At 45.0% G+C, this 72,089-nt stretch overlaps 1 long non-coding RNA gene and 3 pseudogenes across 1 annotated transcript; 2 read left to right on the top strand and 2 right to left on the bottom strand.

Annotated features, from left to right (window-relative positions):
* Positions 1 to 19,594: 19,594 nt before the first annotated feature.
* On the bottom strand, positions 19,595 to 23,242 carry LOC149326398 (uncharacterized; annotated as a pseudogene).
* Positions 23,243 to 24,241: 999 nt separating this feature from the next.
* Positions 24,242 to 26,241, top strand: LOC149326397 (uncharacterized; annotated as a pseudogene).
* Positions 26,242 to 31,201: 4,960 nt separating this feature from the next.
* On the top strand, positions 31,202 to 34,354 carry LOC149326396 (uncharacterized; annotated as a pseudogene).
* A 22,578-nt stretch (positions 34,355 to 56,932) lies between these two features.
* LOC149326395 (uncharacterized) lies at positions 56,933 to 67,745 on the bottom strand. The gene is made up of 3 exons (XR_016286351.1): positions 67,596 to 67,745; positions 66,440 to 66,513; positions 56,933 to 57,081 (listed from the first exon to the last, which is right to left on the bottom strand). It is a non-coding gene; the product is annotated as an uncharacterized LOC149326395 (long non-coding RNA).
* Positions 67,746 to 72,089: the final 4,344 nt, after the last annotated feature.

The raw sequence follows: 72,089 nt of genomic DNA, 5'->3' as shown, positions 1-72,089 counted from the left end.
TTATTGAACTCTTCTAATCCTTCGCACAAAGTAAGGAAGCATGGCAACAGAAGCAGGTAACGATTGCTAGTACGTTTCGCAACAGTGAGCATGTATTACGAACCACAAAGAAGGGGATGGGCAGCACGTGAGTCATGTCGTGAACAGCAGTGCCGCACTCACGCCCAATATAGAGCGACCAGGTGGCGTCACCCTTTAAATGTTCCGCAGTGGATGACGCGGATGTCGCTGTCAAGGTGAGGTGAAGTTAACTGCTTCCAAGGGAAACAAAGGCATCCGCGCTGTAGCCTCTCCGCACGTCGTTGGCGATGGTGCACAGGACCGGAGCAGCACCGCTTTTTGGTCCGGCGCTGCTATCCACGAATGCAACAGGGCACGCAAAGGTTTGGACGAAATGAATATACGGCGTGTTAGGCATGTGAATGGCAGTGCCGCACTCACGCCCACTGAAGAGCGACTGGATGGCGTGGCCCTTTAAATATTCCGCAGTGGGTGATGCTGGTGCCGATGTCGCTGTCGAGGTGAGGCGGAGGTAACTGCTTCCGAGGGAAACAAAGGCGTCCGCGTTGTGGCCTCTCCGCACGTCGTTGGCGATGGTGCACAGGACAGGAGCAGCACCGCTTTTTGGTCCGGCGGTATTTTCCACGAATGCAACAGGGCACGCAAAGATTTGGACGGAACGAAGATACGGCATGTTAGCCATGTGAATGGTAGTGCCGCACTCACGCCCACTGAAGATTGATTGTAAAACATTATATTCGCCGGAAAGAGCTTGGTAAGAGGTCGCGTTAAGTGGTCGAGAGTACGCAGCCCTCGACAACTTTCTGAGCCCACTCCATCGCCAAAACTTGCGTTCTGGGGTTACAGCTAGCCAGCACGGTCTCCCACCGCTCGAGAGAAGGAGCGGTAACTAGATCATCCGGAGGTGGCTCTATTTTGCTGTCCCACAGGATGTGATCGTAGGTGGCTCGTTGGCCACAGTGTTTACAGTTTGGGTTGTAAAGGTCTGGATAAATCTGCGCGAGGTGTGATGTGGTACGTATCCATCTCGTCTGTAGACGACGCCAAGTAACCTCTTGTTCTTCAGTCAGGCGTTTGTCCGCAGGAGGTAAAATTCTCCTTTCTAGTTTAAAATGATTGGTGAGATCATGATATGTGATAATGGAGTCCTTCGTGAAGTTCAGGGCGACTGGGGGACGTGGCACTTTAAACATTCTGCAGTGGGTGATGCCGGTGCCGATGTCGCTGTCGAAGTGAGACGGAGGTAACTGCTTCCGAGGGAAACAAAGGCGTCCGCATTGCGGCCTATCCGCACGGCGTTGACGATGACGCACAGGACAGGAGCAGCGCCGGTTTTTGGTCCTGCGCTGTTTTCGACGAATGAAGCAACGCATGCAAAGATTTGGACAAAACGAATATACGGCGCGTTAGCCATGTAAATGGCAGTGCCGCACTCACCCCTACTGAACGCCCACTGAAGGGGGTAAATCGGCTGACGCTGTGGCGAGCCCCTTTTGGTGTAAAGTTACACCTTCGTCCGGTGGCAAAGGGCGTACAGTGTAATATTTAGGCTGTAATCGGACTAATGTTATTCCGTTTGGTCAAGTGTAAGTATGAGCTTTTGATGACTAACATTAGCCTTCCTCAGAAAGCCTAACGCTTAGGCCATGAAAGTGCAAATATATGCTTGACTTTCTGGTGCATGTTTGAACCCATGCGGAATAAATTTGTACTCTTTCCGAGAGGGTAAACTTATCCTCCCAGTTCCTTAAGTTAAGCCTGTCAAATGAGCTTACTAAAATGCTCCTAAAGGGAAACTTTACACCTTATGAATAGGTGTAACACTGCTCTGCAAGAGCACATCGTTTTGTTCTTTTTAGGTGCACTTTTACGCCGCGTTAGGAAGGGTAATGTTACGCGTAAACCTACCCTCGCAAGGCCTGTAGTTAAACCTACCTAATGCGTTTGTAACAACCTCCTAAAGTGCAACTCTGCACCGTGTCGGCGGCATAACTTTGCTTTACAAGAGGATATGGTTTTACTCTTTTAGGTGCACTTTTAAGTCTCGTTGTGAAGGGTAATGTTCAGCGGAAACTTACAACCTCAATGGCTCTAGTTAAACCTATCTAATGAGCTTATTCTCGCGCTCCTAAAGTGCAACTTTGCACTGTATCAGGGGGCATGGCATTGCTCTCTAAGTGTGCAGGTTGTGTTGTTTTAGGTGCTTCCGTACGCTTCTCAGAGGGGTAACTTTACCCTCCAGAGGACTGTACCGAACCCGTATTACAGTGTATTTTTACATCTTCTGGAAAGTAAGGCACAGGCACGTTCGCAGGGATACCAAGCATCCATTCTTATTAATGGAAGGCCGTTTCTGGGAGAGTTAAGGAAACCACTTCACTGTGTAGTTGTGTGGTAATGGTGCATCTACTGCAATGTACATTGCAACTACATTGCAACAAAACGCAGCATTATCATACATCTAGAGAACGAAGCTGCTTGCTGAAAAGGCATGATAACCACCTGCCTGCAGTATATGGACGTTTTTTTTCCCCACCATCCTGGTTTTGCTCCTGCTAGTGCGCTACGTTTGTGGCGTGCCGTGCAGCACTTCAGAGTGCAGTTTTTGCACGCTAGTCATAGTAACACGTAAGCACAGAAGTGCTTACTTCTTAATGAACTTAAAATTCCAGCACAACTCAGCAGCGTTCTGTTAACGTCATGACAGCATCCATACTCCAAGTAAATCTGTGGGAGGAAAAACAAAAGCGCATGCGCACTGAGATCGCGTGTTTCTTTCTGCAACAACTTGCAAAATTATACGTTAGCTTCTGCAGCAGGATATTTTCCGACCGAAAGCTCTCGTGTACAGACAGCAGTCCCGGATTCTTTTTACACAGTGTAGGTGGGAGAAACCTCTTAATGTATTTGGTGGTAAACTAACGGATCTGCCCTTTGGTGGGCAGGGGAGGAAGTGATAACGCACACTGCGAAAAATGTCTTTTTTGTTGGAAAATATCTTCTAAGTCAGCGGCAGTATTGCATGTGGACCACTCTTGTCCGTGACATGTATTAACGATCGAAAAATGTTTGCGGATGAAGGTGCCGCAAAGCCATAACGACTTGCAGCCAGTGCTTGAGTTGGGAAAAAAAGTAGTCCTTTTTCTGCATTAAAGAGAAGAGGTAATCCTGGCCACTCAACTCAGCTGCATATGAAACAAAGGCGCTAAATGGCTTTTGGCCTCATAATAAAACAATGTCTGCGCTCCAGTTCAATACATTATAAAATTACAACCATTCAGAGCAATCATCAAGGTCCCGAAAAGAAAGTAGAACTCACCCTTTGAAGCTCAAAGTAAATAATAGCTGCGCTTATGCTGGAGGATGCATGCATCTGCAATGTGCATACAGTCGCCGTCAAAAGGTTTTGAAAGGCGACTGTGTCGAAATCATCTAATCGTTTCGCATCCAGAACTTATTGCTGGAGGTATAAGGGTGCACTATGCAATTCTTACCATGACTAGTTCACCGGGACATTGTAAGGTGCGCCGCCGCGGTGGCTCAGTGGGTACGGTGCTCGGCTGCTGACCCGAAAGACGCGGGTTCGATCCCGGCTGCGGCAGTCAAATTTCTATGGAGGCGATATTCTAGACGCTCGTGTACTGTGCGATGTCAGTGCACGTTAAAGTAGCCCAGGTGGTCGAAATTTCCGCAGGCCTTCACAACGGCGTCTCTCATAGGCTGGGTCGCTTTGGGACGTTAAAGTCCATAAACCAAACCATTCTAAGGTGCATGAAAATACGGTGACAAAATTGAATTATTTTGCTGAAATTCTTATCACAGTTTGACTAGGGGTGTCCATGAGCACAATTCCTTACCCCCACCCTGCTACAAAATACGAGCAGATAAGCGTTCGACACTACTTACCAGGATCGATGGTGTCATCGCGAAGTATGTTAGCCTGTTGGCAGGCTGTCAAAACGCGTCTGCACACCACAGGCACAGAATCGGGCAGCAGGCAGTGTGATGCACCCTCCAGAGACGCGAAGTACAAAGTACACGCTGCATCAGCTGGCAATACTAGGCATTGCATGCCATAATAGGTCGCGCTGTAGTAGCGGAAGGAGGAATGAGCGAAGCCACGCGCCTTCTGCAATCTCTCTTCACCGCCCCGCACCCTTTCGTCCTCCTGCAAGCAGATTCTTTCTTCTCTTCTTTTCCTTCTCTGAGCCGGATTCTGCGTGTTCCCGTGTCAAACATTACTAGTTCTGGTAACGTTGCCCGTGTCTGCTTTCGTGGTATTTACTCACCTCTAACGTTTTGCCTTCCCCCAGATAGCCAAGGAGAGTCAGATGAATGTATAAGAACCATTTATTCCTTTTTTCCCCACCTCTTTCTTAATGACTAGAGGTACAAACCGAATTGCTGTTTTTCTTGACCTCTGAATACTAACAAAAGTGAGAGGTAGGAAATATCGCAAATGCGCGCATTCTCTGCGCTGGTCGTCTTCAGCATGGCAGCCATATGCAAGCATGCTTTAATATAAGTTGCCTGAGGCATTGCGTATAAATTGGAAAATAACCAGTCTCCGCGGTGGCTCAGTGGCTATGGTGCTCGGCTGCTGGCCCGAAAGACGCGGGTTCTATCCCGGCCGCGGCGGCTGAATTTCTTTGGAGGAGAAATTCGAGGCCCGTGTACTGTGCGATGTCAGTGCACGCTAAAGAACCCCAGGTGGTCGAAATTTCCGGAGCCCTCCACTACGGCGTCTCTCATAGCCTTAGTCGCTTTGGGACGTTAAACCCCATAAAACCAAACCAAAACCAAAATAACCAAGTGCACGCAGCTGTGGGGACCAGGCCTGTTCTCAGATTCGGTTTCTGCTGCTTCTTGCACGTACATTGATTGTTATTACTACTGCTAGAAAGAGAACTAAAAGGTGAGGCAGCTCCGTTATATATTAGTCTTGTACACGTTACAGAAAGTAAGCAATCGATTACAATTAAAATATCTCCGTCTGAAATGTGACTGACTACCGTGGGGAATTACAGGCCAAGGAAAGTAACTTAATAAATATAGAAAAGTAACCGATTACTGTTGCGTTACTGTCTTCGCAACATTCATATTACCATAAAACAAATTTATCGCGACAGCAGTGAACTACAGCAGCTTGCTTGATAATTGGTTTTGCGCTGTTAATTTCAGAGAGGAGTTGTTTTCCGAAGCTGCGGTCGATAAACCTTCTACGTTTCCTTGTGAAGCGATCGGCGCCTGTACTGACCACTCTCTCAATTCATGCACTAAACGGGAAGGTCATATTATAAGTTAACGTGTGAACAGCTCGCGCCGGTATTTGGTGAAATGGGGGTCAAGCTGCCGGCCATCTCACAAGGTGGCTGTCGTATGATAAGGTGTCACATGATATTTCTCGGGAGAACTCCCATAGATGGCGGCGGTGACCCGTTTGTGATCCGGACATGATCGTGCTTGATTCTTCTCCACAGCCGGTCCGTTGTCGCTCGGTCACAAAGAAAACATGCCCGCTAGCACCAGTACTTGCCGCCAGGAAAGCTGTACGGTTGGTTAGAACTCGTTTTTGTAAAAGAAGTAACCTATTGTCTGTAATAAACTACAGAAAAAGTGATTGAATTACCTTGAACGTTATGGTTTGAAAAAAGCAAGCAAATTACAGAAAAAAGTGACTTATTACAAGTAATCAATTACTTGTCACGCGCTGCGTACAACTCTGGTACGTACCGTCATTTTTTCCATACTTTGGGCGGTCTTCTAAGCGCGATTGATTAACGACCAAGAGAATGTGCCAGGTATCAAAACAAAGCACATGACAGCTTGTAATTGTCGCAGGAGAGCAAATCAAGCCCAGTACAATAAAAATGCAGGCACTCGTTTACTCTTAGATACGTAGCCTTAAACACACATGCACATATATTCGACAAAAGGTACATGAAGAGATGCTCCACAGGTTGTGGGACAAACACACATATGTGCGCTTGTCTGAACATATTTAAATGTGCCCAAACAAATCACATATGCATTTTTGTCCATAGATCCTAGAGGCAACTGCATTTGACGTCATCCCAGCGGAGCAACATGCAATTGGGAAAACATACATAGTAATAAATAAAATAGTTCCACAACGTCTATTTTATGCAGTGTTTACATATGTGTCTAGTATTCATATTCACTTGGCTAACATTGCCTCATCAGTCGAAAAGCTCGTAATGCGGGATAACTTCAAACCGCTGAATGTACTCGTACATGTCCAACGCATGATTGGCTAGTTCTTGTCTGCAAAAGCAAGTCTGTTCCAGATGGCGACACATCGTAGCTTTGACGATGCCGGGAAAATCCTTGTGGATCAAGTTTCTCCAAAGAAAAGAAAAAGGTAATTTCAGGAAATCAGCAACTTTCTCACTTTTGCAAAGACAAATGTTTAATTTATTCCCAGCCGTTGTGAAGAACATCACAACACCTGTAGGAGCAAGCGTCGAAGCTGGCATGTGTCGCAGAGAACAGGCTCGCTTCCTGATGCCAATTTCAGTGCGCACGAACTCTGGTACATCTGCTGACTTAACCAGGCACGCATGAGAAGTGCTCAAGCTGTCACTGACGACAATAGCTGACTGTGCATAGCATGCTCGCAGCTGATGCCTTTCGCACAAAATACGACAGATGTTCTTGAAGTTCCTGCTGCGCCTGCAGATAGTCTTGAAGTAGGCATGTTTTGCTTCAAACCGCATTCTCCAGTACCGGCATGGAGGACCGAAGGATGATATGAATCTAGGGATAACGAATTAAGTAGTGAATCTTGGGAATGATATGTACATTTTGATATCTGATCCCGAAATTCTTTAAAAAACAAGAAATTTGGACCTCCAAAAAGCTGCAGCAATTTTCAGGAATTTCCACTGCTAAAACTATATTCGCTATCTCCCAGAACTGAAGAAATATCTGACAGTCAAGGTCGCCTTCTGGCACTACGTCGGCGAAAAATTGCGGCAGTAGACAGAACAAGCACTGCTTCTGGCTTGCGGTGCCTTTGAGCACAATTCCTTCCCGAGAAATGTTCACTGCTAGTGGACGGTTTCTCTTATCATTTTGTTGGAAATTATAGTAAAAAATTTTCTTCAACTGCTCGGGCTTTAGCACACCAGTAGAAAAACAGCCCTCGAGGACACGCTTAACCACGATCTCATTCCTCCCTCCTCAATATCGTGCATACAGTCGGGAAGCAGCTGTTGTGTTGCTTTAAAGTCAGTAATTTTCAGGAGGGCATACTCCTCATTAACGCCACACATTTGCACATTCGCTCTGTCAAGCTTTACAGCCTTCAGGTGGCTGCTGTGTGCAGCTGCTGTTCGCACAGTTACATTTGCTTCCAACAGTTCTGTGTTGAACTTCGTTTTGTAAGCAAGGCAAAATCGGCAGACCCTGTCGTTTGTAAAACATGCTTGGAACCCTCCTATCTTCTGCAGCGACATGCTGTCTCCAGCAAAACTGACTACACAAACACGGAGTGAAATCTCGGAACTGTTGAAAAGAAATCTTATGCCCTTCTAGTAAAGGTGTTTTGTCATGCACCAGCAGAGCGATTATTTTATGTATGCCAAATCATTGCACATCCGTGTATTTGGCAAGGAGCAGCAAGTGAACAGAGCTCAATTTACTCCTGTATTCTGGGTGGAGATTCAGGATTGAAGAGTATACTGCCAATATTTTGCGCGATCCGGCAGCCGATCCGAGAGGATTGCAAATTTGGAATTTTTCAGTATACAACAACAGGAGTAATGATTTCGCGGCGCCTTCTCTGAGTAAAACGCACTCTTCAACAAATGCAGCGTCTAAAAAATCCCGAAGTTGCTGGTTGGAATGAATTCCTGCCTGATGAAAAACTGCCTCAAGTACTTCATCAGACGTCAGCAGAGCTTTAAGCGAGCGTTCCTAATGTACATAAAAACACACACCACAAACTCTCGGGTTAGTTTCGCCTGAAAGTTTAACTTCCTCTCGCTGAACGTAATCAAGCCTTTTTTGCACGTACGCTAGAACGACATGAACGCTTTGAAAGGCGGTCCACAGAAAATTGACGATGTCAACTCCCTAAGTTTGCGTACCTACACACAGACTCGTGCTGCCATTTTGCCCACCTTTCAAAGTGCGCCGCAGAACTGCAGATAACAGAAGTGGCACAAACACCTTGATGTCATCAAGTATGTCATGCGTAACACTCCGCGGTAAACAGCGCGTCCCTGTAGTCTTCAAAAAAATGACAGAAGCCAACAGCCACAGAAACCAAGGGGCACAGGGGATTTTTTTTTAAGTTATTTATTTTGTGGTGTTGATCAATTTAGAATATTACTGAATATGTTATCGTTTTTTTTTAAAGATAACTGATTAGAAAAGCAGAAGAAAAAACAACCACCTGCCGCCGGTGGGATCCGAACCCACGACCTCCGAATTACGCGTCCGGTGCTCTACCTCTGAACTACGGCGCCGGCTGTCAATTCTTCTGCTTTCGGGGGTATTTATGTTTACAATTAACCTAACCTTGAGAGTGTTCATCAGCGCCACCCACGTTCACAAGCGGCGGACGTAGAACGTCCTGAGTTACCGCAGGTGTGACGTAGAACGTCATCGAACGGAGAGGGTGGAAGCTGCGTGAGAACCCTCTTATGCTTCCTAAGGCGGCAAGGCTGCCAGAATCGAGGCCCACGCTAAGCAATTAAGCAAACAAGGGAAGGGGATGAGGGGCTCGTTATAAATATGACAGAAGCCAACAGCCACAGAAACCAAGGGGCACAGGGGATTTTTTTTAAGTTATTTATTTTGTGGTGTTGATCAATTTAGAATATTACTGAATATGTTATCGTTTTTTTAAAGATAACTGATTAGAAAAGCAGAAGAAAAAACAACCACCTGCCGCCGGTGGGATCCGAACCCACGACCTCCGAATTACGCGTCCGGTGCTCTACCTCTGAGCTATGGCGACGGCTGTCAATTCTTCTGCTTTGGACCGGACGCGTAATTCGGAGGTCGTGGGTTCGGATCCCACCGGTGGCAGGTGGTTGTTTTTTCTTCTGCTTTTCTAATCAGTTATCTTTTAAAAAAAAACGATAACATATTCAGTAATATTCTAAATTGATCAACACCACAAAATAAATAACTTAAAAAAAAAATCCCCTGTGCCCCTTGGTTTCTGTGGCTGTTGGCTTCTGTCATATTTATAACGAGCCCCTCATCCCCTTCCCTTGTTTGCTGAATTGCTTAGCGTGGGCCTCGATTCTGGCAGCCTTGCCGCCTTAGGAAGGATAAGAGGGTTCTCACGCAGCTTCCACCCTCTCCGTTCGATGACGTTCTACGTCACACCTCCGGTAACTCAGGACGTTCTACGTCCGCCGCTTGTGAACGTGGGTGGCGCTGATGAACACTCTCAAGGTTAGGTTAATTGTAAACATAAATACCCCCGAAAGCAGAAGAATTGACAGCCGTCGCCGTAGCTGAGAGGTAGAGCACCGGACGCGTAATTCGGAGGTCGTGGGTTCGGATCCCACCGGCGGCAGGTGGTTGTTTTTTCTTCTGCTTTTCTAATCAGTTATCTTTTAAAAAAAACGATAACATATTCAGTAATATTCTAAATTGATCAACACCACAAAATAAATAACTTCAAAAAAATCCCCTGTGCCCCTTGGTTTCTGCGGCTGTTGGCTTCTGTCATATTTATAACGAGCCCCTCATCCCCTTCCCTTGTCTTCAAAAAAAGGAACATCAAATGGCACTTAACTTCGTCGAGTTCATATTGAGGGCTGTCGTTGCTAAGTGGATGTCCATTTGCTCGCCGAGTGTCGTCGGACATGGTTTCGGTGGAGTCAGGTGTAGGACCTTCGTCCAGGCCGATATCCGACGATGTTACGTGGTCGCTGCCGTTGCATGGTTTATAAACTTCGGTGTCCTTCATAAATTAAAAGTGCTTTCTGTTGAGGTGCTGGCAGTATGACTTGTAGGAGCCGTAGATGTTAGGGCAGCCTTCTATCCCGCTCGCAACTTTAAAGTTCGGCTCTTCAGATTGAACCTTCCCGATATGGTTCACTTAGCTCGTAAAGCTTGACGCGTAGTAGGGACATCTCTCACACCTGAAAACCATAGCTGCTTTAGCATTCCACAGTGCTCGACTTTGGCTTTCCTATATTCACCAAAATGATCGTCTCAGCGAAGGAGGAAAACGTCCACGTGAGCAGGGAACGAGAACGGACAGCGAGGCAATCGCACGGAGAGTACAACGCACGGAGTTATCCTTTTTCAAGCGAGTATCGGCAAGGCGGAACTAAAAGGTTCTGGTAAAGCAGAGGGCTCAGCGTAGCTCCCGAGCTTGGCTGTCTTGTGTGTATTCTGCAAAAAAATTGTGATAAAACATTTCAATACCTTCTTGCTCAGACGTAGCCAATAAATGTCACTGAACAAAAGTAGCCCTCCTTCCTTTGTGTCTTAAGCACAAAGACTGACAGCACATCACTGCGCACAGCAAATATTTGCTGCTGTGACCTAATGTAAAGCATCAGACAGGAAATAAGCCACAAACAACATTACAACTACCTTTTCAGACACATGAGCTTTTCCAGCTTTGTGCTGTGGGAGCTTGAATACTGTGACTTTACAATTGGGCTGAGGAATCTAGCACATGCAGATGCACATTCCAGAACAGCTGCCTGCATTCCAGGGCAACAGAGCAGTAAGGTATTTGGAGTATCCGAAAGTTACAGAAAGCGGCAAAATGATTTTGATTTAGCATCTATACGATGTACTGTCGCTCTCAGTATGACTCGCAACACGCTTCAGGTGGTACGGGCTCACGTCATGAGTAGATGCGAGCCGGGTGCTGCTGTAAAGTTCAGTATATAGCTGTCAAGCAGCGTGCCCGCATGCCTGGTTCTGTATTTTCTATCGAACGCACACCCGGAGAAGGTGGCTTACAGAGCGTCGCAGGTAATTATGATCGCCAGTGTAGTACAGTGGTAAGCTTGTTCGTAATCATTTAAGCTTTTGCGTTAATTACACAGGTTCTACTACAAGCAAAATACGTGGTACGGTAATAGCAACACTGAAAAATTGCACCAAACGCTCCTTGCTTTCAAAGTAGCTTGCAAAATATTCAAAGTATTTTGGTCTCGACTTCAAGCAGCGAGATCGGCGCCGGCCACCGCAACATTACAGTACGGAATGTTAAAGAAGAAACGGAAACTTACCCGTCGCGTCACTTCTCTTGTTTGCCTCGCATTCTCCTTTTTAAGCTTTCGTTTCAAACAGTCCCGCAACTTCTTCAGCTCTGCGACTTCTCGTGGGCGAGCGTTCAGCATACTGTTCTAGTCCATACGCAAGCGCTCCCGCGCTCTTCATTTCGTGTTGAGCGAGAAGGCATCAGTCTTATTGCTTTCCACTGCATTTCTATATTTCCTTACAAGCTCGATAAAGAGGTATTTCTCGTCTTTGGTGAAGTACGCGCGGCCGAGCACGGCACCACGACTTCCGGCCGCACTCGGCGCACACAGAAAGTACTTATTGCCCTTGTTGCCAGAGGAGCCTGTTTGTCCGCCGCGCGCAACATTTTTCAAAACTTTCAGCAAGAACGTTAGCAATAGAGTTCGCATTGTGCCCGGATCTAGCGATATAAATTTAGGTTCTTAAACGCAGTTATTTTTGTCCAATGATGGCATATTCTTCATATTAATAGCATATACCCTCGACAGCAGACTGGTCATAGGTGCCCCTTAATGCTCCTTACGTGAGGGAGTGTGAAGGGAGCTTTCAGAATTCGGGGTGGCCCTTGAAGGGCGCCTTACGTTTAGGGAGCATGAAGGCCTCCTTAGGTAAGGTAGTGAAATGGTCTTAGGTAGGGAGCGTTTTAGAATACGGCCCTAAGGGATTGCATCCGGCTTGAGTCGGATAGTGTAGGCTTCTCTGAGTACGCCCAAGACACGGAACAGCTGATTATACAGCGCCGCCGAGCTCCGGCTGGTCTACATGGTGGATGAACTTGACGACACCAAGCTCTTGAATTGCTGGAAAGCCCAGAAGTGGAAGAACTTGTGAGCGAACAACATAAATATTTTGCCTCACTCGCTTGTCCTGCCATTCAAGGCAGGCGAAAAACATCCCAAGAACGTCCAAGCGTTGCCCCGCTGGGCCTGTTAGCTGGCCCTCTGGTCCCTCGAGATGCTCTGGAATCCCAGAAAACGTGCTGGGGACCACTGTTATATCAGCGCCGCTGTCAACTTTAAAGAGAAGAGGCCTTCCATCGATCTTGACAACGATGAACTTCGCGCGGCTGCTACCGTCCAAGCCAACTGCACTCACTTCAGCAGGTGCCAGCTGCTTATTTGAACGGCAAACCGCCGCGAAGTGACCCTTCTTCCCGCATTTGTTGCACGCTGCCCGTCGTGCAGGGCATTCAGTGCGCGGATGCAGTGAGCGTCCGCAGTATCCACACGGCGAACTTCCAACCGAGGCATGCACGTGCTGTGGTGGGCGTTTCCTTGCGACCTTCGCGGCGTCACTGTTTATCCCACTGGGATCACTTATCGCTGCTGGCTCCCCAGCTGATAGTTACGACCGTTCTTTTTCCGCATCTTCTGCCTGGCGGACTTGAATGAACGCCTGTTCTAGCGTTACCTTCGTGTTTCGGCACAGCTTATCTGACAGCTAGGTATCACGAAGGCCAACTAGAAAGCGGTCACGAACGAGTCGCTCTTCTATCTTCTGCGTAGAGTAGTTACATCGCTTCACCATGGCCGCATTTGTTTTTCCAGTCCCGGACTACTTGCTGACAGGTCTCGGCTTCCGCTCTGACAGGAAACAGCCTCATGGTCACATGACCTACTTGCCATAGGCTGCTTTCGAACTCGGCGCCAGAGCCGGGCTGCCACTCGGTTACCGTACAAGGACGCTGTCATCTGCTAGCAGACGACGCAAGCCACGGCCACCACGACGCCGAAGCAACGCCGTGCGCTCGATCATGATACTGAGTCGGTTTAAAGACTGTACTGTCAGCTTAGCGTAGGTGCATTACAGAAATCAGCTTCGGAGGTATGCTCGCCGCTACTGCTTGCGGCGAAGTTCGCACAAAGTAGCCCAACTCGTTGCGGATAGGCAGATAGACGAAAGCTTTCGCAAAAATGTTGACAACAAGCTCTATAGCTGCTCCAGTATACGAGTGGTTCACCTGCGATGCTTTCAGGTAAGCGTAGAGACAGCATGTCGCAAAACAAGCGAACGAGAACCTCTTGACGACACGAGCAAACAATACGCGCTCGCAGCTTCGAACGCGCGTCCGTGTGTGGTGGATTTCAAGAAAATAAACGAAGATGCAAGAACAAAAAGTCTTGCGATTGCTCAGTGAGCAGCTACGGAGCTCATGTGAAGGTTTAACGCATGATATCGACCTCCAGGAACACGAAAAGTACTCAAAATGCACACGGAGTCTAACTCAATATGCCTGCCAGCGCGGCGTGCAGCTATCGTCTGCTGCCTTCTCAGCAGCCCCAAGCAGCCCGCGGACTGCCATAGGCTAAAAACGAACGCGTTGCTATGGCGATGCAGGCAGGTGGGCGGAGCTTTCGGGCTGCCCGAGAAAAACAAATACCGGCCTCGAATCCGCAAGTAGTCCCGGACAGTCCGGGACTGAAAAACAAACGCAGCCCACGTTTGCGAGAGCCGCAAAGAATACATTAGCTGACTCACCCGCTTGTTGAACTCGTCGGTGAAATCGGGCGCTCTAGTACAGCTCGTTGGACGGGTGCACGAAGTATCCATCCAACTTTGCAACGATGATGCTGTACTTGGTATAGTCTTCGTCCTTAACTTGCAGCGAGCTTAACATGTCGCGTGCTTTGGGTCCCATGCAGTACAACAGCATGCGAACGCGAACTTCATAACTTGCAGCGTTTAGGCTGGATGCAAAGCAGCGACTCCTTTGACGGCTGCCACCTCTGGCTTACGCTCTTCGTCGTCCCCCGGCATGGGCACAATGACGGGGATCCCACCTCTGACACCATGTAGTGGTCCGCGAAGAACGAGGCAGCGCCTGGGTCTGCTCACACGGAAGTGTCCCGCACTCTTTATTGCGTGCTTTATGTATACAACACAACACAAACGTAGCGCCCTCTGCTAGTCTGTTAGTACTGTTAATCGTGTTAGTAGCGCCACATCGCTACATCACTACAGAAACTTGTGCCGCTGCCTTTCTTCAGCATTGCGGTTCAATCACCCGCACCACAGCAAGCCGGAATATTGCAAAATGCGTTCAAAAACGCTCAAGCATGGCATACCCAAGGCACACGGTGCCGGCTTTTGCCTACGCAACAAAAGTCACTGCTGACTCCAGCGCCGCTGCATCTCCGTGACGTCATTACCTGACGGTTGTCTATGCGGTTTATCTTGTAGCTTCATTAAGGAGTTCTTCATTTTAGATCCTTCAATTCAAATTTCCAGCTGATTTCCTTATCAACGTCTGTTAATAGGGTAGCTGCATGATAAAACTTGCTACTGAACTACGCATATATATACAGGGTGTCCAAGCTAACTTCGACTAAGCTTTATAAAAAAAACTAAGCATTCTTCACAATTAAAACCGCGTAGATGTTGTTACGGTTTATTTAAAGTTACAGCACCATTCTTTTCGCTCGTCCTATTTGAATAATTAGTCGGAAAGGAAAGTTGTGAAGCTCCACTCAGAGGCAAGTAAAGATAAGTGAAATACTTTCCTCTCTTCTTTTGCCTCTCAGTGGGGAATAAAACTCGTCGCATTTGTGTTTGTCACCTTTGGCCATTTCATAGCTCACAGTGGCCTTCGCGTTCGCTGCAACTTGCACCGTCACGCTTGCAGACTGGCTCGCGCGGTCGCCGCAACCACCGTTGACATATCGGCCTGCCGGCGTATTGAGGTTGCCGCGCCTTGCCAGCAGCTATTTCGTTCACTCAAGCCACGGTTGAGAGCAGCACAATCGTGGCGCGCGAATGCGGTGGTCACGCGATTTTTTTTTGTATTTCGCGGGCTTTCTTTGGAGCTCGGAAAAAGATACACGTGAGGCTTTCCTTATCGCGAGTAAAATATCTTAATTGCTAATTAATTAAATGCAAAAAATTGCCTATAATGCGCAAGCCGGTTGGTAGATGTAAGTCGTTTCCCTGGCCTACCTCAAATATTTTCTTTTTTAACCCTTGGCTAAAGTTAGCGTGGACACCCTGTATATATGTTTTCACAATTGAACGCTAGTTTTTGTATCTAGGGAAATCTAGGGAATTTCTAATTGAAAATTGGGGAAGAAGCGGCGCTGGAGGTTTGCAGCGCTTTTGCCAAGCGTGGAAGGCGTTCGTTCGCTATGTCCTCTGGCTGGCAGTGTATCGCGTGGTCCAGGAAAATGGTATAAATTACGCTGGTTTTTATGACGCAATAAAGAGTTGGTAGTCAGCGCCCGTACTGTTTCGTGTTTCTTCTACCTTGTCCACGTTCCCTTGCCATGTGCTATTCTGTTTCTTCACGTTTACGAAACTAAAATATTTGGATTAGCCGCCTCGTGCGCTGGTATGAGGACGCCACCGTTCCCAACATGAAACGTCACCTCCGGTTGAACCGGTCGGTAACCGTCTGTTCCACCATTTCAAGAATGGCAGCGCAAAGCCGTAGTTTCGTGCTCTTTTGCGGCTTCAGGTTGATTGCAAACGTGGACGAGTTTTTTAAAGGCAGCAGCGTGACGCATGGCCAACAATTGTTTAACGCCCAGCATGTTTACGGCATTCGAGAAGAGCTGTCTAGCGTCATGGGGCCGTCAGAGATACTAGGAAAATGCGTGACGGAAATGAAGGGCGTCAATTACGACGTGCGGCTTGAGGTAAGCACTTTGCTTTTAGCTAACACGTGCGCACGTGCCTGAGCTCTTAATATGGTTCCTTAGCTTTCGGGAGGCGATCGGAGCATCGTGAAAGCCACCTGCACCTTCAAGGCGGGTCGTGGGGGCTGGTGCAAGCACGCTGCGGCGCTGGCTGTTTACGCGAACCACCACCATCATACGTCGTGCACGGACCTGCCATGTCCGTGAACAAGCCGGCAGCCCGTCCGACGCTCGACACGAAGGAATTGGTCAAGGACCTCTTTTTAAGTAAGAGTGATTGATTTTTCCCCCGCAATAATCAAATTTACCGCATTTTCTATAACTGTCACCTAGGACGGCCTCTGCTAACGCCGATACTGCAGCCACTCGACCCGGCCGTCGTTCACGCGCAGTTTCCGGACTTCAGCTGCATACTCAGGCGTGCTCATGATCATGAAACTGTCACGATCAAAGAGCAAGGAACGCCACCCTCAGACGCTGTTGAGACAACAGGCCCCTCAAAAGCTCACCTGATCAGGAGGATTTTAAAAAACGAGCGACAGCGGTTCAGTGCTTTTAACGTAACATCTGTGTCACCTCGAAAGCTGAAAAGGTGTCACATGCTGTCAGCACTGTGCACCAGAGAAAAAACACTTTATGAGAAGTGTGTGTGCAAAATCTTGATGAAATAGTCGAGATTGCTTCAGTAACCAAAGGTCAAGCAGCTGTGAACAGGTTTGTTAACGCTTTACACTTGACATGCGACTTCTTAGTGTGCCTGTGCTAATATTATGCGTGATTTATTACAGGTGGCATCTAGAAAGACACCTCCTAGTGAGAAGCTCCACAGCACATCGCATCAAAACGAGGACAAGCGCATTTGAAGCCCTGGCCGACAGCCTTGTAGGGAAGAGGAAGTTTTCATCTGCAGCTACCTTATATGGAAAGCAGCAGTGCTCAAGGGATCGTGGCAACTTGCGTGGCACCTTACTTGTGCTAGTGTAGCCAATAATTGTACAAAAGAGGAAATATGCTGTCTATGCATAAAATGATTCCTTCCTTACAGAATATACGTGAACAGTAGGAATTGCCATTTGCAATCCAAACACAGTTACCCAAAGTTCAGCCACAAATTGTGTCACATACATTCATGCTACAATATTGTCACGTTGTAGTGACGGCAGTCCAGCGGTCAGGAAGACACCAGAAATACTTGCAAACGAAGCTCTTTATTAGGGCTCACTTGCGCCCTCAAAAGAACTGAACCACTCGGTGGCGGCGTAAGCAACAAGCGTGCTCGTCAATCGTCGATCTACGAATGCCCGCTGCTCGCGGCATCGTTCAATTTAAAGCCGGCAAGGAAACTTCGAGATAACAGGTCGAGATCATCTAGAGTAATCTAGAAGCAAGTAGGTGCAGCTGTTCATGGCTGTGAACAATCGAGATTAGGCTGGTCGCTTCTCGCGTCACGAACAAAAATGATAGCATCCCTTTCCTGCCGCCTTGAGCGTGAACGAACAAACACTACAATGATACGTGGCAATATATACCTGGATCAAAGAAGTGCCTTTAATTTTTACTCTGCGCAGACAAACAGATGGAACCCAGGAGCACTTGTCAGAATTGCTGCAAGCTACTATTCATGAGGTACTTAATTTGGTAGATTTATCACCGGTTCCATCCGCATTGTCGGTTCAGGTGCTCATATTTTCTTTTTCTGGCAGGTGGGACTCGTCATTCATCCCGAGCAGCAATGGCTGTGCTGCAGCCCAGATGGCGTCATTGCATTCGACAATGTCATTCACGTTGCAGAGATCAAATGTCCGTTTTCTCTGAGGAGTGACGTATTTATTGATCACGAAAACGAGATTAGCTACATTCCATATGTGCAATATGTTAATGGCAAGCTGGGAGTTCTGAAAACACACCAATATTGCACCCAGATAATGGTCATGTTATACATTTTGGGGATGAAAGACGCGCTTCTCTTTGTATATTCCAGCATACACAGTGTCACCGTAATGGTTTAAAGGGACGATGCCTTATTGGCTGAGTTCATTCCAAAGCTTGAAAACTTTTATTTCTCTTACTTGGTCAAACGGCTAGCCAAAAAAGGATAAATTTCTTTATGCGAATTTTCAAATCATTAGTGGTGTGCTGTACATAGTGTTAGTATGAATAACTGCGTTTCTGTAGTTGGATACAACATAAACCCACAGTGAAGCTCAAAATACACTCACGACTGCCGCACAGAATTCCTCCCCGACAAAAGACGCGGGTTCGATCCCGGCCGCGGCGGCTGGAATTTCTTTGGAGGAGAAATTCTAGAGGCCCGTGTACTGTGCGATGTCAGAGCACGTTAAAGAACCCCAGGTGGTCGAAATTTCCGGAGCCCTTCACTACGGCGTCTCTCATAGCCTCAGTCGCTTTGGGACGTTAAACCCCATAAACCAAACCAAACCTCCCCGACAAAAATGTAGACAACTGAAAAAGCTTTTCTTGTCAGTTAAGCAACAACCATATCACAAGTCAAGCTTTTAAGTTCAAGAAATTGTATCCCTACTGCTTGGTCGAAATAGTTTGCTGCTGCGGTTGGTCAGTGCAGAAATGCAGGACCAATGAATCATGGCCCAGTGTTACCAATTGCTCTTTTTTGAAGGTTTGGCTTCATCTATGGGGTTTAACATCCCAAAGCGACAAGGGCTTTGAGGGATGCCACAGTGCAGGGCTCCAGATAATTTCAACTGTCTGGGGTTATTTACCATGCACCGACATCGTACATTACATGGGCTCTAGCTCTGTCTCCAAATGTGGTTATATTGTATCCTGCTATAAAGCCAGTTTTGGTGCAATAAACAACTTGTATTCTGTATTTCCAGTATCAAAGCAAGCAAAATCACCACATACTGTATGCCCAAGTAAAATAGGTGCAACCAAGTAATTAGACAGCACACGTCAATAACTAAGAAAATACATTACATTCAAAACATGTCACACTTTCAAACACCATAAAGGAAAGTGGCGCCAGCCTCAACTGAACATTACAGTAAGCATTGCAAAACAGATGACAAATTTGCAGTAATCAAGAACAGTTGTGCGCAACACAGCCATGCCTTATCGGTGTGGATACAGGTTTCCATGCGAAGCTGTCCATACATCGAGTCACCCATAGTAATAACTTGCATAGAGAAATAAAAGACTTCAACCAGAAAAAAAATCTGCATATGGCGGTGTGCAACAAAGTTGAAATAAAAACTTTTGCAATTAAAAATGAATTGCTTTGGGTGCTGTGATCCTACATATTTGTCCAGTCTGAAGTGTCTTGTGGGTCAAGATGCTAGTAATGGCATATCAAGACTCTAGCGTTGACGACGTCTTTTGATTAGCAGTTACCATAGTGAATACCTTGTAAACAATGGATGGTAAGCTGATGGGCAAACATCTTCAACCAGAAACAGACGCAACCGAGGCTCCACCTGTATGCATCCTGGCATAAAAAAAAATACTGTATTCATAGCAAGATGACAGGAAGCAGCAAGGCATACAGAAAATAAACCTTGGCTCCTAAAAAAATTCATAATTATATATTGTATGTATTAGGCACGTACATGTCAAGCCACTACTGTAAAAGTAACTCATCATAGTACACGTATGTCTAAAATAAGTCTTGCACCTCCTTTCACAAAGCTTTGTTATTATCAGGCTTGTGCACAACTTCAATGGATATTGTCCAAAGCACGCATCACGAAGGGTTCAAAATAGTAAGCTCTCCAGTTCATCTGCACATCTATAATTGGTGCTTGAAGGTTCACAAGAATGCAGCACATTCGCATTATTTCAGTCATGTGGGGGATCAGGTTATAGCGCCCGGCGCTGAGATCGGCGTTACGGCGCGCGCTAGAAAAAAATAAAGATGGACAGCGCGTGCTCGGGGCGCACGCCCGGCACGGGCAGTTCGGAACTAGAAGCCTGCCACGCTGGTCGTCTCTCTCTGGTGCTCCGCTGCGACTCCGAAAATCCCCAACAAGGTCAATTGGCACCCTTGAATTCAGAATATTAAACAACCTAACTTCCTGGATCTTTCTTTAAACATGTACACGCACATGTGAAACATGATAAGTCTCCTGAAGATCTTCAAAGGTAAACTGCGCATTTCACTTTCAAAAGGGAGGCAGAACCACAATGCCGCTTTGACTATGTGCTGGTGCCTTTATGCCAGGAAAGCCTTTATCAGCTGAGACGACATCTCCAGCTTCATCCGGTCCAGGAATCCTGAATCTATAGTAATGTGAGTATCTGAAGCGCGGCATCCTTAGGCTTGCGATATAAAGCGAACTGTACCATTTGCCAAAACAGCAATAGAATATTTTGAAGTATAGCCACCTTTGCAATGAGAAAAAAAGAGCACGCCTGTGCTCCACAGTGGCTGGCTCTTCCGTTCTTAGCTCAGTGCAGTCAATTTTATAGCGGCAGCGTGGGTAGTGGAGCCTAAAACAAGCAGGCATTGTTGCCGGAACAGTTTCGAGTGATGGGCAGGGCATCCACCTCTGCATTGCAGTTAGCAGGTTACTCAAAAAAAAAAAAAATATCCGGCTTACTGTAGTACGATGAAGCCCAAAAAGCACTGCGATACTGGCAAAAGACACTCCAAGTTTAATTTTCATAAAGAAAATTGCCACCTTTTGCGAAACTGGCTCCTCAACTTCTCTCACAACAATACGCGAGAGCACCGACATTAAAAGATGGTTTGGTTTGGTTTTTTTGGGTTTAACGTCCCGAAGCAACTCAGGCTATGAGGGACGCCTTAGTGAAGGGCTCCGGAAATTTGGACCACCTGGGGTTCTTTATCGTGCACTGACATCGCACAGCACAGGGGCCTCTAGAATTTCGCTTTCGTCGGAATTCAGCCGCCGCGGCTGGGATCGAACCCGCGTCTTTCGGGTCAGCAGCCGAGCGCCGTAACCACTGAGCCACCGCGGCGGGGCCGACATTAAAAGCGAAAATACATTGGTGTTCACCCCGCACAATTCTCTGAAGGCATCCTGCCTTTCTACCAGGGAGTGGTAGCCGAGAAATGTGCATGTTCGCTCGTCTGGCCTAGTGGATGAAGACTTTTTGCAGGAGTCAACTTGTACACCACAGTCGACGGTGTAACTATGGGCGACCTGGGCTGAAGCTGACCCCTGTGACGTCAAAGACAGAAACAGAGTGGAGGGGCCTCCAAAAAAGTATTCGTCAGTCTTAGTCACCTGGAAAGAAAAATGTAGAAGGCCACCGTTAGTTGCATGATAAATCAAGAATGGGTTTTGACTAATAGCCACCAATGAAAACACACCAGAGGTAAGCAAAACAAGCCGTCCGCATTTCAAACAAAATTCACCCCACGCGTTATGACAGCGAATGCCCCTGGTGCGGGGACACACCAAGTCTATATCATACTAAAACATAACGCTACCTTCCAACATACACGGTGCTAAATCAGAGCAATGGGAGGCAGCGCTGTCCAGCAAGTCTGTAGCCATGTGCGACCAAAATTACGCAGCAATGTACAAGTTTATTTTTTAAGGTGGAAGCCTTTAATGCATCATCGCTGTAAGCAGAAGTTGTCGACAGAAATGTCACGCTTTTCAATTGGTCGAAATGGTCTTGACGTCCCAGTGCGCGAATTTCAAACGGGGCCAACTGTACTTTGGCTAGTAACCATGCAGCCAATTACAGGGATCGTATGTGATGTTCCAATTAAGAGGGAATGAGTTGAGTTAATTGCATAATTACCTAATTAGCCTAATTAACCTTTCTAGTCAGGTCAGATAAATAAATAAAACGAGTAGGAAACTGGTCGAGCTCGGGAATCGAATCGAGCTCGGGAATCAAACCCCGGTCTACGGAGTGCGAGACGAGCAAGGTACCACTCCGCCATGCCAGCTCGATGGTTTGGAATGACAAAGGCGCATGCGGTGAATACGGTGTCCTCGCTCACTCCCATCTTCCTCCCTTCCCGTTACGGCGAGGTTCAGGTATCCACCGAGGTATGCGAGACAGATACATTCCCTTTCCTCAAAAACCAATTTACCGACGAGCAAGGCGTAAAACCGAACGGGCGATGGCGTTCTGTGGACTCCCTGGCAGCGTTGGAAGACGCTGTCGCGTTCCACTCTTAGAGGCGAAGCTTAACATCTTAACCACACATCAGTGACACAAGCAGCAACACTGCGCTTAAGGCTTTCGCCTCACTGCACTTTAAGTCAACAAAGTGCCCCCTGAATTTTTGTATTTTTGCTCTCTCTCTGGATACAGTAAAATAAACCAGTCTCTTGCATTCCTAATGAATAACATGCAAAACTAGTTACATTAATAAAACCACTACAAAGAGTTGTAATAAAATTTGGCTTATCACAGATGCACTAAAGGATGCCATTGGTGCCTGAGGTTTATCTCCACAACTGCGCGGAGAGCCCGCGGGTGAAAATTGCTTCCCACTGCCTCCTGCAGCTTGGGCAGCCGCCGCTGGAAGTTACTGGCTTCGTCGCTGAGCTCTAGAAAATTTGAGTGAGCAAGCACGTTAGTGAACAACACAACCTAAACTGCGTGAACCGTGCGCAACCCAGCCAAAAAAGAAAAACAAACTTTGCAACCGAAGCTAAACATAGCTAGCAGCGTAAGGCAACAAACACAGAGCTCCAAAAAAGACAACACACAGAAAGCGAGACGGGACAGGCGCAACTTCCAACTGTTTATTCACCGCGATTGCGAAGGAATATAAAGAAACAATCAAGAGGGGGAGCAAGAAGGACACATGCGCTCGAGTTTTGTGCAAGAACGGAGAAGATAGCAGAGCTCTTTGTCCCGCATGAAAACTCAAACTGCACATCACTAGCCCTTCTGCAGTGCTCACCTGCTGAATCTCTCTAGTTTTGATTCCGGTAAGGCACCGTCACCCCTTCCGTAGCACGACGGAAATATGCTTGGCACGTAAGCAGCGTGATTGGCGATGGTGCTCTTGCGATTTCCCACGAAATGGGCGCTGCAGAAGGGTGTTCGGCCCCGCACCGGTTGCGACAATTCTCCATCGGGGCTGTCAATGATAAAAAAAAAATGAGACTGGTTTGCAATTTTTACCGCAAACGCGAAGAATCGCAACCCTCCGAAACAAACGAAGGCGTTTTTGACCTTGCACGCCGCACCGCTCTGATCCAGCGTTCTCTCCGCTCGTCCTCACATGACCTTCACAGGAATCTATAAAACTCCACACTTGGAAGCTTCCTGGCAGTATTGGTGTAACTGTTGTGGCATCCGTACATGCAGCAGTATATCGAAGTTACCTTTTTTCGCCTAGCACTCAGAGCTGTACCGCGCTGCGCCATGGCGGAGACCGGCTGACGACGCGGCGGGCAGAAGGCGGGAACAGACGCCTTTTTCGGCTGCTGCCTACAGAGGGCGCTATGTGTACGCTTGAAACAGCAGCGCACGAGGCCCATACTTACAGTAAGTTACGCCCCTATCAACAATTTAAGAACCTAACAGCAATAGGTAAAAAGTGAATTATTCGATATTAGTTAACCAGCCTGCTAGTTAGCTCATAGTAGCTGTGTTCTGATGTACATCACTAATCATCATATGTCGGAAAAAGCGCTCTTGCAACCCAAAAAGGCTATTGCTAAAAATTCTTTAAAATGAGGCGCGAAACACTTTGTATACTGCATTTGTTAATTACCTTTTAATGTTCCAATTCATTAGTATCGATCGACATAATGTGGTAAACCGTGCCAGACTGAAATTAAGTACAAAGACTAACTATTAACGGCGTGTATTCTGCAGATTGCGGGCTGCGAGTTGGTACGTGCGAAAAAATACCTATAACAATTAAAATAAATATACAAGAAGTGTACTCGCGTATCTTGCAGACGGCCCCAAATGGTTGGCAGTACCTATGAAAATAGGGACTTTTAGAATAGTGGGCACCAAGACTTGGGGGCCCCAAGGAAATAGCGGGCCCCAAAGCAACGTACGAGTGCGCTGATGAGATTTAGAATAGGGGTCCCCATTAAGCAGCGGGGCCAGGCTTGCGTTTATCGATCGCAGCGCCACTACGGCAAACAAAAAAGATACTCTTGAAAAAGTCTTTAAAATATTTAATTGTTTCGTTATCAGAAACTGGTATTATCGCAGACACACAATTTAAGAGTAAAAAACTGCAACAAGTGTGTGTTTTTAAACACCTCTTTTTTTTGGTTTTAAAGTCGATGCAAAATCGGTCCCTCTTAGCCAACCCAAGTCTAGCGTAGCTCGGCGGTATCTCATGCCTGGGTCTTTTCGTTCTGCGAGCCGTCGGTTGTGGTTTGGACTAGTTATCTAGCGACATCATGCCGAAATTACCCCGAAGCCGCGCCAGTGTGCTCTGTGACCAACGATAAAAATCGAGCGCCGGGCTGCTGAATACAGATGCTGTGGAAGAGGAAGAGTTCCGACGAATGTTCCGCTTTCAGAAGGAACATGTAGATATTTTGAAATGTGCACCAAGAATTCCAGACCTGCTTGAGAGCAGCCAAGGTGTGCGCGTCATGGGGAAAGAAGCCCTGCTGATGGGACTGCGGCGCCTTGCCTACCCGAACCGATGGTGGGATTTGAAGCCCATCTTCGGCCGACACTGCTCTGCCATGTCCAGCATTGTTTAAAAACTCTTCTCACACATCGACGAGAACTTCGGCCGCCTCCTTGACGACATGACTTCACATGAATGGCTGAACGTTGATGCCCTCTAGGAATACGCAAACGTGAGTTCGGCGGAACATTTCACACGAGTTTTTATTAGATCGGGAGTTAACTGCCGTGTCCACCAGTTTCTGTCATTGAAAACTGGTCGAGGTAGCAGCGAACCGAGAGTAAACAAGGTTGTTTGTTTTGATGCATGCGAAATCAAGGTAGTACAACTTGTTGCCATTATGCATTTGTAGTTATTCTCCTGACGGCTCTAACCTCCTTGTCTGCGGTTCAGTGACATTGCAGCTAATTTTTTAATATTATGTACAAACGTTGTAAACTGTTATATTTTGTTGTATAATCACACAGCGTGTACCTTTTCATGCAGGCTGTACACAACAAGGGTGCCCCGCTCAAAACTTGCGTGGGTTTTGTGGATGGGACTGCAAGACCAATTTGTCGACCGTCCATGAATCAGCGCATCTACTTTTCGGGCCAGAAGCGAGTGCATGCCGTAGTGTACCAGGCAGTCATGTGTGCAAATAGCATCATCTGCGAGCTTGATGGTCCCTTCTCTGGGCACAGGTATGATGCTGGTGGGTTCGAGCTGCATCCACTTCATTCTGTACTCGAATAAGCGCTAATATATTGTCCTGCTCTCACATTTCGTAATGAGTGATAGCACAGCTGATAGGTATGAAATCTCCCTAAACTGTGAAAATCACATTAATTTCATTTTTGTATACATGTATGCCAAGTACTCGGAAGAAGGCTGAGTTGGTCTGGTTGGTTCATCTTAACGGATACAATGGAACAGCACCAAGAGATGGGACGGGTTTTCTGCCTCCGTTCTTCTGTTATTCGTGTCAACCGTTTGGCTACAGCCGTGTGCCGGGCTCGTCTTATGTCCAGTGTCAACAGCTCACCTGTCTCTCTTCTCTCCCGTCCAGTCTGTCAGTGCTGGTCTATTATGCCAAGTATGTATGGCTTCATACTATTATTATGTACAGTACAGGCCTCGATTGCAAACACTGGCAGACAGCATTTAAGCTATGTACACATATGTGCATGAAGCTTAATAAGTTTGCAATAAAAAAGAAATGGACATGTGGGCACTGCACGGTGGAGTCGCAAAAAAGTTTCACTGTTAGCTAAAAACGTGCTTTAAAACTTCAGTGCCAAACTGATATCATCGCCTTGAAAATCACACAAACCTAAATCACATGACCTAATAATGACCATATGCATAGTGTCTTTTACAGGGATGCTGCGAGAAAGTGCACTGTATGAAAAACTGGAGAGGCTGGTGCAGGGTCGCGACTACACCTTATACGGGGACCCAGCGTATCCTCTGCGGCCTTTGCTCATGCGTCCATACGCTGGTTCATCTTTAACTCGGCAACAGCAGCCGTTTAATGCCGGTATGACCACAGTACGACAAGCTGTGGAATGGGGTTTGGGGAAAACTGTGAGTCTGTGGGCATTTCTAGACTTCAAAAAAAAAGAAAAACTTCTGCTCCAGAACGTGCCGCATATGTATCGAGTGGCAACCATCCTTTCAAACTGCCACACGTTCATCTATGGCAGCCAAGTAGGAATTCTTTGGGGGGTTGCGCCCCCCTTAGTTGAGCGAGTACTTGCAATGATATCTATTCAGTTGTGAACTGAAAGAGTGATGGCAGAAATGTGCAGAGAGAGACTTTGTGCCTTCCAGAATAAAGGCGCAAAAATTGAGCTCACTGTCTGGTTTTGTTTGCTTCCTTGCATCGGAAGTTGGCACAGCAGCGTGCAGTTTTCTTTATTTTGCTGCTGCATGAGGGTGTTTATCAGTTCTAGGGACGAATTTTGTTCAAAAATGCGCCTCTCTTCTGCCCGCTCTTCAGACTTGCGTTGAAGCTGCTGCTGAAGACTGGCAAAAAGCTCCATTCTGAGGCGGCTTTCTTCTTTCTTCTCCCTTCTTTCCGCCAGCCATTCTTGCCTCCGCTGCTCAAGACTTTCTTTTTCAAGCTCTATGCGCTTATGTTCCAAGTAGAGCCTTTCTTTTTCTAAGTCATGTTCTCTCTGGCGCCAAAGAACATCGTGATCGAGCCGCTTTTGAAAAAAACTCAAGGTTGTCCTCCGGCTCTTTACTTTTGCTGGGACCTATGCGCAACAAAGAAAATAAATTAACAGTGAATGAACATATGCAATGGTAACAAAAAATGTTGTGCAGCACATTTAAATTCTGATGCACATTTTTGTATTCATGTTAGGTGGAGTACGCTGTTATGACAAGTATTGTCGCGACCAAAACTGCGTAGTATCCAATTCGACATCGAGCCACCGGGCACTGATGATGTGAGGAATGCACATGCACACAGCATGCTGCTTGAGTAACAAAATTCAATGTTTCTCTTCTTTGCTGACAACAAAGCACATTAACAATTAGCAACAAAGTATAATTTGTAGTGCCATGCAACTACGCATGTAACAGTTGCGCACAAATAGAAATTTTCTGTCCTACAAGGACCATCTTTTTGACAAAACTATTTTAAGCTCATCCCTGGACCTGGAAATTCGAGTGTGACGTATTGCACATGCAGTGTTAGTGAAATCTGATAGTTTTTTTTAACTGCAGAGCTGAAGTTGCACGACGCTCTTCGAACTGCATTGATGCTTGCGCATTGAATGTTTGTGTAGACATTGCTAGTTCCCACAAAAGTGTTCTTTCAAGTGTACAATGATACACAACATAGCTACCTTTATAACCGCAAAGAAGCTGTACTGCTTAGTGACTGAACTTCAAGACTTACCTCGTTTTTCTTGCCGAGCAGGTTCTGCTGTAGCTGTGGCACCTTGTGTAGACCTCATTGCTGCAGACATGTTGATCTGCCCTTGTGCGCGGTTCATGACCTGGTCATTGGATGGGCCTTGGACATTTAAGCAGACTCCAGTGGTAGTCATTGTGCTGCCGGCACTGTCGGCAATGTGAGCTTCATCTAGGTTTTTATTGCTTACATCTGCATAAAATATTTCCTCAATAAGCTCACCCACATTTCGTGATGTTCCTTGCTGCCCTAAAACAAAATATTTCAGAGAATGTAAGTACAATGCGACGGGCATTAAGGTATTACTTGTCCACTTTAAGAGGAATAAGCACTGGTGCTTGTATACAACACGAAGGCACAAGATGAATTGCATCATTCTCTTGTTCATAATGTTATAGACACATTATCATTTCTTCATGCTAAAGGGTGCACGTGTGGTGCAAACTGATGCAGGAAAATTCACAAACACCTGGGAATTGATACAGGTAAACTGGATGTAATTTCAGCTAGAGTTTGCAATCCAATTCACCCATCGACCCAAGAGAGCTTTTCCATGTGCTCTAACATGCTGACCTTGCACTATAATTAGCCTCTTCGAGATGACGTCGGGTTCATTGAAACGAGAGAAATCTTCAAGTAAAACAGCCCGGTGCAGCTCATGTTTAATCGTGGCAGTGCTTACATTTACATTTGCTCTACATTTGCTGAGAGCAGTGTTACTAGCACCTCAGGCAGGAAAGAAGTATTCGCAAGCACACTGGCTTTGCTGCCACTCTGAACTAGTGGAGCATACTCTGCAGCAGTGCCTGAATGCCAAGAAAACAATTTCTAGAGTCGCACAAAGAAAGTGGGGGGTTAGCACAGGCATATTTCGAAGTCATTCCGTTCACATGACACTCACACGAGCTCTGCATCTGTGGAGGCAGCACGGGGCCTTCATGGTCCGGTGTGTGAACGGCTGCGACTCCACCCCTGGACGCGCACGCCCGCGCTTCTTCAGACGGCACTCCGGACCGCGCCTGGGGGTGGCAGAAGGCGACCTTGTTTGCCGCCGCTTTCTTTATCACATAAACAAATTATTTGGCCATGTCAAGTACATCTTCTAGAAGGTGACATTTCTCGTCATATTCTTCTTCGGTTCCGGACCTGTGACAGCACAATGTGGTATTAAAGCATAGCGAGTTGGAATTACGAGCAACATAGCAAGCATGAAATTAATCGCAACCGCCTCGGGTAGTGATCGTAGAAGGAAACGAAAAAAAAAACAGACTAGATGTTACTTTGCAAGGTTGGCCCTGTCGTTTCGCTTGAAATGTGCTAGCAACAGGTCCACCCGGTCGCGGATCGCCCTTTTCGACACATTTTCCCAGTTCCCTGGGAAATTAATACTGCTACTTGATCCCATCTCCTGGGATCCTCAAACGGGTTTGTAGCGTAAATTTCTCTCAATATATGTATGTCGTCCTCTATCGTAAAGCGGACGCGCACGTGGGCTGCTGCTGCTGCTTTCTCCGAAGCCATTCCCGCCTCGTGTTCAAAGGAGCACTGTTTGTTTTGACACAACCGGCACATGTTTATGCACCTGGATGGGCACGCTTTTCTTCGTAGCGCCGCACCGGCTCAAAACTTAAGTAGCTACTGAAGGTAAATGAAAGACTTTTATTTATATCTAATTCAAATCTTTATTTGTAACAAACTGTAAAACTATTTATTAACAAAAGATAATTGCCTCCTGCTGCTGAACTACTGAGGCGGAAAACCATGTTCGAACGTCCCGCCAAGGCATCTCCACGCACATTTTGCCTGTGCTCATTCACATATACAACTTATGTTTGTCATCAGGTGTATTTCCCGATAGCATGAAACGTGCTAAAGTGACCGTTATTTGTAAATCAGGTGAAAAAAACGCATTTTCAAACTATCGCCCCATATCTGTCCTTCCCGTTCTCTCAAAACCGCTTGAGAAGTTAGTATTGCTGAGGCTGGACTCATTCTGCAATAAGCTTTCATTAACTGCCCCTTTCCAGTTTGGCTTCCCAAAAAGGTATGTCCACAGAGTTAGCCTTACTAACGCAAAAAAGAAATCATCCTTAAGTCATTTTTGGATAAGAAATTAATAATGCGCATTTTCATAGATTTCACAAAAGCATTCGACAGCATAAATCACCAAACGCTGATAGCAAAATTAGAATTTTATGGGTTTCGGGGCATTGCCTTGCAATTTCTCAAAGCATATCTTTCAAACAGAAAACAATGCGTTGCTATAAATAACAATGTTTCTTCTGTAATGAACTTGAATGCAGGCGTTCCTCTGGGCTGACACACGGGCTAGATAGCGTCGAAAATCGCCTTCGGAGATTATTGAACAAATTATTCGTAAAGGAACTCGACCTGCAAAGAGCCACTAAATGGAATATAAAACTTGATTTCATCAACCAGTTTCATGGCGTTTAACAGTGTCAACCATCTTCATAACCAAAACCAGAGCTTTTGTAATACGTCACTTCATCTCAGAGTGCTGTAGTTGTGTCCATTTGTCTTTACTATTTCTTTTACCCTTATATTCAGGCGAGTTTGTTTATTAACATTGTCATTTTTCAGGTATGCTATCACGCGAGTGTTTGTTGCATTTTGTTGTATTTTTTATATTGTAACAAGACTGTATATACAACATTATTCATTTCCTGCGCGAAAATCGCATGTGCTGTAAACTGTTCTCTTTTAAACATTCAACATTTCATGCATAACTGCTGCACAAACTGCCACGTAAAGGGGGTGGGGACCCAGTCAACCTTGCCTCAGAGCCGCTTTTTGTCCCCACTCTCTGCGTTTTTATTTGTACTAAAAATGCAAAATAAACATTGATTGACTGACCGGACACTGCGTACTCGCTAAGCCTAGCAGCTTTGCAAACACGGAAGCAATCTGAAAATTTAGAGCACTTCATCGCTAAAATTTTGTGGTGCGAGCATCATCAGACAAAGCGATAGCTTCGTGCACCTTTCGTTTGCCGTGAACTTAATACACAGAGTAGCGGCGACAACGAATCGGTCGTGAAGCGGCACGCCCCGCTTCGACGGGCGCCGCCATGTTGCCTGAACGTAGAGCCGCGTTGGGGCGCACGCCTATTTGAACCTCGCGCGCTCTGTGACATCAAACGACGCGTACTCGCTAAGCCTAGCAGCAGTGTAAACACAGAAGCAAGCTAAAAATTTCGGGTGTTTTATCGCTAAAATTTTCTGGATGAGGCATCTTCAGACAAAGCGAAAGCTTCGTGCGCATTTATTTTGCCGTGAACGTGGGGCACAACGTAGCGACGAAGAATCGGTGATTCAACGAGATTCCCTGCTTCGATGGGCGCCGCCGTGTTGCCTGAACGTAGAGCGGCGTTGGGGCGCACGCTATTTCTGCAAAATAGTGAGATATAGCATATCGTTACCGTGTTACCGTACGCCGTACTGTCCGGTTAGCGTTCCAAAGCGCGGAAGATGTTTTAGCGTAGCGTCGCTCCCGTATCAAGTTACTGTAACGTAAAAAAAACTGATGAGGATAGCAAGCATAACTACGCGCGCATTGCAAGAATTTCGTATTTAGATCCTGCATAGATGGTATTAACATTTATATAAGCTTATTAAGTACATACTACGTTACAGACCGAGCGGCTTTTCAAATGCGCTCGTGAAGCTAGCCAGCTTAAGCCGTAGCCAGCACCTAGTCAATCCCGTAGGCCTAGCCGACGTCTGTAGTTTTCATCTTTTCGTTTCATTGAATGGTTGAGCGAAGTGTTCTACCGCTTTGTCCGTACGATTGGAAGTCATGGCGTGCTACAGTGCTTTGAGTGACCCCCTCATACTTGGGGCTCTATCGTGGAGGGAAATTGAAGATATGTATGCATACGTTTCCCTCCTGCAGCCGGAGCCGCGCCGAGATATGGCAGCGCATGGCCGCTGAAACATTGACGGCATGGAGGACACTGATGTTGAGCGGCACTTCCGCTTCAAGAAGGCCGCTATTGACTATCTGGCTAATTGCCTCAATATGCCTATCGATGTCGTCAGTGTCCAGCGTGTGACTGTGCCGGGCCGTGAAGCATTGGGTATTGCTCTGCGGCGGCTGCCGTACCCCAACCACTTCTTCGATCTAGAGGTTCTGTTTAATGGGCACTCCTCGGTGATCTCAAGTGTTGTAAACACGGTCTTTGCTCATATTGAGCACTATTTTGACCATTTACTGGCCTCTGACTACGCATTCGTAGCTCAATCTGGCCACTCTTGAACGCTTCTCTGAGGTAAGAAAATTTCTTTTGAGTTAAACATGTTGTAGCGCGAAATAATGCGTTAGGAACCTTATCATTGCGCAGAATAAGTATAGTGCAGGCGGCCTGTGAATAGTAAACGAAGTTCAAGCCTGCGCTCCAGAAGTTACCTGTGCTTTCCTTGTGCTGAATTGTCGACATACCAAAATCATTCACGCAGGCCTACAAAGTTTCGAGCAACTCATAACCGCTAATATAGTGCCAAAGACTCATGTATATTTTGCAGCAAGCAGCCTTATTTGAAAGCTGGCATAAAATAGGTCAGTCATGAGCCTAATTACTAGATATAGAATGATGTTTTATTGCCTCAGGCCTGGAATTGTGTTTGAACAGTTGTAAAACAAACCTGACATGTGAACAAATATAAGCAGGAAAAAGTGTGAATTATGTTGCTTGATAAATTTTGTGTATGCCTTTTGCATCGAATGGCATTGAGAAACTTCACCTAACAGTTGGTTATTCTTTTCAGGCTGTGTGCGCAAAAGGGCCCCACTCACCAACTGATGGAGTTTTGTTGATGGCACTGCGCGTAGAATCTGTCGCCCATCATCGGAGCAGCAGGAACATTTTTCGGCCCACAAGCGTTGTCACGTGCTCAAATATCAGGCCGTAATGTGCCCCAATGGCATAATTTGCCAGCTAGATGGGTCTTTTCGGGGCCGAAGACATGATGCAGGTAAGTGCATTTACTTCACATGAGTTTGTTCAAATTGCTTGAGCACACGACGACAGAGAACAACTCAGGTAAGAGTTATGGACATGAAGTCTCAAATTTGTCTTTAAAAGGGACACCAAACACAAATGGAGGTTGGCCTTTATTGATGTGGTACCACATTCTATTCACAAAGAGACCACTCTTGCCGAGAAATTACCCCAGAAAAGAGTGTCAACAGAGCAAGCAAAGTGGATGGGTGCATTTGAACTGTTTGTGCTGCAGTGATGTCACCTATGCTTGTAAGTATACGTGTGTGTTGTCATCAAGTGTAGAAAGGCATTGGTCATTCTTTGCAGTGATGGTGGACATAACTGCAATTGAAATGTCACAGAATGGGCTATTGTTTTCCACAATCAGTAGGCATTTGGTCCTCTGAGAAGTGGCTGTGCACTTGCATATAGCAAAGCACTCTTTTAAAGTTATATGCAATGATTATGTAGTTGTGAATGCTGATTCTGCCACGTCTCAAGGCCAGACACTAAAGCTATTTGTGTTATCTAACTCGTCATTAATTTGTGCTGTCATAAGTAGAGCTCTAGAGGCATCACTTCCTGCCTCTTCTCATACACAACAGAATTTAAAATGACGGTAGGATCAAGCAACTGCTTGCATTGAGTACTCTTCATGAATAGGAAGAGGGCAACTGGAGATCACAGAGAAAAAAAATGGAGGGGGCACCTAAGCTCTGCCTTGAGGGTATGATGCGATAGCATAATGGGCTAGTTACCATACATGCAGAAGTTTATTCTATACTGATGATCATGAGTTTTTATGATGCAACGGTGGCCAAAGAGCGCCGTGGCACAAGGTGTTTTCTTTTTCCATTTCCCAAGCATTTCGTCCTAATGAAGCCGAGCACCAGACAGGAGAAAGCTTGTACCCATTGTATCACCATTGGGTACCCGGTGGCACTGAGGACCAAACCTCGCACCTCCCACATGCAAGGTGGATGCTCAAAACCGGTAGGCCACCACAGCAGTGATAGGACATTCTCAACTTTACATTCATAGATCCTTGGGAGTCCTCATACCCTGGCGTAGTGGTGCAGCGGTTAAGCGATGTGCCACTGCCCTGTGATGGCAGGTGTCCCCAGCGGTGGGTCTTGCGCGGGCCAGGTTGCTCGTCCTGAGCAACCAATCATTCATTTAACTGTCACATGACACGGTGGGCAGGCTGTGATGACGCCGCAAAGTCACGGATCTAGGTGGCCAACCTACCCTCTGTGTTGCTCTCTGGGAACCACCTGCAAGAGCCATGCCTGCGATTTTTTGCTCACAACGACGACACCGGATTTTTGGGTAACGGGGCCCTTAACACTTTCGCGTTAAAATTCTGAGCTGGCATTTGGGGTTGTAATGATGAGTGTATGAGGTTTTTGATCTGCCAAGAAAACTGTTCTCATCCACCAAGTCACCCTCTTCCCATGGTGTGCAGATGCTTAGGTTTTATTACTTCTGCAATAATGATTTGAAATTACAGCTTTGTTGAAGTGCTAATTCTGCGTCTGGTATCCGTTTTTTATGCTTGATTCCATTGCATTTCAGGCATCCTCAAGAAAACAAGCCTGTACGACAATGTGAAAAAGGTAACTGAAGGCCACTGCTTCGTCATATACGGGGATCCGGCTGATCCCCTGAGACGCTTACTGCTCAAACCATTTGGGAGATCCAGGCGTCAGCGTCACGAGGCCTGGTTCAACAAAAAAATGAGCTGTGTACGTCAAGCAGTAGAGTGGGGGTTTGGCAAGCTGGCCACAGAGTTTGTGTTTCTTGATTTTCCAAAACATCAAAAGGTCAGGTGGAAAAATATTGGCTGTATGTACCGAGTGGCTACACTATTGTCAAATGCCCACACCTGCCTGTACGAATGTCAAGTTTCGTAGTATTTTAATGTATATCCACCAGCCCTTGACGAGTACCTGGTGCTATTTTCTAATTAATCCATAAGATTAGCTTGCCGAGTAACAGGAGAAATTGAAAAGCATGACTCAATACATAACTTTGAAAGCAGAATAGTGGGAATAAATATGAAGGACTGCAGACACCTAATTTTATAGCGTATTTTTTTTTCGTTCAAATGATGCGTTAGGCATTGAAATACAGGGATCACCGTGTGGGATTCACCTACCACCGCTAAATAATTTATAATTGGAGTTCTCTTCCCATGCCATTTCAGTTTCATCAACTTAGTGATGGCTGTCTCGTGTTGTTGAGGTCACGTAATGCACAGCAAAACTGCAATGTAAACATTGGCGCGTAGTTTCAACTCACTGCTGCACTTAAACCATCCTGCTCTAAGAGTTACGATTAAAACAAATGACATATCGTTTCAATTGTACATTTAAGTATAAGTTATTTAGCGGTCGTAGGCAAATACCACATGGTGATTTTTGTATGCGAATGCCTAACACATCGTTAGAAGGAAAACATGCAAGCAAATTTGGAGTCTTTTAGTCCTTTAATGCGAAGAAAATCATGTTCAACAGTCTGGGAAGTAAAGAACAGTTTACGATACACAGTGAGGTGTTGCTATAGGTAAGGGAATAGATCTAGGGCAAACAGGAAGTGCAGATCAGGGCACGAAAGCGAAATTTCTGGGAGATGGTTCAGGCATTAGGTTTTATGGGGTTTAACGTCCCAAAGCGAGTCGAGCTATGAGAAGTCCTAGTAATGGCTCCGGATAATTTCAAACACCTGGAGTTCTTTAACGTTCATTCATTCATTCATTCATTCAGAATTTATTTCAGGCAACGAAGAGGTTGTCCAGGGTGACGTGGCAAAAGGCATACATTGCCTGACGAGGCCACGCCACCCGGATGACAGGCGGCACCACTGGCTACAAAAATCAAGAGCATTACATAATAGAAACACACATTCAATATTTTTACACAATATATTAAGACATCCTTACAAAGCACTGGCTTTAGGCGGAAAAACAAACAGCATACATTAACCATAATTCGACCATAGCAATATTTACAAAACATACACTAGTGATAGGTAGATGTTAAGTTTTTATCTTTAAAGTTCATTTATGAGCATTGCTTTAATTAGCATTTTGTATTTACGTATAGAGGGGGTGCTTCGTAGAGTACCCAGAATAATAGGGTATTGATTAATTAAGTCCGGAATTTGCCATCCTAATCTCTGAAGACTGTAATTTGTGCGTACACGAGGTGTTTCCATACATTGTTTCCGAAGTTCGTATGTGCTAAGTTTAGTGTGATAGGTGGTTTCGAAGTGCACTGCCATTGCATAGTACAGCTGCCGCTAGCATTTTGCCTCCACCAAAATTGGACCGGCGTGGCCATGATCACATCCACGCCTTTTAGGTCAGTAGCCGAGCACCAAAACCACTGAGAAACAGCGGCAGCAAATTGCAGGGAGAATAAAAATGGGGTACAATGCACTTGCTAAGCAACAGAGTTACAACACTTGTCTTGCCAGTACACACCTGCGGAGGAATATTAAAGCAAAAGATTTGAAATTGAATCAGGACAGCACAGCAAACTATGAACATGGAACTCGTAGGACAGGGCTACTGAGAGGCATATGCGAGAAGCCTTTGTTCTGTAATGAATGTAACTTGGCTTTCGGTGGTGCTGCATGTTTGTGCATTTCACACTAGTTCTTGATGTTGGTAATGAAAAATGTAGTTCACCCAGTTGTGGTACTGCTTCTCTGTTGGCACAGATTTGGTGTTCGCAATAAAGTGAAGGAGTACATTGCTTTCTTAACTGTGCAAGATACGATAAATGTGAATAGATAGCTGGCATGCTTCTCTGTGTCCTTGTCATGGTGTACAGTGCAATTTGGATTACCAATGAATCGAGTGACAGTCGGGCTCTCAAATCCTTTCGTTTCACTTTGAAAGGCTTGTTATTCCCGTAAATGTGAGGTGATGGTCATTTGACGTTGGTAGTGAAAAATGTAGTTCACCCAGTCGGGGTACTGCTTCTGTGTTGGCACAGGTTTGTTGTTCGCAGTAAAACGAAGGAATGCACTGCCTACTTAACTGTACACAGTACGGGAAATGTGAATAGAAAGCTGGCATGCTTCTTTGTGTCCTTGTCATGGTGTACAGTACAATTTGGATGACCAATGAATCGAGTGACAGTCGGGCTCTCAAATACTTTCGTTTCACTTTGAGAGGCTTGTTTTTCCAGTTAATGTAAGCTTATGGTCATATCTGTTCGTATCTTTTGCAATTGCATTGGAATCGTGATTGTTTGGTACATAACAGTGCAATGTATTAACCTTTTGTCACATCTTATATGAGCCCTATTGCTTTTTTCGAATGCAGACATAAAAAATGAAGGTGGAATTCAACCAGTTCAATTCATACATGGCTGCCAACTGCAGCACAGGCAAGCTTTATTTCTCTAGTTTTTCGATTAGTTTTTCGATAACGCGAACATGGGAGTCTAGAGGCAAGGTGAGCTTGTCGCTCTCGTTGGCGCTCCTCTCTCTCCCCCATGCGCACCTTCATTAAATCATCGGGCTGCTTAATTTCGAAATCAAGCTGCCTCCCTTCAAGTTCAAGGCGGAGGCGATGATTTACTTCATCGCGGCTCCCACGTGACTCGAAGTGCAGTGCCGCCTCATTCTGCGTTTGCACACCTGCACAAAAATATCCAAGCATAAGCAATTACACAGTAATTCCAAAGAAAGTGGCAGTGCTTCTGGAAAATACAGGGTCTGTTCTGAAAGTAGTAGGACTGATTTTTTTAAATAAACTTTATTCATGAGAGTAGTACAAACGATTAGAATTTTTCAAAGTAGCACCCTTCCGCACCTACACGCTGCTGCTAATGAGTTTTCGAGTTTTCGTACGCCTCCAGGAACGCCTGGACCAGAATGCTGTTTAGTTCCCTCGTCACGGCCTGTTGAACCACCTCTACCGATCCGTGATGTTTCCCCTTGAGCGTCGATTTTATTCTCGGAAATAGAAAAAAGTCTGGCGGGGCCAAGTCTGGGCTGTAGCGGGGCTGACGCAGCGCTGCCGCCTTGTGCTCGGCAAAAAATCGGGGTCCTCATTCACATGAAGAAGAAGATGCTGCAAGATCGCTTTCCGGTTGGCTCTTTGCTCCTCTGACAACACTCCCGGCACCAACTTCCCGCACACTTTCCTCGGGGCTAAGTTTTCTGTCACGATCTCAAAAACTTGGGTTTAAGGAAAGCTCAAGTCATCAGCAATCATTGTGATACTCCTCCTACAATCACTGTTCACTAAATTTTTCACTCGCTACACGTTTTCGTTGGTCTTGCTGGTCGAAGAGCGTCCGGAGCGGTCGTCTTCCTCCACTCCTTCCTTACCTTCTCGAAGCAGCTTGCGCCTCTCAAAAAACACCTGGTCTACCCATGGCAGCATCACTGTAGGCCTCCTTAATCATGTCGTGAGTCTCTTTGCCCGTTTTACCATGATTTAAACAAAATTAGATCGCGTATCGCTGATCCGGTAAACGCTCGATGGTTTTGCGTGACGAGACGTTTCGACCGGGGTTCACAGTACAAGCGACCTCCTCTCTTCAACGGCCGAGAGCCGACTGTCGATTTTCCCCAGCATTCCCAATATCCCCCTTCAACGATCCTGCACACGCAGACCGCCTCTCGTCCGCTCGTTCGCCCAGGAAAAAATCAGTCCTACTACTTTTAGAACAGACCCTGTACACTTGTGTAATAATTTCAGCGCACGACCCTTTTTATGGGAAATGCTGTTTTAGCATGCAGCCTTCTGCTTCAAAAATGTATTGAAGTACAAGGTATACAAAATGTGCAAGAAGCAACCACAGAAACTAAAGTGCCAGTTGGAGGACACCACATGCCTGAAAATGCTTAGGTCTACAAGCAACACGCCTCCAACAATCTTTTCCATGATTACGTGTGCATGACATTTACAAAATACAACTTTGTACTGCACTCGGGGCATGTGGGTTATAGGCTGCGGCAACCATGCGAACGGCCTGTGGGGTTCTCGTGCCTCAACTCCCCCGTTGTACGGAATCAAGCCTCCCACAACATAGTGCTGAAAACAGCTGGGTCCGCTTGCCGAGCACGAGACGCCAAGAACCTCGTTCTCCTCAACTTCGGCTTAGTCAGCAGCGCCGACCATGCAGAATAGGTATCGCCTTTTCATGGGCGTCACAATATTTAGGTGGCAAAACATTTGTCTTCCATGAAAATTAAAATGCCGACTGAAAACGTTAAGAAGGCAAGACTTTGTAAAGAACATAACTGCTTGTTTGCTTCACTCCACATCAAAAACTCATGCTGCACACCTCAGGTCGTAGTTGACCCACACAGTGTATAAGCACACATCCTTCTTGGTCTCCGAAACAGCACAAACTTAGTTCTCATCCTCCACAACCCTTACCCAAGGCTCCGATGATCACTTTGCTGGCTGGTGGGAGGACTTGGTTGTGCTGGGCTGAATGCCTCTTCTAACCTCACTGGCTGACAGGGAGAGCCAGGTGCTTGCAGTGGCAGCTCCAGCTGGCTGCTCGCACCAGGCGATGACGAGCGATGAGACATCTGCTCTAGCAGGGCGGCTGCACTCATGGACCCCTGAGTGTCGTCGTGTGAAGATAAAAATATAGATGAAAGCAATGGTGTGACATTTCATTGCACGTTGCAGCTATTTCACAAGCTATGGCTTTGCAGCGATCAAACAAAATGCATGAACACACAAACTGCATATTCACAGATAAATGCACGAGCTTTATGGTTGGGAGTTTGAGGTGACATTGACAAATAAACTAGGCTGTTTAAACATGATGATGCAGTCCTGAGAAACTAACGAGACTTGCGATCACACAAGTGGCAGGGCCACTGCATTGCTTGCGTTAAAGCTGCAGCCATAAAAAGTGCTGGAAAATTTGCCGATCATGTTATGCCAACTGTGCTGAGAGTTGATGCACGATAATTCTGTTTCCATGTACTGCAATGTTAGATAAAAGATTATTAGAATTTTCATTAAGATGGCCCTAGCAGAGTGCAACACCAACAAACTGGAAGGCACTCAAGCAGATAGAAGACACCTGCCAGGCTTTGCAATAAATAATGGAAACAATGCTTTCATTGCTGTAGAGCTACCAAACAGAACAGCTTTGAAGAGAGTAACTTCGATTCCTTAAGAGCAAAACTATATGGGTGAAAGGCGATGCAACCAGTTTCTTTAGTTCCCTGCCACATAATGTGTATCGTGCAGCAGTGCTTGTGCAGTTATAAGAATGCAAATGTTTACGCAAGGTAATGTACAAGTGCCCACAAAAGTCTTCCGAACAAGAGAAACTAAGGAGAGCTAAGGTTTCTAGCTACCTCGAGGCACAGCCAGGTACTGAGGAGTGCATTGTGCAGGTCGCACAGGGAACTAGAAAAGACATCCTTCTGCTGCCAAGCAACTGAGTTCCTCTTATGATTTATGCATACTTGCAACTTTTGTAGACTCTTCATATGACAATGCAAATGTGCGGCACACTTTAAGAGAACACTATAAAAAGAGATTAAAATGTTTCTGGCTGTACACGTAATATCAAGCTGGAAATAACCATGAAAAGCAGCTGAAAATACACCATGGTCTTTCTGTTGTTTACACTGAGTCCTATTGAGCACCATGCCGATGTTGCCACCAAAATGTTCCAGTGAAGCGTATGTCTATTAAAAGGCCACACATGCACACTAGCGCATCACACTGCACACTAGAGAAATAACGATCAAAGGTGTCTACAATAAAATCCTGCCCTGTTATAAAGGGTTATTGACTGTTTTCCAGCCTGTAAGTTAGGCAAACTTTTTCTCAAACATGTCAGTAATCATATTTCAAGTCACCAGTCAAACACCCATTTTCGCAGTGACCTGCTCGTACAACCCGAATACGTGAGGTCCATCACGCCATGCCCCCAGCATGTGGTACAGCGCAAAGAGAATGAGTGGCACATTGTACAAATGCACTTAACGCATGCAGGGGCAGGAGGAGCTGAAGACTATTTATTAAGAACAAATTATGTGTGGGTGGAGTCCCTCAGTCGAATACCCCCTTGGACTTGGCCGCCAGCAGTGTTCTACTGAATGGTAGTTCCTGGTTTTTGGGTTACAAGCTGGGCAGCTCCCCGTACCACTGCTTAAGTGTTGGGTTTTCTATTAATTGGGATGTGTTCATTCTTATCGCATGCTCAGACCGTATTATATACATCTATTTGGGTGTGGAAAAGCGAAGACTTGTAACTCTTTAAGCACCACTTATTCCTTACTCAGTGTCTTGTGCCCTTGTGGGTACCATCTTCGAAGTGTATAATTTAAACTCATAGTTTTTCAGCGCTACGGCACACGGACACAGAAAAGAAGCAGGACGAACACAACGCTGACTGACAACTGTTTATTTAGGGACGCACATACAGCTTAAACACACTCAGACCAGCGCAAGTGCACACCGTGCAAGGTAAACAAGAAGAAAGAGAAAAAAAGACTCGCGTCACATCTTTGTCGCAAAAACTTTGAAAGGAACATCTTTTCTGCAGTATACAAAAGAACTGAAGTAAGATGTGATGCGAGTGTTTTTTTCTCTTTTTTTGTTTACCTTGCACGACGTGCGCCTGCGCTGGTCTGAGTGTAAGCTGTATGTGCGGCCATAAATAAACAGTTGTCAGTCAGCGCTGTGTTCGTCCTTCTTCTCTTCCTGCTTTTCTTTGGCCGTGTGTCGTTGAGCTGAAAAACTTGGTTTCAATCATAAATGCCAACTAGCCCAATAACTCTACTGTAGTGTATAAGGGTGTAGTATTCCACAAAAGTCTGTCTTTCGCGTAGCCGTTCATGAAATGCCGCAGAAGCGCGCGCACATACTTAATAAACATTCGTTCTAAGGACACAACACAAGGCTCTATAGCTCACTTACGATAACCGGGAATGCCCTCGTTTTCCTCTGCTGCCGGGTCTGCAGCCTGTTCATAAAAGCGCATGGCAGCACTCACCCTGCCGTCCTGCAACGAGGCGCGGGCGACGGATCGTGCCGGAGCCCTGCACGTGGGCCCTTTCGCGACCCTTTTCGTTGCAGGCCACAGAGTGCAGCCAAACTCTTTGCAGAGGTCAGCAACTTGCTGAAGCAGCTGGTCCCGCTCCGTTGGTTGTTCTTCGGTGCCGGACCTGGTTTGAAACGAACAGTCGGTTTTTTGCGCAGCTTGAGGCAATGAAAACCAAAAAAAGTCAGTCATGAATTTGTAAACACTTACTGCTTCAGCACTTGCCGTTCGTTGTGGAGGAATCTTCTCACCATGAGCTGCAGCCGCTCCTTCACACTTCTTGCAGAGAAATCTCGGCCAGTAACAAGGCACACATTCTCTGCAATAGCCCCCCATTGCGACGGGTTCGCACTAGGATTCAAATTGACGACCTCGCGAAGAAGAGCGAGGTCGTCACTGATATGATAGCGCACCCTGCGCTGCACCACGCTGTTTCTTGTGCTGCCACTGCTACTGGCATGGTCCGTTTCTTCCATAGTTGGGTGGATATAAGCACCCTGCTCGTTTGAACACGCTGCATGCGCCGCCATGCTTCCTTTCTCAGAGATAGCTATCTTGACTTGGCTACGCTACGGCCGTCTCAGAGCCCATCTCGTAGCTGGCACAAAAACTACTGTTGTTACTGCTTTAGCGACTTTGGCTGCGTACGCGGATAGCTAGGCTTAACGTCTTGAAAATCGCTGAGTTATCTCAACAACATGGGCTAGTTGTCACTTAAACCTCGACGTATGGGTGAGAGTATGCGAAATAAAAGCGAACAGCTACCATTTGAGTGAGCTATCGCATCAAAGAATCCAGCGGTGACATGCATTTATTCTGAACGGGGCGAGCAGGGCGCCGCCATGTTTGTTTACAAGCGAACGCTAACTCTCTCCGCAACGATAAAGAGATTCCGTAAAGTGATACCAGCCCGGTAATGGGCGCGCATGCACAGATGTCGCCAGCCGAGCCCTGTAAACGGTAACCGAGCCCGGTAAACGGTACGTAAACACGGTAACGATATGCTATATCTGTCTAATAGCGTTCGCCGCTAACGTTAACCCAAGACGCAAGGCGGCCCTTGCATTCTGTGCATTCTGCGCATGCGCACTTCGACGCCCCAAACTTTTTGGGGACCTCAAAGCTTGGGGCCCCCTATTCTAAAACTCCCTAATATACCAACTGCAGAAGGAAAAAAACCAGGTCCGAAGGGCTGCGTCAAAGCCAATTCAAGGTGGCGCTGGCTCTGTGCTCTTTCAGTCAACCGAAGTCGAGGTTGTTGCGTTGGCTCAGCAAGACGTGAGAAACACGCAGAGGGTGCACAGAACATGGAAGCCTCGAAAAGCTTGCAAGGTGAAGAGAACAGAATGACGTTCTTGGTGACGGTGGGGGAAAGAAGGGATGTGGCGCGGACAGTAACCTCTCCCTGATATGGTGATGGTGCGCAGCGCAGCGGGGGGACGGGGGGGAGGGGATTTGAAAAGATAGTAATGAGAAGGGCCCCTCGTGTGCAGGTAAGAAGTAAAGATACGCGCGTTTGCTCGCGGAGTGCGAAGGGGTAGGGGAAAGGAAGTTGCAATGTAGGCGGCTGGGGAATTCACCGAAAAAAAAAAAACGGGCTGCACGCCGTGGCAGCTTCGGCCAGCCCATTCAAAAGGTTCGCGGAAAAATGCGTGCCCGTGGCACTTTCGTGATATATCTTCTGTGCACGCGCAGCGGCTCCGCCGTGGGCGCTAGGAGTAAGTATTTCTGAAATTTAGAACTTTACATGCACATAAAAAAGAGGTTTTGGTGCCTGCCAATGTTGCAGGCTACTTCTTTTCGCAACGCGAGCCGAGACAAGCAATTAATAGACAACAAAGCAGAAATGGACACAAGGTCCGAAGGTAAAGCGTCAGATTGATACAGACAGCCAGGAAAAGAAATGCAGGAGAGTACTTGGAGACCAGACAGAGGCAGTGGCCGACACTTCAGTAGCCAAACTTATATGACACGTTTGGAAGGAAAAATTACCAGAATTTTTCACTTATGAAAAAAAATGCTGTTATTGCATTTGTGCGTGAATGACGGCAGCAGCTTATTTTTAGCTGTTGCGATATGCCAAGTAAGATTTAATTGGAACCAACCAGCTTGCATGCAACTAAGGTCTTAAAAAACGAGTGATCAAGCAAGGTGTGGAAACAGGCTAGATGTGTGCAGCTGAGAGCCGTGTGGCCTTGTCTGCAGCATTTTTAAATATTGAAAAGTTGTTTAGTTTTTAGGCTAATTGGCTAAAATTTCACATATTGCCCTAGAGAAAATCGCGTGATGGCAGTAGCTGGCGCCTTAAGACGCACGCTGTCTAAAGCAAAATCCGCTCATTTCGCCACCGCTGCTCCGACTCGATCGGCTTTGTATTTGCAGTGGCCGAAAAATATGCGCCAGCAATCTTTCTTTCTTTCTTTCTTTCTTTCTTTCTTTCTTTCTTTCTTTCTTTCTTTCTTTCTTTCTTTCTTTCTTTCTTTATTTCATTTTATTTTCTCACAACAGAGAAAAAAGGAGCAGGAGCTAAAGGCTCATAGCCTGACAGAGGCTCCTGTAGCACAAATCGGCATTTCAGTGCACACTTAATAAAAAGAAAAGATAGACAGGGACACAGCTTTCAATTACAAAAAAAACACATTTGAACATATAAATATTTCAACACATAAAAGTGAACATATATATACGGGATTAGACAACACTTAGTAGAATTTAAGGGAAAAAAGAAACGCTAAATGCACATCTCGGCACTCTGCAAAACTCATGTAATTGCAAACACACACACACACAGATTACAGACACATAGCACACCGTACTCTGATAATATATATGCACCTTGATTACACCGAAAATTAATGAATGCAACAATGTCTTATTGAAGAAAAGAAATGGGGTTTTTTAGCAAATACGATTTGACATATTTCTTAAACTCCGGTTTTTCGAATTTAATTTCTTCTCCTATGTAATTCAGCAAATAAGGAACTTGGAAATGTAAGATCTGTCTGCCATAATTGGTCCCAGTGAGCGGTATTCTTCTCGTGTGTTTACGTAAGGTGTATTTTGGTTCTTGGAGGTTTGCTTCAGAGAGGTACAATTTATTGTTTTTTATGTATTGTAACAACTTGAAATAATATATTTGCGCAGCTGGAAGCATTTCATGTTTAATAAATAGCTTGTCTGTTGGAAGATCAGATGGTTTTCCTTGATAATTTTCAAATATTCGCAGCACCTTTTTTTGGAGGATCGTTAGTTTGTTATAGTTATGAGCTGTAGTAGTGCCCCACACTAGACTACAATATGACAACTTGGAGAGGAAAAGAGAGGAATACAATGTTTTCTTCAATCACAAAGGAATGAGCTTACCAATTTTATACATACAGCCCACGGTTTTTCCTAACTCTGTAGCTAATTTATTCACATGCGTGTTCCAGGACATATCGTTTTGAAACCATACGCCCAAGAACTTTTGAACTGTCACCTCATGCAGTCGCGTGTTACGAAATAATATTACAATATTTTCAAAAGACTGTTTATTTATAGGTTTAAATATCACATATTTGGTTTTACTTACATTTAACTGTAACTTATTTGTGTCCAACCAGTAAGAGAGGTTTTCTAAGTAATCATTTACTGTTTTTTTCTAAGTGAGGCAGTGACGCATCTGAAAAGAATAGGTTTGTGTCATCTGCATACATGACTATCAGAGGTGAAGAAGGTATTAATGGAAGATCATTTATGTACAGATTAAATAACAAAGGCCCTAGTATCGATCCTTGAGGAATACCATTTAAAATTACTGATCGTGGCGAGGACAGTTTGTTGAAAGACACATATTGATACCGTTTGGTCAAGTAGCTCTCTAAGAGTTTGTACGCATTGCCCCGTATTCCATACCTCTGCAGTTTACATAAAAGAATGTCATGATTAACGGAGTCGAATGCTTTACGAAGATCTAGGAATAAGCCTATTGTGTATAAACGATTTTCGATGTTCTTTATTATTTCTTGCTTGACGTTGAGTAGTGCGAGTTCACATGATTTGTTCTTCTGGAAACCGTACTGAGCATCGCTCATTATACTGTATTTATCTATGAAGCTTATTAATCTTAAATTTATGATAGTTTCGAACACTTTTGAAAAAATTGGGAGGACAGGTATGGGCCTGAAGTTATTTACTGAGCTATCATTCCCACCTTTATGAATAGGACATACTCTAGCTATCTTAATGTTTTCGGGAAATACTCCCGTCTCAAGCATACAATTGATAATGTGAGTTAAAACTGGTGAAATAATGTCGGATACATGTTTGATGGGAACAGCTTTTATATCATCAAAACCAGAGGCAGAATCATTCTTTAGTTTATCAATAATTTTGCCTACTTCATGAGGAGAGGTAGGGGACAATATAAGCGAGTTTACCACGCTTTCACCTGGCGGAACAGTAGAAAGAGTATGCTGATGGAGACTGCAAACATAATTTCCACAACTGATAAAATGTTCATTCAGCGCTACCAATGAATCTTTAACATTCAGACTATGGTCATTTTGAGTAACACTCAATGTGTGTTCCTGCCCATTTTTACCAGTTAAGTTTCTCACTTCATGCCAAATTTTCCTGGGATCATTAAAAATACGCGCAAATAGTTCCTCATAGTATTTCAGTTTGGCCGTTTTTATTTCCATATTAACCTTATTGCGAAATTTCTTGTACCGAACAAGTTCACTCGCATCGCGACTCTTTATAAATGAATGAAACATTTTATTCCTCTCTTGTATTTTCTTGTACAGTGTGACATTTATCCATGGTTTCCTTACTTTTTTATGCTGGCTAGCCGTTGTTTGCACAGGGAAAGCTCTTTCGTAGCACGTAATAAAATAACTAAAAAATTTATTGTAAGCATCATTTGGGTTTGTCTCATTTATTACCGATACCCAATTGACATTTTCAATAAGGATGCGAAAATGTTCCAGTGAACTTGAATTTATGCGGCGGTAATAATAAACACCCCTTCTACTTATGCTATTATGGTGCGGTATGAAAAAAATTGGTAAATGGTCACTAATGTCTACAGACATAACGCCGGCTGACGAGTTTGGTGGATGTACATTTGTGATACACAAGTCTATCAGAGTGGAACTATGCTGGGTGTTACGTGTGGGTATAGTGATAGCGTTTGAACATGCGTAAGAGTTTATTAAGAGGTTAAGCTGCCTTTAACACGTGTCGTCGATCAACATATCTATATTCATGTCACCTAGAATTGCAAACGCTTTGCCGGAGTCATTCAGATACGTCAACAGGTCCTCAAGAAAAGAAAAGAACTGGATTTTGCTCCCGCATGGCGGTCTGTACAACACTGCGGCTAAGGTACGGTTTAAGCGAAGTAGGAGGCATTCTACATTCTGATTTATCAGGGAAAATTCAGGGATGACTTCGTGTTTTATAGTCTTTCTTACATATGCTGCCACGCCACCACCACGGTTGATGGCTCTGTTTCTTACGTGGCATACATAGTCTTTAACCTGCATGGGACTATCGCGTTCGGTTAGCCATGTCTCCGAGAAGAACAATATGTCAAAGCGAGATCTAGTGTGTACAATTAAATCATGTATGCAGTCTTGTTTGTTTCTCATACTACGAGCGTTTATGTGTATCATAGAAAGAGACCTATTAAAGTCTAAGTAAGTCTGATTAAATGTTCTGTAATCATAATAGCAACACTGAAAGTTGTTTACAGAGTCCATTTTTCTTAGTCATCCATGCCGCTCGTGTTCAAGTCACCTAACCTGTCATTTGATCTAGGTCTGCAGTACAGGCAATGTGGACAATAGTCGACGTGTCATCTTGTCGAGCTAGCACTTTTCCTCCGGCTGTCCACACATACTTCCATCCTATGTCCTTCTTCTTTTTCTTAGCAGCCCCTAACAGTTGTTTTGCCTTCCTTGTCAGATGTTCGTTTACATAGATAACTCCTGTTTCATCAAACCCAAGTGTTTTTGCGTCAATTTTTGTTTTCCGTGCTTTGGCGAGAAAGGCATTCCTCTTGGTGCGTTGCACAAAGCGGACAATGAGGTTTGTCTCGTTATGTCTAGAAGTAGGGACTTCGTGGCAGACATCAATATCTTTTTCATCGATTTCTTATTTCAGAAGTTCACCAATTTTCTTTACTGTTTTCACTGGTTCCGCATCAAAAGGAATACCTTTGATTTCCAAATTATTTGACCGCTGATAGCGCTCAAGTTCCTCAATTTTTTCTGTCAGTTGAGCATTTTCAGCTTTAAGAGCCCTGTTTTCTTTTAAGACTTGCTGGATTTCTTGTCTTAGGTTCTTAATCTCTGCAATATCTTGTTTCAATGTCTTGATTTCATCCAATGCTTCTTTTATCTCTTCAAGTTCCTCTAACAGCTCAGTGCGAAGATCTTCAACAGCCTTTTTAGCCATGACTAATACATTTCACGCGGCATGCACAGCGTTTACAAGCATGAAATTTCACTTTCTTTCGGCAGCAGTGCACAAAGAGATAAACAGAAATACGATATTGATTTCCCTTACCTGCAAAAGCAGATTCGTTTAGTTGCGTTCTCGAGGTGCACTGCTGCCGAAATGCGGGTAGCGCTCGCCGTCCAGCCGTTTATGTAGCCCACAGAATCTCTGGAAACGCCCCCCACGTGGTTGCGTTGGTATCAGCTGTATCAGCAGGTCAACGAATTGCAGAAACCGAAATGACGACGTCGTCTTGCGGCCGCTGCCTCGCTCCTTTCCTTCAGCTGGTTTATTTCGTCGCCGTGGCCTGGCCCAGGATTCCAGAGATGACCGCAAAAGCAGATTCGTTTAGTTGCGTTCTCGAGGTGCACTGCTGCCGAAATGCGGGTAGCGCTCGCCGTCCAGCCGTTTATGTAGCCCACAGAATCTCTGGAAACGCCCCCCACGTGGTCGCGTTGGTATCAGCTGTATCAGCAGGTCAACGAATTGCAGAAACCGAAATGACGACGTCGTCTTGCGGCCGCTGCCTCGCTCCTTTCCTTCAGCTGGTTTATTTCGTCGCCGTGGCCTGGCCCAGGATTCCAGAGATGGCTGCAAAAGCAGATTCGTTTAGTTGCGTTCTCGAGGTGCACTGCTGCCGAGCTGCACTGCTGCTAAGCCGTTCCTGCTATTTGCTTTAGGAGGGTAAAAAAAAGCCACATGAACGGGGTCTCATTGAAGACATTTCAGTCTGCTTCAAAATTTTCTTTTCTCCCCGGGCCAGTATTTAAGAACTTGGACATCGTTTAAAGTAATTTTCCAGAACGAACAAACTACAGACTATGTCACACGATCCGCACCAGCACAAAGATAGTTTCCCATTTGTAGGGCCCCGCCTTTTTTAAAGCTTGTTTACGTTTAGCTTAGACTATTTCATAAAATTTTCCCACGGCTTCCAAAAGTTTCTGCAGTTAAGAGAATTGCTAATCCACTTTCCTTAACTACGCAGAAAACATCTCCGTAAGAGGATACAAAGGTGCCTCGATCATGAAGCAAGCCGGCAACGCGTGAAGACGGCTTGCGAACTAAGCGGATGAGCTCATATATGCGATGACTGCAAGAAGAGCGGAAAAAAATGCACCAGGGGTCATATACAAATAAATCTTGTCTGCATAGCACACGACAAGGTTAAGTAAAACGACTTAGGTACTATAGAGTAGTGCGAAAAGTTTACATGGAGTAAATAAAAAAAATTGGCAGAGGCTCAGGTTGGTTAAGCCCGGAAATTGCGAAAGCAAATTCATCCGTTTCTTCAGCCCGCCGTCGTTTCCTAGCTTGAGCGAATCGTTGCAGCCTTGCCTTCTGCATGTCGGACGACATGGCCTGGCTGAAACGCACAGCGTGATTACGCCGCGACGACTGCGACGAGCCGGGTCAGAGCCCGATATATCTCCGTCTTGTGTGACGTCATCATAGCGAGCGCCTCCTCGCGGCAGCGGCGCACAGCTGCTGCTCGGCGCACCGTGGCTACGCTGGGACGACCACGACGAGACGAGTTGGGGCTCTGTGCCTCTCCGTCTGGCGTGACGTCATCACAGCGAGCGCCTCCTCGCGGCAGCGGCGCACAGCTGCTGCTCGGCGCACCGTGGTTACGCTGGGACGACCGCGACGAGACCAGTTGGGGCTCTGTCTCTCTCCGTCTGGCGTGACGTCATCACAGCGAGCACCTCCTCGCGGCAGCGGCGCGCTGCTGCTGCGTGGCGCGGCGTGGTTACGCTGGGACGACCGCGACGAGGCGAGTTGGGACTCTGTCTCTCTCCGTCTGGCGTGAAGTCACAGCGGAGGCCATGCTAAAGGCGAAACGTGGTTACACCGCCGGGACGACGCTGAAGGGCTCAAACTGAGAGCAGTATTACTTTCGCAATAAAAACTCACAGGGCAATTTCGATTTTGTAACGTGATCGATTGATACGGCGTTCGCTGCAGTGCCAGCAAACAATTTTTCAGACTTCTTTTTTGAGAGTTCTAATTTTTTAATGTAGCAATGACAGCTTTGCGATCGCTAAGTGAGTTGCTGCATGCTGAATATTATGGACCATATCATACATTTTAATCTTATTGCCCCGCTCATCTGAAAGTTTAGGGTAATATTTTTCATACTGCCTCATACCAAAGATATCGATCGTGCCACCTGAAATCAAGCTCGCGCGCAATTATTGAGGGGCTTGAGTTCATGCGCGAAGAATTACAAAGGCTCTCAAGTCGAGGTTCTCGCTACAAAATTTAGTTTTTTAGGAGACTGCATAGTTGCAGAAAAGGCTGCACTAACCCGTGCCTCTGAGGCTACGCTTCTTCTGAGGGTACGCTTCTTCTGAGAGAACGTTCTTCTGAGAAACCGTGCATCTGAGAGAACGTTGCTTCTGAGGGTACAATATTCTGGCCGCCAAAACCACAGAATTTATGTGCCAGCGCAATCTAATGAAGTGGTCTTTCTGAACACGGGCACCCGTGGATCCGTTCTCTGCCTTCCACTGTACGTGCGTCGAACGCGTCTCCTTGTTGGCGCTTCTCTCCTGGGCATCACCTCACCCAGCGGGCCATTCTCCGCTCCCGTAGGTGCTTGCTTTGCACAGGTGAGGCAACGGCCACGAAACATCCTGGAGACTTGAGGCGGTTGCACCGAGTTCACTCCGCAACCCATCGGGCCGCGTTTCGGGAGAGTGGGGGCGATCAGGGGTCGTTCAGCGTCATGCAAAGTGGTTGGGCCACGTGCACGCGCACCCGTGCATGAGCGCACACGGTGCTTGTTTTGCACGAGCTTGGGGGCAGCTCAACTAAACTCAACCCAGCGTACGACGATCGAGAGGGAAAGAATGCAAGATTCTGTCCTGCGGGTGGTGCTGCAGCCGCCGCCGACGACGATGACTCAAAACTGAGAGACTTAGGAACGAAGAGCGCACGCTCCAAGTTCCTAATCAACGTCCCGAGTACGCAAGCAAAAGCGACCGGATCGCACACACAAAGCTCACACGTGCTCGGCGCTGTTCACCGTGAGCGCGCTCTCCGCGTGGCTCTCGCCGCCATATCAAGAAAACTGAAAGGGGCATTTTCAGCTGTTTTTTTCTCTCTTTCTGTAGGCACTGCGGCCTCAGCAAAATCTACTTTGCACGGTTTATTAAGTACTGTTATGCCAGGATATACATATTTCTTATAAGCGATCGTTACTAGTGGGACAATATTGACCAACGCATTCCAAGGTGTGTGCTACATGGCTACCTATCGCAACCGGTAAGACAACGTTGGGCACCGTAGCCCAGTGGGAATACATTCTGCCCAACTTCCAGGGCAATATTGACCAACTATGAAGTACGGTTTAAAGTACCGAGTACGAAGATGTGTCTGATGTTCCCAGGCCACATAAGCTGGCATGAAAACATTGACCAACGTACGCCATGATCTATACTACTGTGGTTAGCCATCACAACTGCCCGTAGAATATTCGCCAGCCTATGCCAGGCTATATGCAATGTTGGTGGGAATTTCTTCCTGACTGTCCATCGTTGAACGTTGTTTACCGGTGTATGCCATTGCTGGGGTATCATGGGCATGACCGGGCCACTGGTGTATGTTTTCTTGAGGGGATTTACCAATATCGGTTACCCCATGGCTAGAGCGGTCCACCGCAGGACCACGGACCGCCAACGCGTTTCCAATATTGGGGTGCCGACATGTGCTGCCTAGGTTGCCGCGTATTTCGTTTGTTTGATATTGCGCGTGTTTCAAAATGACTTGAGCATGCATACAGAGCTCACTTGAGTCTTAAGAGCGAAGTCCGACCAGCTCTCTTCAGAAATGTAAGTAACTACTCTAGGACAGTTGTGTTATTGCTTCTTTGTATCTCAACGCTGGTGTTTTATAATAGCCAAAGCATTTAATTTCAATGCATTTTGCGATTTAATTTGTTGAAACCTGTTTTCGCATTGCTATATGGCCAGCAGTGAGTGGTGTCCTGTTTTAAAATTACCCTGAGGACATATGTCAATTTTGCGTGCGTCGATCGATACATCCTCTTGCAGAATACCGAGCTTGTGTAAGCTAGAGAAGGCTCTAAAATGGGGTACAAGTATTGCCACTCTTCACCGTGTTTTTGCAAGCGAACTGAAAATCATTACGGCTGCTGTATGCGAAACCTTTTTGCCGGCCTACAACGCCATCCAGAAAGTGATTGATTAAGAGTCCGTTCTAGTCGTTACACCGCAAATTACTGCCAAACGGTGGTGGAAAGAAGTTCGAAACTTTAGTATTCAATTTTCTGAGCATGAAATGTATCTTCATTGCTGTCGAACAATTTGAATACATCATAGTGTAACAAAAGGAAAATTCAAAAACTACTCAGTAGATGCACATGTCTTTATCCATTGTATCCTTTTCAGCTGTTTCCTTTCAGACTGCAATGTATCATGGGCAGCGCACAAAATTATTTTTCTTTTTTTAGCGCCTCAACTTAAGAAAACAGTTTTGAACAATGGTGAATGCCGCTGTAATTTTTTTGTGTCCTTAACTGCACCTGCTGTAGTTGTCAGAGCTGTTAGGCTAATACCATCAAAAATCGTAGTTTGAGGTAGTGCGCACGCCTGTTCTAGATGCCTTGGAAGTGGTGGTGAGTTCTGTGTTGCTTTCTGTTGCAACATTTGAATCCATTGGCACCAGCTCCTTTCTGCCTCCAGATTTGCAGAGACGAGTAATTTCGAATTTGGCCATTATGGGGCACATACAAATGGAAATTCTGATGTTGCCTTCTGCCAGTGCGACGCCCCAGAATCAGGTGGCAGTTAATGCCGACCCTGCTGTCACTGAGATTTTTAGCTGAGTTGTGGAATTGAAAGCCTTCAACTCAGGCCTTACTCCAAACGGAAAAAATGTACTGGTGAGTGGCTGCTGTTAGCATCTGTCCGTGCTGAAGTCTGGGGAATTAAGCTTGTTTTCACTTGCACTAGGTACGCCTTTATGTACGAAAGAGCTAAGCAATTACTAAATTGTTTTTTTTTTGTTTTAGCTGACGGCTGCTCGTCTTGCATTGATTAGCACCAACATGTATGTAGCACTTTAGAAACCAATTCCTTTTTTTTTCCCAGTAGACGACGATATGTGATAGTAATGTTGGTTCAATGTAGCCTAACAATCACTCTTTCTAAAATTTTGCCGAGTGAATGCGGTTGCTGAGGCTGGCAACTCCGCAACTGCTTTGTATCATTAATGAGTCAAGGCGCTGTTCATTACTGCAGGAGATATGCTGATGTCTTTATTTCTTCTTGCATTAAGAATCATGAAAAGATCAAGAAGCAATATTGCCTTCTTTTCGACTTCGTTTTTCAAGCTTGTAATAATTCATGGTGGTTGCATTGCATTAAGAGTTGTGTTGTGTTTTATGGCACATAGGGGGCTAAGGCCAGGTTTAGAAAAGTGTCTTCTGCAAACTTTTTTACTTCAAAAAAAAAAAAACAAAACGGTGGTGTAAAGGACCTAAAATGTTATTTAATACCACCTAGTGAAGCTAAAGGGCAGAAAAATTTTTGAAGTGGCTTATGGTAAAAGCTTCAAAAAGTTCAGGTAACCTCAAAGGGCATCCTCTGCAGGGCAGGGATGTCGAAGCCCCCAACCCCTCAGCCTTCTTCTCAGAAATGAGAAAATGGCTGAGGTTTATCAAAGAAAAGCAAGGCATTCACAGTTTATCAAGACAACCACACTCTTGTAAAAAGTTAAAAACATGAGAAATGTCAACAATTGCGTTATCACTCAAGAGTAGAGGTGGGTGAAATGGAATGTATTGTTATAACATTGACTAAAATACTTCTTAGTGTTTCAAGGTTTGAACATGCAAATAACATATGGTTCAGTGTGAGCTCGTCTCCGCATCTTTCACAAGCAGGTTTGTCTTCTTTTGTAAGTAAGTAGTTGTGTGTCAGGTGTGTGTGTCCTATGCGAAGGCCACATAAGATTATTTCAGTGAAATGTTCCTGGTGTCTGCATGACTTCCATTCCCCCAAGGTGGGCTTTATGAAGTGTAGTTTTTTGTTCAGTTCATTATCCCACTCCGTCTGCCATTTGTTCTTTAATTTGTTATTTATCATCTTCATGCAGTATTTAAAAGGTATGTTCACGTTTTTTATTTCGCCATTTTGAGCTCGTACTGCTGCTGAGTCTGGTCTCTCGTTACCCTCTATGCCGATGTGGCTCGGGACTCAGCAGAACCTTATATGACCTTGTGTTGTGACATTTGCTATGTTACGTATGATGCTGCCTATTAAGGGTTTTCAAGCCGCCGCGGTGGCTAAGTGGTTATGGTGCTCGGCTGCTGACCCGAAAGGACGGGGGTTCGATCCCGGCCGCGGTGGTTGAATTTCTTTGGAGGAGAAATTCTAGAGGCCCGCGTACTGTGCGATGTCAGTGCACGTTAAAGAACCCCAGGTGGTCGAAATTTCCGGAGCCGTTCACTACGGTGTCTCTCCTAACCTTAGTCGCTTTGGGACGTTAAACCCCATAAACCAAACCAACTATTAAAGGTTCAACTGCATTTCTTGACTGCAGCGCTGTGAGTAGGCTCAGAGAGTCGGTGTATATTATACTGTTTTCTATGTTCTCATGTGCTATTTTCTCCACAGCCGTACACACTGCATAACATTCGGCAGTAAAAATTGATACATAACTTGGCAATCTTACTATTTTTTCTAATTTCTCCTGTACTACGGCACTTCCAACGTACATCGCAGTTTTCGAGCTGTGCGTGTAAACCTCCATGTAGCTTGAATATTTCTCTTCCAAAGCCAAGCATTCTAGTAGTAAGTGTTCATGTGGTGTTTGTGTTTTACGAAATTGTGTTAGAGTGAGGTCGCACGCAGCGTGAAGGCAGTACCATGGTGGCAATGGATCGTGTCTCAAGGCAATTTTAGGTAGAGGATCTAGTATTCCCAGTTCATGACATGCATCTTCAAAGCGCAATAAAAAAGGTCTGATTGATTGTGGCTTATTATTGAACAGTCTTCTAGATGTGCACTTGGCAACTATGGGGTAACAAAAGTGTTTTGGTAGGGATCTTATTTTGAGTACATATGCACAGGTAAGCATTGCTCTTCCGTTTGCAAGAGATCGTTGATTTGTTTCTACATATAGACTGTTTATGGGGGATATTCTGTATGCACCAGTTGATAGACGTAGACCCAGGTTTTGTACAGAATCCAGTTTTTTTAGGTATGATGGTCTTGCAGACCCATACACAATGCGTCCATAGTCCAAAGTGGACCGTACTACGGAGCGGTAGATCTGTAAAAGGCATAACCTATCGGACCCCCAGTGTTTCCCTGACAGTACCTTCAATATATTTAGAGATCGGGAAGCTTTCTGTTTGAGGGTGTTTATGTGGGGTAAGAATGTGAGCTTTCTGTCAAAAGTTATGCCTAGAAATTTATGCTCTTGTTTTACTTGTAGAACAATTTCATTGAAGTGCAGGGTGGGATCAATCTGCACGCCTCTTTCCAGTGAGAAAAGGTTAGCAACCGTTTTTTTGCGGTGAGAACTTAAATCCATTTTGGTCTGCCTAAGTCGCTAGTTTGTTCAGTGTAAGCTGTATCTGTCTTTGGCGTGTTGATAAGCTGGAAAATATGCATGAAATTTGGAGGTCAACATATACGGAGCACATGATGGACTTTGGAATTATTTGTGATATTGAGTTCATTTTCACAATAAACAGTGTGGTACTTGGAATACACCCCTGCGGTACGCTATTTTCTTGAACGAATTTGTTTGAAAGCGTGCAACCTAGACGCACACGAAATGAACGGTCAAAAAGAAAGTCTTTTAAACACTTCAGCATCCTACCACAGATACCTAGATCTGCGAGGTCACGGACAATCCCAAACCCCAGGTAGAATCATTAGCCTTTTCCTAGTGAAAAAATACTGACAGAGAGTGCTGTTTGTGCATGAATGCTTCACGGACTGTATTTTCAAGACGGACGAGATGGTAATTTGTACAACATGCTTTTTTAAATCCATATTGGTGGATATCAACTAGTTGGCGCGATTCAAGGATGAACATTAACTTAATATTTAACACACTTTCAAAACTTTTAGCAAGACAGCTCGTGAGTGCTATTGGCCTGTAACTATCAGTCGTAGTTGGTGGCTTCCCAGATTTGAAGAATGGCACAATCAAGGCCTTTTTCCACGCCTGTGGCATTTTTCCAGACTGCCATATGTTATTAAAAAATTTCAGAACAGCTTCTACAGCATCTTCAGAGAGGTGAGAAAACATTTCATAATGAATCTCATCTGGACCTGGCGCTGTCTTTTGCCGGCTGACAGTACTCTATGGATTTCCTGTAGCGGAATTAAATTATTGTACTGTTCATTTGTACCGCCCACTTGTGGATAGTCTGTTTTTCAGCTGTATTTTTATATTTTAATGACTGTGTGTAACGTGAGGAACTCAAAATTGTACAGAAATGCTGTCCTAATATGTATGCCTGTTCCTCAGTACTTGTATGTGTATCTGGATCCGTTCAAAAAAGGAATGGAATTGTGAACAGAGAAAAGCTTCCATTAAGTCTGCGGACTTGTTCCCACATTTGTTTCGTTGTAACTAAACTATTTATAGATGATAAGTTGTTTCTGCAGGATGCTTTTTCAGCATTGCGGCGGATGTACCCCTATTGGAAAAAAAGGCAATGATGTAAATATTGGAAACCAACACTGGAAACCTTGGTGGATTATGGTAATGGAAAATACCTTGGAATGACTGGGCATGTTGGAATGACTGGGCACGTTGGAATGACTGGGCACGTTGGAATGACTGGGCATGTTGGAATGCCTGGGCACGTTGGAATGACTGGGCACGTTGGAATGACTGGGCACGTTGGAATGATTGGGCATGTTGGAATGATTGGGTACATTGGAATGATTGGGTAGGTTGGAATGACTGGGAGATGTTGGGGCAGGGGCCATGCAGCAATGTTATGTCTGTCGCAATGAGACAGCAAATTTCAAAATAGATGAAGCTCCTACAACCAGTTTTATTTTGTGTTCATGCTCCTCTTGCTCTTCTTTAGCCACTTGTCAATGCAGCTGGGCCCCATGAAACAGCCTTGTTGATGTACCACCGGTGCATGAGGGCTTGGGAAAACTGGGCGATGCACTCTGCAGAAAAGATTGAAATGAAAGAATTAGGATCCACAAGTTTTTATTCTTGCCAGTATTAGAGTGCTAAAAAAGTAAACTCCGTATTGTGGCCACAGGAATAAAGTGAGCCTAAATCAAGAACCACTGAAGCTATTCGCACTCAAAAAGAAAAATAATTTGAGGTTCTTATTCAATATATCATATGCTCGTCATTAAGTACCATCATCAGCAGCATAACTAGCACCACTGCAAGACAAAGGCCTCTCCTATATCCCTAAACATAAGCCTGACGTGTGCTATAATGAGCAAAATAAAAAAGCCATCGTTTTTTGTCCTCTGAAGGCTTTTAGTGGGGTAGTAATAAGAGGGACAATATAAAGGTAACATCAGAAGGGTGACTGTAGTAGCACAGCTGAGATGTCGCAGACGATACACTACGAAAAGAGGCATACAATCCATTGATACATCAGTTGCAAAAAATAAAAACAGCAGCAAAGAAAAGGTAAAACAAACCAGTGTCAATGCTCCAAGCGATACCACTTATTTCCATAATTTTGAGGGACCACATGCAATGAAAATGTGGTGAGGTAGAGTCACAAGCGAAGGCCATTCTGTTCTCGATTTAATTATTACTAACTCTATGCAGCTGAATGCTTTTTCTGGTGTTTTATCTTGTTGTGTTAGTGACCATCTTCCTGTGTTTGCTTGCATTGAGAACGCTAGTAGAATAGGAAGTAAGTCCACATCAATCACATACCAAGCTATTACAGAATCATCATTGAAATCCTTTAGGGATGCGCTCATGAAAGTATATTGGAGTAAGATAGCTGAACTTTATGATGCAAATGTTGCCTATAATACGTTTGTCGATTGCTTTAAACAGATATATCACGACTGCTTTCCTCTTGTAACACGTGTGAAAAGTCGCAGAATCCGCAAGCCATGGGTAACGCCAGAACTTCGCGGAGAAATACAAATGAAAGACAAGCTGTACAGAAAATTTTTGAGCAGCCAGAAGGTTGAGGACCTTGCGGTATTTAAGAAATATAGGAACAAATTGACTAAAAAACTGCGGTCTGCACGAACAGCCTATCACGTGTCACTTCTAGATGTTAAGAATGCTCGAAATGGTGTACTATGGTCGAGATTAAATACACTTCTGCAGCGGGACAGTTCACGCACTGCATTAACAAAATTAAATATTGATGGAAAGGAAGTTTCTGGCGTCGAACTGGCTAATGTATTCAATACTTTTTTAACGAGCTTGGCTACCCGTGCTATAACACGTGCTGCCGGATCTGACGCTTGCAAATATGTTCGAATTCAGAATGATGAAAGAATTTTTCTGCACCCAGTCACGGTAGACGAAGTAGTGTCGGTGATAACAAATAGCTGTGACATTGGTGATATCCAAATACGGACAGTCAAGCATGTAGTTGACATAATTGCTCCCATACTTGCTCACATCTTTAACATCTGTTTAGAAACTGCAGTTTTTACGGAAAAAATGCAATTAGCAAAAGTTGTTGTTCTTTACAAAAAAGGAGATCGCAGCGCCCTCGCCAACTACAGACCAATCTCTATTTTGCCAGTGTTTTCGAAAGCATTTCAGAAAATGCTGCATCTAAGAATGTCAAATTTCATCCATAAATTTAACTTGCTAACACCATTTCAGTTTGGCTTCTGCAAAAGCAAATCCACTGAACTTGCATTACTCCAACAAAAGGAATATATAATAAAGCAACTTCAAAACAAATCTATTGTCATTGGTGTATTTGTGGACTTCTCAAAGGCTTTTGACCTGGTAAATCATAAAATCTTACTAAATAAATTACACTACTATGGTATCCGAGGAAAAGCGCTCTCATTGTTAAGTTCTTATTTGTCGTTTAGACAGCAAGTGGTGTACATAAATGGTATACAGTCTGAACCGAAGCCGCTCTTCTGCGGTGTCCCCCAAGGCAGTACGCTAGGGCCTCTACTCTTCAATATTTACCTAAACGATATTGTCAACATTAGCGATAATACAAAGTTTTTCATCTATGCAGATGATACGAGCGTATTTTTTTTCGGGTGAAAATGTTCATGAACTTATCAAACAATGTAATGCCACAATGAAAGCTCTTGAGGTCTGGTCTGCAGTTGACCTGATGCAAATAAATGAGAGTAAGACCAAAGCTGTCATATTTAGACCGAAAAATAAAGTTATCCCACTGCACGATAATATTATATTAAACTCGCGGGCTGTAGAAATTGTTAAGCAGTTTAAATGCCTTGGGGTCATATTTTCTGCCAGTATGTCATGGGATTATCATGTCAATTATATCTTGAAAAAAATAGCTCAAATCACTGGTGTTATAGGCCGTCTAAAATACATACTTCCCACAAAAACTAAGATGCTGGTATACAATTCAATATTCAACTCGCATTTAAACTATTGACAGTTGGTGTGGGGCACTACAACACCGCTAACCTTGAACGTATTCATTTAATGCAAAAAAGATATCTCCGAAATGCATATAATTTACCGTTCCGACATCCCAGTGCAGCTTTCTTTTGTCATTCCAGAGTTATTAAAGCACATAATCTTTATAAATATCGCCTCAGTGTTACTTTTAGAACAGAAATCAAGAAGAATGTAACAAATCTTAAAAATTTTTCAGAACTAAGGAAAAAAGAATCAGTCTATCCAACAAGACGTGGAGAAGAATGGACAGTGCCAACACCTCGACTAAATCTTGGTAGGGAATGCCTTCAGTACACACTTCCATCTCTTCTAAATAGGTATATCCACATTAACCTCGATTTGTTTTCTTTTTCACGTCATGAACTACATAATTTGTTTTTGCATAACATTGTTTAAGTTTCATTATGTATACATATTGCTGTTTCGTGCATTCTCCGGTGCTTCCTTGATGTGCTTGTTTTTTAAAATTGTATAAACTCTTGTGTTGCCTCCCTGTCAATAATTAGGATTGTAGACTCGTCAAGCTGCCCAAGGGCAGCTTTTTTCTACGATTCCTCCATCTGTAGTGCTAGATGGGAAATAAACTTTGATTTGATTTATTCTTCAATGGGAACAGGAAAAATTTCTTGATTTAGTTGTGATGGCATCCTGGTCTGAAGCGGGGCAGCAACATTTAACATTAAGTTGTGGAAAAGTATTGTAGAGTACATGGAACACACCTAAACGAGCGATTTCCCCTTTTATGCAGTGATGTCTGGTGGTCAAATGAGATGACTGATTACACATATGCTGTACCAAGTGTCGCTGTTGGATTAAAGGGAGTTGGTGGCGTAGCATCAAACAGTTTGGTGCAAAATTGAAAGAGCTAGGGAATTCTTCAGTTTGGAATCAATAAAAGTTTTATGCATAAACTGCGCAGCATGGCAAGAACACACAGATCATGACATCTCCTGATAAACCCGAGTGCCCTTGTGGTGCCAGCAGCATGTATCGTGACATGCTCCAGTATGTGGGGCTGCATCTGGTTAAGGTTTCTCCATACCATTAACCCTAGAGGTGGGAAAGGAGGTCAATACGTTGTGACAAAACAATGCAGACAAGACAAGGACAACGAAGGAATAAATATGATGGCATGAGTGCTGACTATCGCCAATGTGTATTGGAAACCACGTCAAAATATATACACTGTGGCCTAAAAAAACAACGAACAAAGGGCACCTTGTGTCAACCACATTGCATGAGTGTAAAACAAAACAAAAAATGACAAAGAAGCATTTAAGAGCATGAACTCTTCCTTAGGAAGCGATAAAGAAGGTGTGCTAACACAGTGATTGCGTTTTTTTTTTAAATTTCAGCGGCCTCGATTATCTCACGCACAAACTTTTCTGTGTCTGTCAGGCAAAATGCAGAACATGAATTCCGGTTCACAGCGTTTAGGATCTGGCAAACAATTGCAATTGCGACAGTGAATCATCAAAGTTCTCCCGCAAGCTTTGTTCACATCGTCGTGGTGGTCTTTTAAACCTCTCAGTGACACACTTGCCTGTTTTCCCAATGTAAACATAGCCGCATTTCAAGGCGTTCGAACACACTATGTCTTCTGTGCAGTGCACGAAGAGACTCTGATGGATAATCTCGGTTGACTACAGGTACTGAAACTTCATAGGGTTAGAAAAACAATATCGACGCCAACTCGACTGCCTATTTAACCGGTGCGACCAATTGTGGATGTAGGGAACAGGTACGTACAAACTTCCTTTTGGGAGTTACAGTCTCGACGGGGGCACAAAAGGAATGTTTCAACTTCTGCTTAAAGCAATCGGCTAGAGACACTGACAAAGGTTCTGAATATCCAGTAAAGGACAAACGGCATATGAGCTGGGCAAAACTGGATGCCATGGCAAGCAAACAGGATTTTATTAAGGAATTTTTGAAGCAAAGGTTAGTGACACCTCTTGACCAGCTTAGACTGAACCGAAGAAAATGGTAAAAGTAGCTTGTTTTCCCTTGGCTCGTAAGCCCAACAAGTGTAGCCACCCAAGATTGAGATCCAATAAATGTGATGACATATTATCCTCCATAATTTCAGTGGTGATTCAAAGTGGACTGAGGCTTTGACTGAACTCCTCTCTCACCTTAGACAATGCTTCGTCAGGATTGGAGATCCTGCAATAAGTCACGTAACAGCGGCGCTAATGCAGTTTTTTATGCAAAAACAAGCTATTCTGAAATGTAATAAAGGTGGACTGAAGGTATGAGCTTAAAAGTGCGACAAAATTATTCACCAAAACGCCTGAGACGTTTGGAATGCCACTGCTCCATTTAGGTTAATGAATTCCTCAACACATTATTGATCCTGATTGAGGGATGGCGTAATATAAATCCTTGATGTCAACATAGCACCCCATGAAACTGGTGCGAGAGTTATTGTGTAGAAACTGCGTTACTTTCTCTGCAGATCTTACACGAGAGGAGTCATCAATGCTCAGCAACTTAATTTTATGTCGCAAAGAGAAGGCGATTGTTTCTGACAGGTTCCATTCTCTTAAACTACAACCCTCAAGGAGCAGTCACCTTTATGGGTCTTTGCGGTAAAGAAGATAGCTGGACAATTTTTCTTACTCAAGTTGATGGCATTAGCCTGATGGTTAAACTCTAGATTGTTAATGTTTCTTGGCACTGGACTTTGCTTTTAACAAATCAGATAGTAAGTGGAACTCAAACTCAGAATACACTGCATCTGTGGCCTTGGACTGAAAGGCTCCTTTCGATACGACCACGAAACCACCATTTATCAGCAGTTGAAAGCAAGAGGGCCCACCCTCTTAAATACGACACAGTTCGGCCTGTGGGCAAGTTCCTAAAGAGGGTTCAAACCGTGACACTGCATCAAAACATCCCGAAACAGACCTGTCACACTCAGGTCTGTGCGTGGAAAAGGCAACTCGTCAAACCATGGCAAGCATCTCCACAATAGTTCTCTTCGGAGGAACGGAAAATTTTGGTCCATAAGCACTTCAAGGACCAGACGAGTCAGCGACTCCAAGCTGAAGCTGTGCACCTTGTTGTCAAACTCTTGTGCCTGAAAACAAGCCAGGGAGTGGCTGGTTGACGGTGTCACGCACCGTTGACCAGGTAAAAGCCATCTGGAATGCCACTTTGCAGCCACTTTGCGCTCACTAGCCCGGAGCAGAGAAGCCAAGACACGAGTGTCTGAAAACAAGGTGCACAATGTCGACACTGAGTTCCTGCCTCGTCTGCTGCTTGAATCATATACGGGCCAAAATTTGCCATTGTTCCTTCGAAGAGGACTATTCTGGAGCTGTTTGCCATACTTTGACGTCTTGCCTTCCTCTGCCTGGACCTGAACGTGACAGGTGTGTTTCAGGGGGCGTTGGTTGATGGGGTGTCGTGGTTTGAACCATGCCAGGAACTTGCCCGCAGGCTGAACTGTAACGGGTTTAAGACGGTGGGCCCTATCGCATTCAACTGCTGATAAAGAAGGTGGTTTAGTGGTCATGTCTAAAGGCGTCTTTCTGTCCAACGCAACGGAGGCAGTTAATTCTGAGTTCAAGTGTCACACAACAGCTGATTTGTTAATAGCAATGTCCAGAGCCAAGAAACTATGTAATAATCTAAAGTTGAACCATCTGGCTAATGTATCAACTTCAGCAAGAAACTAGCAGAGGTGCCAATGAGAGGTCAAAAGACCACCGTTACGATGTGAACAAAGCTAGCAGGGGGAATCTGATGTTTCACTGTCGCGACTGCGATCGTTTGCCACATCCTGATTGCTGTGAGGCGTAATTCACGTGCTGCATTGTGCTAGACAGACACAGAAAAGTTTGTGCATGAGATGATCGAGGCCACTGAAATTGTAGAAAAAACGCAATCAATGTGTTCACACACCTTCTTTATCGCTCCCTAAGAAAGAGTTCATGCTCTTAAATGCTTCATATTCAACTTTCGTTTTGTTTCTGACAGGTTCAAAGTGAATGTTACAAGGCGTCCTTTCTTCATTCTTTTTTTAGGCCACAATGTATATATTTTGATGTGCTTTCCAATAAACCTTCTTGAAAGTCAGCACTCGACCATCGCATTCCTTCCTCATCTTTCTCTTCTCTGCGCTGTTTTGACACGATGAATTACAAACAAGCCCATTCATCCGTCTTGCAAAAGTCAATACAGTCAGAGTAGCTGAGATAGTTGGGGCATCCTTCTGAATAATGCAGTCATTAAGACAAGGTTGGGACATAAAGACAAAGACTGTTATTGAATGGCTAATATTAATGTACTTTAGTAATGTGCTTGGTTTGGTTTATGGGGGTTTAACATCCCAAAGTGACTCAGGATGAGGGACGCCTTATGATTTTGCATATTGATATGCTGGGCTTCATAAGAGAAGAAGTACAATAGTTTTTTAAGGCCAGCCGTAGAACAGGAAGCAATGAATCTACACTAATATCAAAGAATGAAGGCTCAAGCATGAGAGTGTAGCTAAAAGGTTATAATGACAAAGATGAAAAGCTTTGGAGAAATTCAAGTCGATGACACTTGCCTAGAATAAAGAATCTAAATTTGGGTGAAAATCTGTTGTGAATTCAAAAAGTTGGATTGCACATTAGTAAAGAGAATGGGAGCCGTGATGACTGGTATAGAAATATTAGTTTGAATTATGGTGGCAAGTAATATGCGGACTCATTTCGTGCTCTAACAGTTCATGCAAAATGCACATCAATAAAATAGGAGAACAGTCTGGGGATCAGAACGGTTTCCAGCCTTAATTATTGACAGGTCAGCTTCAGGTTGTCAGGGATAGAACCAAGAGGTTTGGATTGGCTAACAATTATTGGTAAAATCTGTCTTCAGATATCCTCAGTAGTTTAAAGTATGCCAGAAGGCTTCTCACACAGCCCTCACGTACTCGAAAGCTTGTGCTTATCAATGACTTTCGAGACATGATGAGAAGCAATGATTAATGCAGTGAAATGGGTAACAAATAACTGATTTTTCTCAAGAAAGTGCCCATGGAATATGCTGTCAAACAAATTCCCAAGGATCCTTTAATTAAGCCCAAAATGACAGTTTATGGGTAGCCACTTTGTTATAACCATCACATACAAAAAAAGAGACACCAGAAGCCCTCCTTATTCACTGAAAACAAGGGAGAATTATGAGACATTATTCCGGCACACAAAATCACACGGATGAAGAGAGTAGACTCCATGGACACCATATTTCAACTGAGGTTTATTCCACAACACAGGCTTTTTATGTGCAAAGGGGTACTAGTGATCCCTGGGGCTCAAAAGTATTTCCGCCACCAGATAACAATTATTCAGGACGGCAAAAACCAAAACAGAAAAAACATGGGGGTAAAGGTATCTTGCCACTCACTTTCAACACATCGGCACGCCTATGCATCACCTACCTGGCTGACCCAACAAACATATTTGCCTCCAGATAATCTATTTCTTTTTCTGGAGCGCTGCAGAAGGGCTGCTGACGTAATTCTCTTTTTCAGCAGAGATACAAAAGGCTTAAAAAATTTTCCAGCCCTTTCAAGTGCTAAACTTGCACAAGGCATGTGTTTCTTTCAAAAACGCCTTGCATGCTCGCTTGTGCGAGGAAAGGCGAATGTGCTCAGCTAAATGACCTCTGCCACTTAATGAATCAGCTGTCCTGCAATGTTCAAGCAAGCGTTCATTGATGCAAGCCTCGTCTGTCTAATGTAATGTTTGCCACAGGCAAGGAGGATGCTGTACACCATGTCAACGTCATGTTTAACGAGGGGTTTGGTGTGCTTAGTTTAGTAGGCAGGCTTTTTCGTAACGTCATTTATCAGGTGGCACATGCATCCCAGCTTTCCCAAGCTGAAAATACGACATGTACATTGTGTTTGTCACTGGCCTTCTTGAGGCGGTGTGACACCTGATGGCAATAGGGCACAATGACAGGTCACTGTTGCGAATGTGCGTTCTCTTCCGGCTTGCGCTGCCCAGCACACTTCATCTCTCGAACCTGGCTTTCTACCACTAAGGCTACAATTTCTCCTGTGAAAACTGCTTGCTCCAGTCTCCTTACTTGCGCATTGATGCTGTCACAGAGTCGTGACAGCGTCAATGCCGAAGTAAGGCGACTGGAGCAGGCAGGCAGAAAAAGAAATAGATTATCTCAATGCAAATGTGTGTTGGGTCAGCCAGGTAGGCAATGTTTAGTCACGCCAATGCATTCAACTTGAGTGACAAGCTAACCTTACGCCTATGTTTTTGTTTTTGCAACCTTGAATAATTGTTACCTGGTCGAGGAAACACTTTTCAGCCACAGGGGTCACTAGTACCACTTTGCATGTAAAAAGCTCATGTTGTGGAATCAACCTCAGTTGAAGTATGGGGTCTATGGAGTCTACTCTCTTCGTTCATGTGTTTTTGTACACTGGAATGATGTCTCATAATTCTACCCAGAACCAATTAGCTCAGCTCTCCATGCTTAGCAAAAACAAGGCAGCAGTAATGAAACCAGTTCTCATGTGTGCACTTTTTCTTTTACATCTGTGACCTGCGATGAGTGGCATAAAAACACATATTTAAGTTAACACACATGCATCATAATGTTAATATTCGTAGTCAAATAGTATCACATAATGCAGCCAAAAACATGCAGACATTTCGCACTTCATGCATAGAATGCAACGGTTAAAAGACGAGCAATATTGAATGTAAAACTTCAAATGGCCTGCAACCGGCCCATTCTCACAGCCAACTAATATTACTCATATAAACATGTAAACATATCAGGCCAGAGCTATCGAAACTGCTCCAAGCAGTAGCATTAAGGAAAAGAGCAATGAAAGTAAGAGAACATTTCATGGCAACCACAAAAACAAAGCACAATGCAGTAACAACTTACAACACAGCTTTTGACTTCATCTGGTGGCCACAAAATCCATGCCATTGACTCGGACTGGAAGACAGATGTGCCACCTGCGGATACCAATTTCCCATTATCACTAGGACAGGAGTACAAAAACAAGCATGCGAACTCGGTCCAACAGTGAATATCACATGAATGTAAAATGATCAGGAAAAATATACTTGCCCAAGTATACGCCTCAATACAAAGGAAAACTACCCTGTTTAAAATGCATCAGTTCCCCTAGCACTAGTAAAGGAATCTTGCTATGAGCAAAACAAATCTGCGTTCGAAAGCGTAGATAAACATCGTAATAACTGAGACAATTATTGCGTCACTTGTTTTCCTCAGAAACCAATTTTCAAACAGCAGAGTGATCGAAATGCAAGATCCTATACTCTGGGTAGCCAGAAACGCTATCGGTATCATAAAAAAAAAATCTTCACATACACATTTAAAAATTAGATCCTGACGGCCGGAAATTAACTTTCGTTGGTAACTGCAACCTGAGACAGTGCTTTCTTTATAGTGGGGTTTGAATTCAGATGCGGAAAATGGGCAATGATCGTATTGGAGGGTTCCGGATTAATTTAGACCACCTAGAATTTCTTAACGTGAGCTGACATCGCACAGCACAGGGGCATTCTTTTTTTCATTTCACCTAAATCGAAATGCGGCTACTGCCATCAGGATCAACCCCACGACCTAAGGTTCAACAGTCTAGGGCCAAGCAAAAACCGCGGCGAATAAAAAGTGTTTCAATCCCACTCAAAGTGCTAACGCTATCTTGAAAGACAATCATACATTTTACGCACAGCCAAAGTGCCGGTCCTTGAAACGTGCGCGGTGGTGTGAACAAGCATGGGCAGAAACGCGTAGAACGAGGCATATACGAGGACAAATCTGTGCTCAACAAGAAACAAAACGCGCAAACATGCGCATACCAAAATCATGCAAAGCTAGCGCACGCACGGTCGCATCCCCTCTGCCAAAACAAGTACCGACAGCGACAATTCTTGGCAGAGCAACTCACCGCGGCGACAACAAAAGCGCCTTAAACGCTTTTTATAGCATTGAACACGAATACTGCAGCAGTACGACAGGTCACCGTTCCAGCATTATATGCTTCGGATAATGCACGAGTGCTGCTTACCTTTTCAGATGATTGCGTAGTCGTGCAGAACGCTGTTTGCCTTCGTGTCACGGGCACTACACCAACCAGTGAGAGTTCAGCACGAGTGCTACGTAGCCGGCACTCTCTACCACGTAGTCACACAGAAGAAAATACTCTAGGCCTTATTTGGAACATTTCCACCGCGACACTGCCCGCGCGTCTTTGTGCCTGGACACCCATCCTGGACTACACAAAGAAGCGCACAGACTGAAAAGTTAGAGAGACCAGAAAAATGACACTTTGCCTCGAATAGGCTACGTCGACAGCACTGCGCGATTGTGCACCCTTGTGCAAGAAGAAACACACGCAAACCACAACACAGTTCACGACGGCTCACAATCCAAGTAGCGAATTGTAGCAAGCGCCGAAGCGCGATGCACGCGGCGCAGCACCCGAACCGCCATGAGGGTTATACAGAAAAACAGCTACCGGCAGCCACCTGGCGGTGACAACCAGTTTCTGTTTCGGTTTCGTTGTGAAAAAGCTTGTATCCTACTTTTCATTTTATTTTTGGTATTTTTATTGGGTATTCAGCCGTATCAGCATCCACAGAAATTGCAGCGATTGCGAGCAATTACCACTGGTAGAAACGCGCGAATTAACGACCTGTTGCTTGCGCTGCGGTTGAAAAATGCCTGAGTTCTCACGGCAGTATCGCTTGCTGCTTTGCTCATTCACGAAATTACATGCCGATTTCTGTTTGTATGGGGAAGTTTTTTTTTATACTGATGAGAGATCAGCAAGGCTAACAAAATACCCAACGTAGCAGTCGTAGAGAGTAGGTTGTCGTAAAAACATGGTGACGCTGTTTGATCGGCAGCACGACGTGAGAGGCGGCAGCGTTGAAACGCGCGTCGAGAGAACAACCTCCATGGTATATGCTTTCTTGAGACTACAGTGAAGGTGTGCGTTTTTTATAGTGGAGTTCTCTCATCCAACGTGAAAACCAAATCAACTCTTAGTATGAAATATGCTGTGTAATTTATATCCTCATATTGTGTTTATATATATCTGCATTTCTATTTTGAAAAACAGTGTTGTACTGGTAATTTTGTACCAAGGTGCATGTATAAGAGTGCAGCCTTGTCGAAATATTCTGTGTATATATTTGTATTCGTAACCCTTCTACAAAGAAGCTGTGTGACCAGCTATGTGGTTAACAATTCGTTAATTGAATTAGTAATGTCTTGAAATGCACGCTCACTAAAATTTTCTGAATGAAATTGAGTGTTCGGATTCAGGCATGCAGGGCTCTGCAAACCTGCAATTTATTATTTTGTGAACAATGAAGTTAAACTTTTTCTCAAATATTTTGCTAATGATAATCTAAGCCCAAGTATATAAGTCGTTACTTTTTAAAAAATTTTCTGAAACTGTCAAGTCAACAAATGCACGTGTAAAAAATAGAAATTTGTCTTGCAGTTTTTATTCTAACGGCATAAAGTGCCAAGTGTACAGTCTTTGTCAAAAGTAACCAGGCTGCATGGTTTGCTTCTAGCTTGTATAGTGGAGCCCTTGTGTTATTCCTAAGGATCAAAACGTGTTGGAAGGTAATAAGACCCTCAGTCCTTACCTTTAGCTACCATTCCAGCTTTAGGGAAGCTGTGAGGGATCCACTGTACGAGCTAGAAGCAAACCATGCAGCCTGGTTACTTTTGACAAAGACTGTACGTTTGATGGATTTGACCCACTGAGATTGTTAGTGCATTGATCAGTTTCATTTTGTCAACCATATAGGCACATGCATGCAGTATCTGCTGCCCAGCATCGGACATTCAAATACAGCCATGGTTTGTGCCATGCCAAACAAGTAGGTACAGTCGTGGGTAAAAAAGATTAGCACACATGACGGAACACCAGAGCGCCGGAATGACAACGCCTGGCACTGCGGGTGGCGGAGAGGCTGATAACGGGAGTGCCGGGCCGTTCTCATTCTACAGTATTAAGGGGGTCTGCCACGGACAGTAAAATTACTGCGGACTGCCACGGACAGCAAATTAGCGGACTGCCACGGACAGCAAAATTGCTGACTAAAAGCAGCGCTATCATCTATTGTTCCCGCGAGTTCCTTTTGACAAACCATCGCGGACATAAAAAAAACAGTAATAAAAAGAAGCCATCTGTGCTCATGATAACCGAGCCAAAATAAATTCCGCAAGCACATTCACGTAGGGTCGGCACTTCAACGCTCGGGCGGTGCACGCTTGATAAAGCTTACTTCCTGCCCCCCTAGGTTGCAAACATGGAAACGGCCCGTTTGACAGTTCTGCCTACCGCAGCGCCGCGTGGTGAGATATACGAATTCTGATCGCCAGTGATCTGTGCTAATATTTTTTGCTCGCGACTGTACACATCCATAGGCTCCCACCGTGGTTTCCACATAGTCCAGTGTTGCCTGCCAGGCCCACCGAGATAATCACGATGGATACCACCAAGCCCATCCCGTCCCATCGTGTTCACTGAAGTGTCCAGCGTGGTTTCCATTCAGCCCAATATTGTTTACTGAAAGTGCCAGTGCAGCCACCACAATTTCCACTCAATCCAGGGTGGCCCAAAGTCGCCATTAGTGCATCCAGCATCTCTCCCATTCGCTCCATCAGCACCCAAGGTGGAAACCAACACTTCCAATCAGCCCACCGTTTTCTCCAACATGGAAACCAACACATCCATTCGGCCCACCGTTTTCTCCACCGTGACTTTTGCTGGAATTTTCAACAGGGACCACGCTTTTGCTATCGCCTTTTTAAAATTTATGAGGTTGTCGTGTGTGGGGTATCTTCGGAAAGTTCCCCAGGCTTTATTCTTTTTCTTTTTTGCTTCTATGCAATCTTGGTTATACCAAACCTTGTGGTTTTGGCGCACTACTGGTGACTGCGGAATAGCTATACGTGCAGCCGCAATGATACATGTTGTAAAAATTTCATTTTGTTTGTCAACGCTAAGATTATCACAAAATACTTTCTCCAGACAGCCGTTCTCTTGAAATAGTGGCCAGTCCGCTAAGTGTAGCTTCGAAAGGCGTGGTTTAGTTGGAATGATTGGTGGTGGTGATGAACAGTTAATTAAAACTGGAAAGTAATCACTTCCGTACGGGTTATTAAGAACATCCCACTTAAAATCGATAAAAATGGATAGAGAGCTAAAAGACAAGTCTATACAACTCATCTTCCCGGAGGATGGAGTGCAATATGTGGGTTTGCCTGTATTGAGCAGGCAAACGTTGTTGCATAGAATAAAATCTTCTAAAACCCGACCTCTAGTGTCTGTCTGTTCACTATCCCGAAAGCGGGAGTGCGCATTAAAATCTCCGACTACCAGATATGGTTTTGGTAACTGATTAAAAAGTGCTTCTAGGTCAGTGTGCTTCTAGTGTTACTGTGAGGTGTGGTTGAAGATACACTGTGCATATGGTAATTGTTTTAAAGCTAATGACGGTGACTACAACGGCTTCATAATTCGTCTGGAGCTTTATTTCATGGGTTGCAACACCGCTCTGAACTACAACAGCACCGCCTCCAGAGAGCCTGTTTGCCTTTTCACGGTCACGGCGAAAGAATACATACTTTTTAAAAACAGTTTTATGAGAAAGTCCCAAGTTGGTCTCCCACAGACACAGTGCTACAAGAGATAGAGAATTTAAAATATCTGTTGCATCACTATAGTTATTTAGAATTCCACGGCAGATCCAGTGGGTAAGGAACGCCATGATCATTTCGGGGAGGAATGTATTGAGACTTTAGGTCCCTCCTTGTTGAGGGCCTGTTATCAAGGTTTTTTTCTTTTACGAGATCAAGAGCGCTCCGCCTCCGCAGCGGTGGAGGCGAGCTCTGACTTGTGTCCATCGCCTCAGTGGGGGCGGAGGAGATCCGCGGAGAACCCGCGGGTCGAGGGGTTGCGGGCTTCTCCCAAACGGGGGCTGGCGCGCCTTTTTCCGGGGGTGGCATAGCAGCTCTCGCTGCATATGCGCCGCGCCCGCGCACCACATCGGCGAAGTTTGTGCGAGGTGAAGGAGAAGGTGCCTTGTGACATTGCATAACGCCTTCTTGCGTCTTTAAATGTGATATTCTCTTTTTTTCTCTTTTCCAGGCAGAAGAAGATCTTGAATAAGCAGCGTGGTCGCCTTCGCAGTTTGGACAGCGTGGCGTGGCATCACAGTCGTCTGATTGGTGGTCATTTGAGGCACATTTAGCACAGGTGTTACGGCGGCGGCAGCTCTGTCAGCTGTGGCCGAACTTCTGGCATTTGAAACAGCGTCTAGGGTTGTGAATGTACGGGCGAACTGCGATTTTTGCACCGCCTACCTCGATTGACACGGGTTGAGTGCAGGACGTATATGTCAGGACCAGGCGTTTAGTCGGGATCTCTTTGCTGTCTTTGCGGACTGTAATTCTATGGACACTGGTTACATTTTGAGGAGACAGTCCTTCAAGCATTTCTTCTTCTGTTAGGTGCAGAAAGTCATTGTCTGAGATG

Source organism: Amblyomma mixtum, chromosome 10 (genome assembly GCF_055824585.1).
Source record: "Amblyomma mixtum isolate Tamu chromosome 10, ASM5582458v1, whole genome shotgun sequence".
NCBI classification, from domain to species: domain Eukaryota; kingdom Metazoa; phylum Arthropoda; class Arachnida; order Ixodida; family Ixodidae; genus Amblyomma; species Amblyomma mixtum.
Note: the sequence above shows the minus strand (reverse complement) of the source record. Positions and strands in the feature narration are given on the sequence as shown.